Raw genomic sequence first — 72,089 nt, 5'->3', positions numbered from 1 at the left:
ATGAATATTTTTCTTGTATCAATAATGAAATTTAATTAAAATCCCAACTTACTAAAATTTATACTTTAATGCACTATATGATATATCTTATTAAAGCATTATGAAATTCTATAGTAGGTTAATATTAAGATTTTAATGAGGATGATTAGTATTGATTAATTTGTTAGTTCGGTTAATAATCAAACCGATTGGCAGATTAACTAATCTAGGAATAAGTTCAAACCTATAATCGAATCGATTAGTAAGTTAACTGAAAAGAATTTCAATAAAAATTTTAAACTAATTTTATTTTTGTTATAAGCCATTTGAAGGGGAGCATTAAGCTCATATTGCCCCCTTAGTGTTTAGTTTCAATCAAAAATTAGTCATTAGATTACTGGGATGAACAGACTAGATTATGAGGAGATATCTAATCTCGTGTTACATTATTAGTTCAAATCGGTACATTATAAGGGTATAACTGTAAAAAAACAAAGGATTTCACACGTTTCAAAACGGAAGGCGCAATAATTAAGCAGGATATTCATTGAAACCGAATGACCTTCCATCTACTCACTCTGTCTCTCTCACAATACCTTTCACATCCCTCAACCCACGATCAAAACCCTTTCTCTCCCATTTCCATCTATTTCTGAACCGTATCCGCTTCAAAAATCGAAGAAACTCCACTGGAAGAGTCGATTTCTGCCGGCTTAACACCCTTAGGTCGACGCAACAACGTTTTAATCGGTGGAAGATTTGCAATCGACAACAAGGTAGGGTTCCAAAGTTTCGATTTTTGGTAAGAGACCAGTCTGAGAGTTGATTTTAGCCGGAAAAACACCACAAAGTCGTCGATTCAGATATTTCTACTAAAAAAAGTGACGATTTTGGCAAACATTTGGTCGATCTTGTTGAAAATCATAACAGTTTGTTCATTTAGTTTAGGCTTTTGTTCATTATTCACCCTTTTAGTTAATTCGTGTTTTAGATGTGTGTATTGGTCGATTTTAGTTGTCCGAAACACTCTTACCATTCTCTAAAACATGTTGTCGTTTTTTCTATAAATCGTGTTCATTTTTGTTAGGGTTCTATCCATTATTGAAGTTTATAGTTAATTACTGCTTTTAATTGTGTATTGCTCGATTTTGTAGAGGAAATCTTATTGCTTTGTGATTTCTGATCTGTATCACAGAACAACAATGTCGAAGAGAGGGAGACCGTTCAAAATCCAACCAACTGAGAATGCAGGTGAGCAATCTAATGGAGTAGGTGTACATTCTGATAGGTGGTGGTGTACATTATGTTGTTTTTTTAAGCTAAAGCTATCGGTTTCATAGTATACTATTAACTCTGTTGAATTTTATGTGCCCCCGAGTTGTGTTGCTGTGAATGAGTTGATGTTTTAGTACGTTTGTGCATTTTTTGCTTGCTTTTGTACATTATAATTCTAAAAAAATGTTTACATTAATTTAAATAACTGTAATACATTATTTATCCAGTTGTATGCATTACATTAGCTTCATGTGATACATTATTGACAATGTCGCGGATAATAATCATGTTCTGATGTCTTACTCTCGACAACAGCGAAGCAACCAAGGTTGGATTTTGATGAAGCAGTCGATGATGTCATTTCTCTTGCCATTTCACAGACGTTTCGCCAGCGATTGGCCGAGGCAGAGTCTAGTAGAGCCCAGGAGGAGAAAAAGTAGGGAGAAGAAAGAGAACCACCTTTATTGCAAACGGTCCTCGATAGAGTTTCTGAACTGTTTGAAAAGGCTAACTCCATGGCAAATTGAAACAGTAAATGAATTGAGTTTCGGAGCCATACTCAACTTCGATATTAAAGAAATTCCTGGTTACCTAGCTCATTGGGTTCTATCTAGATTTAATGTAGCTCGTTGTGAGATTCCACTGTCTCGAGGTGAGAGCCTGACCCTGTATGAGGAGGATGTGCATCTTACATTAGGCTTCCCCAAAGGTGAGATACCCATTCAACGCCCAACAGATAGACAAACCAATTTTCAGTTCAACGACTATGCTGCAATGCGATGTAATAAGGGGTGGTTTAAAATTACCCCTATAGACGTTGCGGAATTGATGATGCAAGACGTTGACGGCGGTACAGATTTCAAGAAACTGTTCATGTTTATGCTCGAGAATGTTGTTATAGAGACACCGTCCGACGGCAATTGCAAGCCAAAGATTCTACATTTCATTGACGATGTGGATGAGATTAGAAACATGAACTGGTGTGGGTATCCGTTATCGGTTCTAGAGGCCACATATCCCAATTGGACAGATGGTCAAAGTGCGTCGTTCACTGGTCCTATCCAGTTCTTAGTGGTGAGTGGAATAATATCTGCAGTATAAGCCATTTTTCATACATTACTAACAAATTACAGTATGCAATAATCTGTTAGGTGTAATACAAGCATTATATATGCAGTTTGTTACATTATTTATCTGTTATTATGCATTATCTATATCTGACAATCTTGTTGTAGTTATGAACTATGCATTATATGAACTTCTTGATACATTACTGATTTGCATGAGAAAATTTTAATATGTGTTTATACATTAGTGATATGTTATCTTGCATTATGTGTTATTGTTCATACATTACTGACATGTTACAGTAATCTTGAATGTTGTAGCTATTACAAATGCATTATACATTTATTTTTGTTCATTTTTGGTTAGTTATCTGGTTTGGGGTTAGTTATCTGGTTTGGTACAATTGATCATGACACAGTTATGTGGTATTGTCAATGCGCATATGTAGACCGTGTTGTTCACTGCCGGAGGAGAGTGAACCGTGCCTGGCCCACAGTAAAAGGTTGGACGACTGAGGCACTCAAGCAAAGGGAGGAGGCAGAGCGAAACTAGTTCGGATCAGGGAGATTGGAGGATAAGATAGACAAGGAAAAGTATCTTCAAGAGGAGGAACTGAGGAGGTTGGAAGGGTTGAACCGGGCTAAAGGAGGAGCGCCGAGCAGGTATAGAGCTAAGCGAATAAGAGATAAGTTTATCACTTCAAGCTCGCACATGGCCAAGGCAATTTCAGAGTGGGTTGACGATTTTAAAAGAATACCTCTTGAGTTGCTTGACGATGAGTGCATGAGAGTTGGCAGTCAGATTGGTAAGAAATTATTAGGAGTGGTGGACGATGATGCGATTGTTACAACACTGACTTAGGCTAGGGAGGATGAAGAAGAGTACAATGCTCAGTGGATTGCAGAAATGGAGAAAATGATGGAGGCGTATGACAAAAAGACGACGATAAATAGACACTTCGATAGGCCGTCGTTCGTTTTGGATGGCTTTGAATGTCCTGACCCATTTGCTACACAAGAAACCAATGGGGCAGAAGGTAGCGGTCGTGGAGAGGCAAACAATAATGCTGAGTAAGTGTATGATACGCCATTAGGTGATGAGCCTGAAGGTAATGTGGAGGAAACCGGTCCAACGAACGATTCGAGAGAAGGTGATGTCTTCAAAGGCATAACGAACGATGCTCGTGAAGCCGAATCTGAGGGAAAGTCAAAGAAGCAAATGTTAGAAGGTACAAATGGGAAATCAATAGATTTTTGAGGCTGGTGATGAACAAGACTGGGGTATGTTATTGCACAAATTTTGATTTTGTGTTCTGTCACTTGTACATTATTAATTTTTTTGCAAACATTACCAATCGGATGATGCTTTTGTATTTAGGGGTCTGAAAGAGAAACTGATAAATCAAATGATACAAATGTGGTGACGAAGGATGGAGATAGAGATGCCCAAGGCTTTCGGTTCCGGCGGTTAACCGCGGAACCGTAACCGCCGGTTCCGGTTCCGAACCGGAACCGTGATTTTTTTTGAACTGGAACCACCATATTTTGAACCGCGGGCCGGTTCCGGTTCCAAATTTTATGAACCAAAACCGTGCCGGAACCACCGGTTCTGGACGGTTCCAAACCGGAACCGTGAAAAACTGTCGGAAAACCGTGAAATCTAACCGGCGGTTCAGAACCGTGAAAAACCGTAAAAACCGCCGGTTTTCGAACCAAAACCAGAACCGTGAAATAGCCTCACGGTTCGGTTCTGATTCCACATTTCTCGAAACCGGAACCGCCGGTTTACGAACCGTGGGCATGTCTAGATAGAGCTGCTGCAGGAACTAATACTACAGCACCAAAACAAAAAACCAAGGCTTGTCATTTGTATTACAGGTGAATGAAAAGAGAAAGGCCAAGGCAGTTGACAGTGGGCATGAAAAGATTACGACCACCAAAAAGATTGGGACCGCAGCGACTGTCAAGGTATTTTCATCGAAACGGGGATTCCTACAAACTGTTGTTAGCATAGGGATGAGATTTCATAATACAATCAAGGTTTCACATGTATTATATGCATGTATTGGTACATTATATGCATGAAGTGGTACATTATATCAGCAGTGTTCTACCTGCATTATATACACGTATTGGTAGATTATTTGCACTACAGTTGCCTATATTATTGTACGTGAATCATCTGCATGTTTGGCTACATTATATGCTTACTTGGTACATTATATGCATGATTTTGTTCATTATATGAATGTATTGCTACATTACATAGTTGGTTCCCTGCATTAATTTGTTTTGTATTTTTCAATAAGGAACCTGCTGCTCGAAAGGGGAAAGGTGTTGAGATTGCTGCTGAAAAAACTACAAAACCAACAAAGGATGGAGCTGCAGAGGGTGGGAAGGGAAAAGAGTTGGTCATGGAAGAGGGGGTGCTGCAGGAAAGGGGAAAGGCAAGCAGATCCAAATAGATGAGGCCGGAGATGTGGTATAACCAACCTGCACATAAGGGAAACACATGCAGGACTGAGTACTATAATAATACTCAGTGGACTTAACGCCGAAAACAGTTCATCAAAAGAATATTTACTTATCATGCCTTTTTCAAGTATCCATCGGGGTTTTATTTTTTTAGAAAGGCCTGAGGTACCAAAATCATTTTTCATTGTAAAAGTCGACTGATCAGTCATTTTCCCATAGACGTTAACCATATCTGCCAATACATGGCATGGAATGTGGCCACAAACCAAGTCACTAGACCGGCCAGCCCGTACGCTAGCACACGGTCTACCATAGGTGTACACTAGTCCAAGTAGGGTTTGCGGCCCTACGAGGACCAAAATTCGATTTAGATAATAATGACATAAAGCCATATCAGATAGGCACGTTAAAAAAACAAATAAGGCGTGATAAACACAATTTCATTCTCATCAATAAAAATATTTAGGACCTCGTCCTTATTTAAAAGAAAGCTCACCTCGTCTGCTTAACTCTCAAGTACTTCCTTCCCTTTGCTATCACGCTGAGAGCGTGAGTTATCACCTTTAAATTATGTGTAACACAATTCAGTCTCAATCATTGACTCAAAAACATGCATGTCATATCGTTCCTCTCATCGTTTTCTTAAATCACCCATCCCAAACATTTACCAACGTAAGGAAACACACCATAGTATACCTCCACGTATAACACATAACCTCGCCATAAGATACGTTCCTTAGACACACATGCATCAAGTATTTCATTCAAACTTGACAACAAGTATTATTTAAAAGTAACAGAAATCTGGCAGAACTGCGCAGTTGTTTTGTAAAAATCATTAAATATCCATCTGACCTCCGTTGGGGCTGAAATTTTACCACAACCCAGTATACACATCAAAGGTCATCCAGTTAAATTTTCACATCAAAATCATATGTTTAGGTCGGTCAAATAAAAAATGAAACTCACTGGTCGAGAATACAAATTCTGACAGAACTGCGCAGTTGACTTCAAAATTTCATTAAATATTCATCTTTCGTCAAAAGAGGCTGAAATTTATACACGACATAGAGGACATCTCAAATTTTACTCAGTTAAAAATTCGTGTCAAAATAAGATTGTGTGGTCGGTCAAACACACATCGGAATCTACTGTCCAAACGCCACAGTTTTCATGCTTCACAATTTCGAATTAGGGTTTATCTATCATTCACCCAAACACATATATTTATGCTTCAAAAGGATCTCACAACCATGTTCTCATACATTCACATATCATTCACCAACAAGTCATCCACCATCTTACACATACACATACCTAAACGCATATCCACACTTTTCTCATGAAATCATTCTTCCCACCAGATTAAATTCTTAGATCTACGATTCCTACACTCATTATATGCATGAGGGAATCAAGAAACATGGATTCAAAGGTAAGGGTGAAAAAGATGATTCAAGTATACCTTTCTCTTGCGAAAACAATCGGTAGAAGCGAAAAGTGGCTCGATTCTTCAATAAATCTGGAATCTCCAACTCCAAAATGATGCAAGAACAAGGGATTGGTGAAGAATTGGTGGAGAAGGAGAGAGGGAGGAGAATAATCGTGTGGGAGAGAGAGGGAAGGGAGGGAGGCGTTTTTTTTAATTCCTAGGTTTAGGGTTTCTCATGTATTTGTAGAGTGCAGAACATAATATCTTTAATTAAATAAATTAAAGATTTGAAAGATATGGTAGAGTGTAGTTGGCGTGATTTTTTTGGAGAGGAATAAGGAGGAATTCGAAATCTATACTATTTAATTAGCCTATGATTTAATTTGGTATTTCACGGAGTAGAATAAAATAATACGAAGCAGAATAAAAATAATAATCCTCCCAACAATATATGGAGTAGGCAATTTTTTTATTCCTTCTCCCACAAGGAATTAAATTTAAATCCTAATAAAAATAGGATATGGCAAGATCTCCTTAGGTATAGTAAGATTTGCTAGAATTTTTATATTTATTCATGGAAGGGAATAAATAAGGGATCAAAATATATAATAAACAATTCCTTCTTCCCTTAAATAAGGGAATATTCGAAATCTCCCTAGGAATAAGGTATGGGTCGAAAGTTTCAAATAAAAAGGGCAAGGTAATTATTGATGATCCTATTTAATCTCATTCACCCTTAGAAAAATAATTCACCACAATATATCTCACCCTGCATCAAATATTCAAACAGTCACGTCATAATTCAACAAGATTGACTATTGCACATTCTCGTCACGTCTTCAACGATATTGACCATTCAACAGCCACATCATTTCTCCAACAATGTTGACTATTCAAACCAAAACTCAACTCCAAAGCACAATTAGGTCACATAAAAATCAAGCAATTAATTCACTCGTCAATTAATCCACATACTTCACGACATTAAAACATTTAATGCAAAAATTTTAGGGTTCGAAAATTAGGGTTCAAAAAGTGGGGCGTTACAGTTACGCTGAAATTCCAGAGCATTGTTGAAATTCAAGTAGAATTCAGCAATGTTGGCGCGTGGCTTCAAAAAGTTTTTATAGAAGCTGTTCTCAGATCCAGATATGGAGGTAGTCCTAATCATCAACCCAAGTGGAAAATCTCTGAAGTACGCAGGTATCCAGACATGCCTATAGTCGTACAAGGTGTTGAACCAGTTAATGTCTTCCAGGCCATGACGTTCAACTACTCCATTCCACTCTTCTTCAAATTCGTGGGGTTCAAGCAGGACCGACCAGACCCAGACATTAAATTCTTTCTTGAAATCTTCGTCCCTCAGTAACCTGTTCGGAACTTTGGTGGCTAACTTATGCATAATATGCCACATACACCATCTGTGGTGAGTCCCGACAAGAACCTCTTCAATAGCTGATCTCATCCCCAAATCTTGATCTGTTACAATCATCTATGGAGCAACACCCATGCATTGAACGAAATGTTTGAATAACCAAGCCCCTGTTTTCTCGTTGCAAACCAAACCAACGACGAAAGTTACAGGTCTTCCATGATTGTCCTTTCCCGGGAATGGCGTGAAGATTATACAATACCTACGTATCACAAGCACAGAAAAATGCATCATTAGCTACGAATAATGTATAAGAGACGAGTAGTAATGCAGAGAGTAATGCACATATCCCAGTGTTGTAATGTACCTGTAAGTAATGCAGTTTATTAAGTAAATAATGTATACCTGTTTGTGTTGTAGGTAGAGTCAAACGCCACAATATCACCAAACATATGGTAATTTCTTGTAGCACCCCGAAATTTTGTGACTTCTTTTGTTTTATTAATGTGGATGTTGATTGGGAAATTCATTTTTGGAATTTGATTTTCTATGTGATCAAGTAATCATGTGATTTTGGTTGTTGCGAGTTATGGAAGATAATGTGATTTATTTTCCAATGTGTGAATTTAATTAAATGGGATCATGCATTTTTTTTTGTTCTAGCCATTTTATTGGAATTTTCGGCCCTCTTATTTATTGAAAATAGTATTTTCTCTCTTGGATTTAATTAATTGTCTTGGGATATTTATCCAAATTAAATCCAAACCAAATTGTCCCAATATTATTCTACATAATTTTTGACCCCTTGCCCATTTCTTGGTCTTTCGAAATCTCCTATTAATTAGGAGAATAAATTATGTTGTAGATTTAATTGTACCTTACTTATTTCCTTCCTTGAATTAAAAATCCAATTAAATCTCTCCATATCCTATTTTAATTAGGATTAGACTCTTTCCTTCTTTAAGACCTCATAAATTTTCACCCCTTATGCCTTTCAATTACGTTGTGAGATTAATTTAATTGTTACCTATTTTATGGGAGTCTTTTCCACAAGAAATTACCAAATTTAAATCATATTCCTATTTAATTTGGGGATTTAAATATTTCCTTTGACTACTCCCTATTTTACACCCCCTCCCCCTTTCCTACTTGGAGAATTCTTAAATTATTTTGTTACCTTATTTATGGGATGCTCAATATCTTTTTACCCATTTTGTGAGTATATTTCTCTCCAAGTAATACCATAATTTTCAAAAAATTCCCCCCACACTACACGCCTATTTCTTTTAATTGTGGAGCTTATTCATTGACCTCTATTTTATTCTTCAATAATTTTAATTGTTCAATTAAGTGTGGGAATAATTATTGAATATAAATTAAGAAAACCCTAACCCTAATCTTCACTCCACACACCTCCCTCTCTTCCTCTCCTCTCCCACACGTTTTTCTCCTCCCCTCCCCTCTCTCTCAAGTGCTCCAACTCAATCCTTCATTGTTGCTTCGATTTGGAGTTGGAAACTCAAGATCCGTTGAGGAATCGCACCAATTGTCTTTTCTACCGATTGTCTTCAAGAGAAAGGTATAATTTTTTATCCACATTTCCCCTTCTTATCATTGAATCCATGATTCTTGAACCCCTCGTGCATATAGTGAGTGGAGAATCGTAAATCTATGAATTTATTGGTTGGGAAGGATGGTTGCACATGAATGGTTGTGTGTGTGCGTGTATGTACGTGTGTGTGAGTGTGTGGATGAATCGTTGTGAATGTTATGTGCGAATAGGAAAGCATGGTTGTAATCTCGTTTTTGAAGCATGACTATGTGTTGGAAGCATGAATATGTATGTGTGAATGCATGATAGACAAACTAGGGTTTGTGAATATTGAGCATGAAAACTGTTGTGTTCGGACAGTAGGTTCCGACGGGTTTTTGACCAATCAAACGATCTTATTTCGACATGAATTTTTAACTAGATGAAGTTTCAGATGTCTTCTGTGTTGTGTCAAAATTTTAGCTTCAATTGATGACGAACAAATTTATAACAAATTTTTCAATTTAACTGCGCAGTCCTGCCAGAAATTGTGTTTCGTCCAGTGAGTTTCGTTTTTGTTTTGACTGATCAAAAGATATGATTTTGGTGTGAAATTTTAACTGGACAAACCTTTATGTGTCTACTGTGTGGTGACCAAATTTTAGCTTCATATGAGATCGGATGGAATTTTAATGATGTTTACAAAAATACTGTGTTGTTCTGCCAAATTCTGATTTTGTTGAAATAAGCTTTGTTGACAAGCTTTGAATGCATTACATGATACATGTGTGAATAAGGAATGTATCCTATGATGTGGTTATGTGTTGCACGTTGATGTATGCTAGAGTGTTCGTTTCGTTTATGTTGGTGAATGTTTGGGATGGGCAATATAAGAAAACGATGAAAGGAACGATAGAGCATGCATGATAAATGTGTTGATGGAAAAACTAATTGTGTTATGGTGTTGACAAGGGTTGTTGTGCGTACGTGGGTACAAAGAGCAAGGGTTGCATTAAAGTTGTGAATTGTGTTGTATAAGCAAGCGAGGTGGGCTTTCTTTTACTAAACTCTTTTACGCTTTCAAAAGTATGATACGGTGTTATAAGGGTGGTTTAAAGTGTTATGTCATGCCATGATTATTTTGATGTTGAGATTGTTGCCTGATGCCTAGTTCGTTTGAGCTTGCTCCGTTAGGCTATAGGGCTGTGTTAAACGAATTCAGGTCTGAGTAGGGCCGCAAACCCTATTAGGCTGTGTACACTGGTGGGATAGTGAGCCGTCCTTGCTAGTTGGCCGGTCTCGTGGGCGAATAGTGTGGCCACACTTTCGTCGCACTATGGTATGAGGATGTGAATGATTGATTGTTGAGAAAGTGGGGAGATTTTTTATCTGGCCAGACTATGAAACTGTTTTTGTGATACTCGATGATATTTCTCTTCGAAATGTAAAACTCGAGTTCACTATGGTATGGATGACATAACTTTTATCAAATATTTTCGGCATGAGCCCATTGAGTATATTAAGTACTCAACCCTGCATATGTTTTCCCTATGTGTGGGTTGAGCGATGATGTTGCGGCGAATGTTGAGTCGAGCCTTAGGATTTCCTGGATGCGTCGTGTCTTCATACATGGGCGTCATCCTATGACTCTCTCTAGATACTTGATTTCCACTGCCTTGTTTGAAATTGCTTTCTTTCTAAAAGTCTTCCGTTTTTTCCCCATACTATGTTATGACATTAATTACCTTGAGACATTAATCCACTGCTTACTATTCGATAGACTAAAATATTTCTTTTGGAAGTTAATTGAATTTTCATATTAAATGTTGTCCTTTATTGCTTCCCCTATTTCATCCCCGCTTCTTAGTTCCTCCCCTAGTCGCGAGTTCCCCGTCTTTACTATCCTTAGTAAGGGCGGTCGTGACAGAGTGTGTATGCTTTGATATCTCAAGAAGCGTTCCTGATATCCCCGACATTGCAACCAACAAGATCAAATCCATCGAAAATTTCCTTCAACACCTTGAGCGTAAATGTGAGGCCTATATTAGCCTTCGAACAATCAAGAATGAATTTGTGATGTACATCATCCAACTTTCGATTAAGTGTCATAAACTGCTGATGCTGAACCTCAACCATATAATGGTTATGAACCTCGTTGAACTCCTGGATAATATAACCCGGAAGTCCTCCTTCGGAGAAGAACCTGAACGATATGCTCGCTTTACAACCACAACGCTTGGATAACCTTCTATGTTTCATAGAAAAACCAGAACGTGCATTCAATTGGTCATCGTCGTTTGTCTTCTTATTGCCTTCCCTATTGCATACAACATAATACCAAGTAGTAACACCGTCGGTCTTCCTTATTCCTTGTTTGTGCGTATCAAATCCAACAGCGCGAGCATACACATCGTAAAACGCAAAAAGTGAAATCTAGTGATTGGAACTTTTGACCGACGACAGGTTTCAATTCTGGAGAACACTCGGGTACAACCAACACTGTAAAAAATCACAACAACAACGGCTCAGAAAAATATACAGTACATAACACATATCGTACATTACTGAGTCAATAAAATGCATTACACTGAAATATTTGTACATTATATTTAACAGTTAAAACTACTCCATTGCCTAACTGCCTAACTGATATCTAAACCCTACAGGAATAACACAAACTCGTGAACTTTGGCGATGTTGTGTTACTTTCTCCATACTACACCCTAGCCCCAAGGATTTCTAAACCCTAGGGAATAAATTAAAAGTTGCGCCTTTCATGTCAAACTCCGCCAATGTTAAACACGGCTAAGAAAAATATACATTACAATTCACACATCGTCCATTATTGAGAAAATAAAATACATTACACTGCAATATTGGTACATTATATTAATCAGTTAAAACTACTACCTATCCGAGATGGTATCTAAACCCTAAAGGAATGACTGAAACTCGTGGACTTTGCCGACGTTGTGTTACTTACTGCATTCTACACCCTAGCCCCAATGATGATGAACCCTAGGTGAAAAAATTAAAACTTGCGACACACAATCAAGCACTGCAACTCTTAAACTACTCATGAACTTGAATAACACAACCAAACAAAAAGATACACTAGTTGTATAACGGTTAGTAAAACAAATCGGTTTTTAAGTGAACAAATCAGTTTAATAATCAATAAAGGAACAAATTAATTTACCTTTTTCCATTGTTGAAGAAAACGAAAATAATGCATGACTGCTCCAACAAAAATGATTTTTAACGAGGAAAAATATCGACTAAATTTTAGAGAGAAAGTCTTCAACGACGTTGGTCTTCAAGAGAGAATGTCTTCAACGGAGAAGAAACGATGGAAGTTTGGAGAGAGAATAAAGATTCGTGTAATTCAAGAACAAAAACCGCTGAGATCTTTTGATGGAGAAAATCAAGCAACTTACCATAACCAACTCAATTGTGTATACCAAGAATGACCTTTTCGATTTATTTAAACATTTTAATTAAATACTTGAGGCATTATTTTCGACCATCAGATCTAGAAATTGAAGGGTCAAAATTTAATTGAAAAATTAAACACAAATTAGAAAAAAGATATGAATACATCCCGCCATTTGAATCCCCCAAGTATTTTAGATCCATAACAAGTTGTGTCTCTTACTAGAATTGCCCTCTTTTTATAACATCATTCTCTTTCTCCCATTTGTACATCCAACCAATTTGAGATGTGTCAGCAAAAAAGAACAAAGAAGAGGAGAAAAAAAAACCAAAAAATCCAAATGTCATAACCAAACTAGCAACATTGTCCCATTTGTACATCCAACCAATTTGAGATGTGTCAGCGAAAAAGAACAAAGAAGAGGAGAAAAAAAAACCAAAAAATCCAAATGTCATAACCAAACTAGCAACATTGTCCCATTTGGTACATCCAACCAATTTGAGATGTGTCAGCGAAAAAGAACAAAGAAGAGGAGAAAAAAAAACCAAAAAATCCAAATGTCATAACCAAACTAGCAACATTGTCCCATTTGGTACATCCAACCAATTTGAGATGGGTCAGCGAAAAAGAACAAAGAAGAGGAGAAAAAAAAAACCAAAAAATCCAAATGTCATAACCAAACTTGCAACATTGTGATTAAAAACAAACACATATCACTAGATTACCAGTATCTTCTATATATAACTAACAGTCTAACACTACTATATTCATGTGGATATGCTTTAACTTAATGTTAGAGTTTATCCCCACAGCCTATAATCTCAGACCGAGTCCATTTTGATACCGTAAATGATGAGTAAATGAGTGTTCGGTTGAAAGAGGATTAACTGCGAAGGCACACATGAGAGAATATAAAAATCTAATTCTCTAAACCCTTAGAATTTTTTTTTAGATTTACCTTGCACACCCAATTGGCCGACCCGTAACTCGACCGGGCGAATAGCCCGATTTTACATTTGAGTTGTGATTTTACAGTCCTAATCCACTAATTTTAACTGATTATTCGGCAAGCTTCGAATTGGATTGACATCTCTAGTTGAAACAAACCAAAAAAGAGAGTATATCATCTTCACTGGGACGAAGAAAATACTCCGTACTCCCTCCATCCCCTATTTTTAGTCTATTTTTGTATTTGACACGAGTTTTTAAGAAATGTAAAGAAAAATGAATTAAAAAATTAGCTAAATACTTTTATATATTAGTTGTATAATAAAATATAGATGAAATGAGTTGGTGAATGTAATCCATACTTATCATTTATGGTCAAATGTGGAAATAAACAATAAATGAGAGATGGATGAAAATGACAAAAAATAGACAAAAAGTAGAGGATAATGGGAGTATACTCCCTCCGTCCCACTCAAGATGTTCACATTCTTGAGTGACACGAGATTTTAGGAGGAGTTGTTAGATAGAGTGCGTAGAGAAAAAAAGTAGTTGAATATATTAATGAGGAGAGATGAAAGGTGTATTTGTTTTCAGATATAAAAAGTAGACATCTTAAATGAGACAAACTAAAAAAGAAATGTGGATATCTTGAGTGGAACGAAGGAATTATTAATCGATATATAAAATATTTTCTTATATTTTTAGTTATAACTGACCGGAGGTGTATTATATTGTTGACTCCCTCTTAAATTGCTAACAACAACTAAATGATAGGCATTAAATCACTAAATCAAGGTACAAGATCATTCATGTACGAATATCAATATGATGCAAAAAAATGTCAATTAGGGGTATTAATGTTAATTGACCAAAAGTTAGTTATAACTAACTTTAAAAAAAATCTAAAAACTTTAAATGATTATAAATATCCCAATTTAAATTACTTTTTTACACAACTTATATCAAATTAAAGATAATTTTATAGAGATTCTAACGAGATCTCACTTGCATATGTTCTGATCTCAAAATTTAAAAAAAATCTCTAATTCGTATTTTTCGAAAATAGCTTAATGTCAATATAGCTATCATAATATATCAATATAATACATATACAATGTCAATGCTAAATTGTGTTGACATATTCAACGAACAGTATTGATATGTTTAATACACTATATTGACATTTTAATACAAAACTCTAATTTTAATAGTTTTCTTATCTTTTTAAATTTAAATAATAATAAAACGAATTTACACCTGACGATTTATAGAGCACTAGATCTCTACAAATCTTATGATTCTAAATTAATTATAATTAGCAATTAAAAATTAAATTAGCAATTGATCCCTCCCCTAACAGTTTATCAATTCCGATTATAACCGTGAATAACTGAAAAATATAGCTATCTAGACACTTGTGCAGCTTGGTAAAAAATCACATGGGAATAGTTTGTCAAATAATTTAGTGAAGTTAGTGCCTTGTAATAATGAATATGTGGATTACTTTTTAGGGAAAAAACCAAAAATGTCATTTAAGTGCTGCACAGCAATTCACATGGGAACCAAAAACCGTACGTACATCGTCGACAGAAACAAAATTTTGAGCGATTCCATAAAATAAAACAGAGTCCAATAATTGCTGCTTCACGTAAACTCATATTTGCTCACCAGAGCCTGAAGCCCACAATGAAATTTTTCACAATTCAAACACCAATTCTCTACTGAATTCATCTGTGCTTCAGTTAAACACAGCAATTTAAAGAAATGATCTATGCCCTCAAGTTTGTGGCTCAAATGCATTTAAATGCCCTGATATCTGATAAAAAGGCAGAGGTGTATATTCGACGTTTATGTCCCGGCCGACTGGTTGGTTATCACCAAGACAATGAACAGTTAGTTCCTAACTAACTAACTTCGAGTTGAATGGAACTTTATCAGAGCCTAATGTTACATTCTGTGCTGATTCTAATACTATTGCAGGAGTGAGTGGCTAATACCATATTTTACCCCTTCTTTCTTAAGATCATAAGATACAACCAACACTGCCCATGCCATCACTCTTTATCCACTCATAACGCCCGGGGAGGGGCAAATCGTTAACAATGTCAAAATTATACCTGCACCGTTAGAAACAAGGATGATATCACAAATACTTTATGCTCAAGAAACAACTTCAGCTCAAACAAGCACATACTTTTCGATGAAAAGGCGATCGTGGGGCTGCTCTGCATGGGAAAAAAATTCATCCATCTCGCGAGGTGTGGGGATATTTCTTGGGGCCCTTTGATTGGAGATATTGGGACTTAGCTGCTTTGTTGAAGACCCGTGTGCCGTGATACTGCCAGCACCTCCAATCATACTACAAGGGGTGCTTTCTCTGGTGCACCTGCACAACAACACATTTAATTAAAATGTTGTCTTCACATACAAAAGACTCAACATTAGAAATAGTCTAATACAAAGTGAAGCCGAACCCGAATTACCCTACAACATACTCCTTCCGTTCTACATTAATTGAGTTATTTTTCTATTTTTGAGAAATTCCAATCTAATTGAATCATTTCTATTTTTGGCAAAAAAGTAACTATTTCACTTACTTTATTCACTATTGCTTAACACACATAATCTTCATAGTTCCTCAATTAACAAGGAACAGAGGGAGTATATGAAAAGCCCTTGAAGCACTGGATCAAATATACAAACAGTTGTGTAATGCTAGAGTGAGAAGTAAATTTCATCAAAATCAGATCCATTAATATAGTTTCAGAAGCCAAATGAATAAATTACTCTATATTTAAGCGGAGCAGCATCAGAAACCATCACCTTCTAAATCGATTGTTACACTTTTCAGTTAACCGAAAGAGGGCAAACAAAAAAACATATACCTCCATTTAATCAGAAATACAGCCGCCGTTGAAATGGAGGCGATAAAATAGAATTTTTTTGACTTGTAGATGAGGATTAAATTTATAACAATTCTCGGAAACAAAACAAAAAAAAGTTGGAAATTAAATCAGGAAATATACTTCAAAGGTTAATAATACCTTTGTCTAGGTTCCGTATCCAAATCGTTTTCGCCAAAAGATGCCTCAATTTCCAAAGCCGCCATTTGAGATGCTTCATTCCCAACTTCGTTGGCGGGCTCAATTTGGGGGTTTTGATTATGTGTAGAAACGAGGCACTGTTTAGGAGGAGGCGGTATTTTGGGGGAATTGTGGAGGTATTGCTGGAGGAGCGGCGGCTTCTGGAGGCGGCGGGAGCGGAGCTGGAGAAAATCGGAGGCGGAGGATTTGAGGGCTAAGGTTCTGGCGCGGGTACGGACGCCAAGGGGTGAGTGAGAGACGTCTATGTTTTTGGTTCTGGCACGGGTACGCATGTATTTCCCCATAATCACTTACTACAATGGTACGAAGCTACGGGTGATTTCACATGTGTGTGTGACACAGTTATGGAAAGAGGAGAAGAAAGAAGATTTTGAGCGGGGTATTGATAAAGGAAGGGTGGGGTCTATAATCCACTTTTATATATTCCACATTTCTCATCATTTTCATCTATTTCACTTTTCCACTTTTTCTTTTACTCCCTCCGTCCATTAAAATAGTCTCAATGGCCAGTTTTAATGAGAAATGGTAAAAATTAGAGGAAATTAAATAAGTAGATAAAGTAAAAAATATTTAAAAAAAGATAGGTAAGGTATGGGAGAGATGAGAATAAATGTGTAAAGTATGAAAGATAAACTTTCCATTTCTAGAAATTGGACTATATTTTGTGGATATCCCAAACTGACAAAATGAGATTTTTTCATGGACGGAGGGAGTATTAGGATATTTAGTGTATTCATAATCCACGCCTCGGTCGTAACTCTCCGCCACATCATCATTTCTCTTATTTTTCTGGGTTAGAGCCATTCACTATGGAAGAGTCAATTTTTTTATTTCCACGACAACATTTTATCTTACTTATTCTTAAGGGTCTATCACCCTGCAATGGAAGGGCCTATCAAGAGTCTATCCTATCCCACTTTTCATTTCATTTCCACCTCATCAATCTTTGTATATTTCAATTTTAATTGTTTCACTCAAATAAAATGCGATAAAATGGTAAATAAGAATAAACTCAAGACAAATAAATTATAGAAAATATACTTAAAATAAAATCGATGATTGGCCTTATCACCACAATAGATAGCCGATCAAAGGCCCTATGGGATCGGCCAAAGCCGATACAACGGCTAATTGGGGTGATGGTGGGAAGGCGGATGATCGGCCCCTCTTCCACAATGAGGGGCCGATAATAGGCTCAATTGATCGCCCCCCATTGCGAATGGCCTTAGGCCATAACTTTTAGAGCATCCACAATGGTCGGACTAGTGGTCACCACATCAACATTTCTTAGTCCGACCATTCCTTCTGCAGTGGATCGGACTAGTGTTCGTCCTATCAATTAAAACTCATTTTTCATTTACTTTTTAATGTTATAGTTTTTATTTTTATTTTCAATTACTAAAATATCAAAATATATTATATTAAACATAACAAATTTAAACAAACACCTACCTTAATTAATTTAAAAAAACCACATTACTTAACCACAACAATATGTTGAATTGGGGTGCAAAGGTATTTGTACTATAAAAGAAGAAGATAATACTTCTAGAACTTAACCAGTATAATAAATGAACTAGATTAATTATTATCTACAATCAAAAGTAGATTAACTGTTCTGAACAATCAAAACTAGGTACATGTACAACATAAAGCATCCTCATAACCTTGTCAAATTCTTGAGAATAAAGTATCCTCATTGCTTTGTCAAATTATTGATTCTCAAGAATTTGATAGTACAACTATAATTCCTATTGCGGTCAACTGTTTCACTAAATACACTATCCTAGGTTTAGAACATAATCATACATAGTTTGAGTTTCTAAGACCGAGGAGCACTACTGAAGTTGCTGAGTTCTCTGCCTCTCTCAGTCTTGGCTTCTCTTTCCCCTCCATGAGAAGTATACCTTCTGATTTTTCAATTTCAACCGAGCAACAAAAACTCTTAGAGTAAAATTAATTGTCCCATATCGAAATCACAAAGAAACTTGGAGTTGAAAATCTATTTATAAAACTTCTTCCTAAAATCTATTTATAAAACTTCTTCCTCGGTCCTATTGAAGATGACCCACTTTTATTTTTGGTTTATCCCAACCAAGATGACTCATTATAAAAAATGGAAACACATTTATCTCTATTTTATTCCCTCTTCTTACTTTATTTTCTCCACTTAACACACAAAATAAAGTTGCATAATATCTCATGCCGCCCTGAAAGGGGTCATCTTCCTTGGGACGGAAGGAGTACCATTTATCCCACATCGAAGTCACAATGAAAGTTGGAGTTAAAAACCCATCTATATATGGTTTACTCAAACAATGCAAAACTTGTTCAGAATAATTATATTCTACAAAATATAATCTTTCACTAATTCACGGATTGTCTTTTAGTATGGATCATCGTGATATTATAGTTTTTTATTTTAATTTAAAAATTGATTTTTTAATTAAAAATTGATTTTTTATAATTAAAAATTGATTTTTTTTAATATATTACTCCCTCCGTCCTCAAAGAGTATGAACTATTTCCTTTTTCGACCGTCCCTAAAAATTATTAACTTTCTAATTTTGAAAAATTCAAACAACACATTGCCCCTACACATCATTTTATGTACTACTTATACCATTACCATTAACAACTTATACCATTATAATAATGTGGACCCCCACTCTCCACTAACATTATTTCCACTACTCTTTCTCTCTCTCTTACTTTCCCTTTATCTATTAAAACTCGTGTCGAACTATTGTTCATACTCTTTGGGGACGGAGGGAACAGTATTTTTTTTATCGTTAGTCGTCCGTCGTTCGTGCTCCTGCAGTGGGAAAACAAGGAGACAGACGACGGTCGGGCACCCCTTCGTCCGTGACCGCACTTTCGGTCGTGCCGCTCGTCCGCTGACCTGCAATTGTCAGATGACCCATTGACGATGGCGCGGACGAGGTATCGTCCAAACGAAAAAAAGAACCATTGTGGATGCTCTTAAAACCTTGCTCCCCATACCATGCCCCTCCCCAGACCACAAATATTAAATGGCAATATACTATTAAAATTACAAAGAGGAAAACATTAAAATTAAAAATTTTAAAAAACAATACACTAAACATAATAAATAATGCCTGAGAAACGCTGGTGCATGTCCAAATTTCTTCGATTAGATCAAATTGGAGGCGACCGAGAACATATTTTTTTTTGGTGTAGTGTGAGATTTTGGAGGAATACAAAAGAAATGTGAGATTGTGGTTGAAATGAATTAGATTTGGAGTATTAATATAAATTACTCCTTTCGTCCCATAAGAATATGCACTTTTGATTGGGTCCAAGTTTTAATGAACAATTGGTAAAGTACGACATATGTATAAAGAAAAAGTAATCAAGGTATTGTTAGTGAAGAGTGAGTCTCACATCATTAGAGAGAAAAAAGTGTCCAAATTTAGAAAGTGTATATTATTGTGGGACTTGCTAAAAAAGAAAGAGTACATATTCTTATGGAACGGAGGGAGTAAGAAATAAAAAAATTGGGTTGTGGCGCGACCTCGGGCCGGGCGTCACCCCAACCACGCCACCACACCCGTCCCTCCGGCGCCGCTCACCTCCAACCATGGCCTCCCATTTTCCACCGCGAATGGGGCGCGACATCCACAAATCCTTTTGGGTTGTGGATGCTCTTATAACCCAGGCCTCTCTTTAAACTAGGACTCTCGCCACATCATCATTCTCCTATATTTCTATCCCAATTCATAATTCACCCAAGCATCTCCTTAAACTAGGACACTCACCACATCATCATTCTCCTCAGTTTCTCTCTTCATGTCCTCTTTCATTGTTTTTTGTACTTTTAAATTACTATTTTCGAAGTTAGTGACAATCAAAGTTGTTTAACCTTCTGCTTCATAGGTTATTTCTTTTAACTCTTGGGAAGATTGAGGTCATTAACTTTTATTGTATTCTGCTCGTATCATTAGAAATGTAACATTTTCCTTTTTGGGTTATCCAATTAAAATGACACGTTTCCTAAAATAGAAACAACACTATCAATACTTTTTCTTCTCTCTTACTTTACTCTCTCATCATTAACTTACAAAACAACACTGCATAAAATCTCGTGCCGAAAAATATTTCATATTTATTAGGACAGATGGAGTATATAATAGAATTACATTATCTGCTTCTTTCATCATATTATAACCTTCAATTTTAATATCTAGACATAGAGCATGCGTCAGAGTTTTGTCATTTAAATACAAAACAAAATCATGGAAGCAACTAAAATAAATTAGTCTTTCACAAAGACTAGATTCAACAATTCCTAATAAAGAATCATGAAATCGTACGTGCCTTTTATCTCGAACACAAATAATAGCAGAGGTATTCAAACCTTTTTTCGTTGTTGGTTTTAATTCAATTTGGACTAATCCTAAATGAAGGAATTTGAAATGCTTTTCTTTGTTCTTCAATTAAGGACTTAGAACGAAGTTTGAATGAACTAAATCCCATTTGTAGAGGAATCAAACACAACTCTTCGTTTAGAAACATATTTATGTTCTGAGACTTTTCAATTTGGAATAATTTTTTCATAATTTTTTGAAATAATAATTTCTTTGTTTTTGTTGCTTACATTATTGCTATTACTACTATAGGGTCTATTAGATAGCAATCTGCTCCAATAGTTCATTTTTTCTGATAAACTGTTAACGATTTATGTCAACATCAACAAATGCCCTCCGGCTAACAGGATGTTATAAAGACTACGTGACAAATGACCAAACCCGTTTTCGCAGAAAATAAAATCCTAAACAGAAAACTAAAATAGACAGATAGCTTAAAGAGAAACTAAATAGCACATTAATTAAAGTACTAAAACAATATTCATAAACATATACGAATACAAAATACATAGCATTACGTTATAAACTACGTACCTTTGCCAAAAATGGCTTTGATACCACAATACTTGTACCGGATCATAAAATATGAGGTACAAACAGGAAGTAGGAGAAAATTGATAAAATACTAATGATTTATTACAATTGGAGGAGTGTCTCAACGCATGAAAGTAGTAGTGTGCTCAAGTCTGTCCTCCACTGCAAGGGATATGTGCCTTAAATAAGGGCCGAAGGCGGACTCCAAACGACTATTCAAATCAATTTAGCCACATTCCAAACCATTCTTCAATTTAGTTGACAAGGGAATCAGATGAGTCTCCACTTTACCTGTAAGAGCATTAGCAATGGGGCGTCCTAAGGGACGCCCTAAAGCCCGCCCTATGCACCGCCACATCAGCATTTTATCCTCCTACCCTTCCACCTTCAGTGTAGCGCCCTATAAGCCGTCCTAAAGGCCGCCCTATAGGTTTCACTAGTTGTCCCGCAATAATTCTCACGAGATGAATAAGATTTTATTTTTCAATGATTCCTTACAAAAATAATTCATGCAACCATAATAAATATGAGGACATGTTTTCTTCTTTTTATGTTTTTAATTAAATGTAAATAAAAGTAAATATGATCATTTTTTAGTGTTACATATAAAACCTTCTTATTTCAAGTTGAGCCCCCTCTCTGAAAATAAGCTCTTCTTCTATATAGTTAGTAATAACATCATTAAGGGCACAAATATTATTTTCCCAATTATTTCCTTTATTTAAAGGATTAGGAAATACAAAATTTTACAGGAAAAATGTGATAGAATAATCGGGGGTGATTAAACATCTTGCATAATATCATCAGAATGATGACTTTTACCAATATCCTTTTCAGAATTTTTTTATGTTTCATCATCATCTTCATCATCCGAGAAAAGTTTAGCTCTAAGGTACTCCCTCTGTCCAATAATAGATGACACACTTGGATAATGACATGAAATTTTAGGAGATGTTGTTTTGTGCGTTGAGTAAAAAGAGAAAATAGTATATTTATATTGATGTAAGAGATAATTTTTTCCATAAAAGGAAATTTGATATGGATAAATAACAAAGAAAGTGTAATCTATTACAAGACGAATGCGTTTTTAAGGTTTTAGATGATTTATTCCATCAAAAACGCTTCCAGGAAATTTCTACATATCTTTTTTTACAACAAGATTTCACGCGTTAACAAAAAGACGGTGCATGAAATGAGCTAAGCAAATAAACGTTGAGGTGGTCTTACACGTAATAAGAGTGTGCATGGATGCATGCACACGAGAGTTGTATGATATAAGCTCCAAATCAACACATAACGTGAGTTAGTTAGTTAAGTGAAGTTTGTTAGATTGTTTGTTTGTTGCAATGCAGCTATATAAGTTATTTTCACTGCATTTGTAACACACGTTTTATGAATCAATGCAAAACTCCTCTTCCTCTACTCTATCTTCTTCCTCGCGTAACTCCATCTGTGTAGGTGCGATTCCGGTGACCGTTCATAGCCCCGGTGACCCCAATTCTGCACCAAATGGTATCAGCTTTCCCGATCCCGTTCCTGTGATGGTTGAGACTCGTTCCGGCGACATGCGTCGTTTGGAGGAGATGCTCGCGGCCGCCATGGCTGATCTCTCTACTCGCGTTGCCGAATCTGATCGGAAACGTGAAGAGCTTGACAAGCTCCAAGACACCTCCGATGGATCTCGTGATCTGGCTCTGCAACTTCAACAGAACGTGTAACACCCCAAAATTTTTTGCGACTTTTATTTTAATATGGATGTCGAATAAAAATTTCTTTTATGAAATGTATTTGTTTCTATGTGATCGAGTTGGTTATGTGAAATAAATTGGCACGAGTGATGTGGAACGCAATGTTATATACATTTTCCAATGTGGGGAATTAAATAAATGATATCATGCATTTTTGCTCTAGCCAAATTATTGAAAATTGTCGATCCCTTCAATTATTGGAAATTATATTCTCTTTCTTGGATTTAATTAATTGCTTTGGGATATTTATCCAAATTAAATTCAAACCAAATTGTCCCTATGTTATTCTACATGATTTTCGACCACTTGTCCATCCCTTGAAATTTTCGACATTCTCCTATTAATTAGGAGAAGGAATTGTTTTGTAGATTTAATTGGTACTTTATTTATTTCCTTGAATTAAAATCCAATTAAATCTTACCATATCTTGTCAAATCTTTCCTTAGCCTATTTAAATTAGGATTTAAATTATTTCCTTGTGGAAATAATCATAATTTTTGACCCCCCCTATATTTTAAAGGGATTAATATTTTGTTCCTATTTTGTGGGATTCTTTTTCTCCAAATAAATTTGATTTGAACCATATCTCTAATTAATTAGTAAAAATAAATCCCACAACCCCTTTCCTCTCAAAAGTACACGCCTACTTCTTAATTCTTATTCTCCTTCAATAATTTTTAATTGTTTTTTTTTGTGGAGGAATAAATCCTTGATTATAAATTAAAAAAACTAACCCTAATCTCTCCCGCAATTCACACGCCTCCTCCATCCTCCCCCACACATTTTTCCTCCCTCTCTTCACCCTCTCCAAAATTCCTTGCAATCCTTGTTCTTGCATCCATTGGAGTTTGATTGTCAAGAGTTCCCGACGAATCGCATCAATCCTTGCTTCTACCGTTTGGTTTTCGATTCAAGAAGGTATAATTGAATCTTTTCCTCATCTTTTCCATTGAAACATTGTTCTTGATTCCTTCATGCATATAGTGAGTGTAAGAATCTTAGATCACATAATTAATCGGTGGGAATTTGTGTTTGTATGAGAACATTGGTGAATATGCGATTTTGAATGAATCTGTGTGAAGTTTGATTGAATCATTGGTGAATGATGTGAGATTATATGTGAACATGATTGTGAGAGCCTTTTAAGCATGATTGTGCGTTGTAAGCATGAAAAATTGTATTTGGATGAATGAGGAAGAAACCCTAATTTTTAAATTGTGAAGCCTGAAAACTGTGGTGTTCGGATAGTGGGTTCCGACGTGTTTTTGACCCATCAAACGACCGACTTTTAGCATGAAATTTTTACTGAGTAAACTTCAAGGTGTTTTCTGTGATCCATGTGAATTTCAGCCCTTTTTGTCAAAAAGTGAATTTTTAATAAATGTTTGAAGTTGACTGCGCAATTCTACCAGAAACTTGTGTTCTCGCCCAGAAAGACCAAAGTTTAGCTTCATATGAGGTCGGTTGGATTTTTAGTGATTTCTACAAACCAACCGCGCAATTCTGCCAGATTTGTTGTTATGTGGAAATATCACTTGTTGCCAAGTTTTAATGAATTATATTATGTATGTATGATTTGAGAAGGTATCCTATGACGTGATTATGTGTGACACGTTGAGAAATATTATGACATGTTTTTCTTTATGTTGATGAATGTTGGGACGAGTAATTTAAGGGATTGAAAAAAAAGAACGATAGGACATGCATGATAATATAAATTGATGGAAGGCTGATTGTGTTGTCGTTGGCAAGGGTGATTGTGTATACGTGAGCTCGAGGAACGAGAGTTGCCATAAGTTGGATTTTGTGTTGTTAAGCAATCGAGGTGGGCTTTCTTTTTCAAATCTCTTTATTTTTCCGAAAATACGAGGTGGTGTTATAAGGGTGGTTTAACTTGTTATGTCATGCCATGTTGTTTTTGTTTGTGAGATTGTTGCCTGATACCTAGTTCGTCTGAGCTTGATCAGTTAGGCTACATGGTTGTGTTGTGAAAACGAATTCGGGTCTGAGTAGGGCCGCAAACCCTATCAGGCTGTGTACACTGGTGGGATCGTGAGCCATCCTTGCTAGTCGGCCGGTCTCGTGGGCGAATAGTGTGGCCACACTATTATCACACTGTGATATGATGATTGTGATTGATGGATTGATGTGAAGTGGGGAGATAAATTGTCTGGCCAGACTTTGAAATATTTTTGTGTTCTCGTGATATCTTCTTAACTACACATAAAAACTCGAGATCACTGGTATTGATGACATAACCATTATAAAATATTTTCGGCATGAGCCCATTGAGTACAACATGTACTCAGCCCTGCATATGTTTTCTTTATGTGCAGGTTGAGCGGGATGTTGCAGAGGATGTTGAGTTGGCCTAAGAACTTAGGATGCGTTGTGTCTTCATACATAGGCGTCATCCTTGACTCTCTTTGAACCTTATTTCCGCTGCTATATTTTTGAACTATGCCTCAAGACTTTATTCTTTTTCGTACTGTGTTTGAGCATGTTTAGTTGTGTTAGACTTTAACCTTGTGTTTACCTTGTTACTCTAAAATGGTTTTTCCGTGGATTAAACCAAATGTTTTCTTTTAGAAGTTAATTGAATTTTAATATTTATTTTCTCTGCTTCTTCTTTTAAAAATAGCTGTCATAAGTCGTTTCTAATTAATAGTAAACTTATAACATTAAACTTCTTTAAACTAAAATATTTTCTTCCTTTAAGCTAATTGAGTTTTCATAAACTGTCATCCTTGTATGTTGTCGTTATTGTTGGTCACGATCGCCACGTTTGTAGTACCCCTAGTATGGCGGTCGTGACAGAACGAGATCCTAACTCGTTTTACTCCGCCTACTAACAGCATTCCCGCTGGGCAATTTGCCGGTGGTTCTCAGATTGGCCAATTCGGCGAAGGTCCTCAGCAACGTCAACAATACTTCGCTACGCATCAATTGAAAGTAGGCTTCCCTATCTTCTCCGGTGAGAACTTAGCCGGATGGATCATACGTTGCGATCATTTCTTCACGGTTGATCTGACCCAGAGGACTCTAAGGTGCGTCTGGCTGTAATCAATTTTGAAGGCCGAGCTATCCAATGGTTTCAAAATTGGTCCAAATATCAGGATCGTGCTATGTCTACTCCATGGTCGTTGTTTTTCCAAGCACTTGAAGCTCGATTTGGAGATCAATTACTGGGGGGATCCGATGACTGAACTCCTTGCTCTCAAACAAACAGGTTCATTTGTTGAATATCATGATCACTTTGAATTGTTGTTAGGCCGTGTATCTCTCTCTGAATCGTATGTGATTAGCCACTTCATTAATGGCTTGAAACCGTTTGTTCAAAAGGCTGTGAGAATGTTTATGCCTCAGACCTTGGTTCATGCTTATGCTTTAGCTAGATTGCAGGATATGTCTGCTCCAGTGAAGGATAGTTTTCCTCCTAATAACCGTCGCTTTAACACTACGGATGTTAGACCTTCACACTCCTCTACACCACTGCTTCCTACACCTATAACCCCTGCTTTTAAGTCTAAATGTTTACTGACGGAGGAAGAGATGGCTAATAAACGAGCCAGGGGTGTTTGTTATGGTTGTGATGAAAAATTTGAGAGGGGTCATCGTTGTCCTAGGAAGCAACTCTACTTACTGGAAATTGATGATGGATTATACCCTGTGGAACTAGCCTCTGATCAGCTAAGTGATGATGGTGGTGAGGATGAGAAACCTCTGATATCCATTCATGCCATTAATGGCTCTTCTTCAAGGAACTTTAGGACTATGAGAGTCACTGGCCGAATGGGGAATAAAGCTCTTCATATCCTCATTAGATTCTGGTAGCACTCACAATTTCCTTTACCTGCACTTGACCATGAAATTGGGTCTCTCACTCACTGCTGTGACTCCAGTCTATGTAGATGTGGCGGATGGGAATAGGCTGGAGTGTAATTCTATGTGTAAAGGGCTGAGATGGTCCTTAAGAGGTACTGCCTTCTTGACTGATGTGCTTCTTCTACCCCTAGGCAGTTGTGATATGGTGCTTGGAATCCAATGGTTGGAAACACTAGGTGACATCCAATGGAATTTTAAGAACTTAACCATAGATTTCACCTTGAATGGGAAGCGGCACTTACTGAGAGGAGGCTATAATGAACAAATGGTTCATGATGTATCCGAGAGAGAGATGAATAAGCTTCTTGCTCATAATAAGGGTATTCAGCTATGTTGTATCCAAATGAATGTAGAGGGCCATTCTGAACTCTTTTTCTGTCCAGGGACACTCTGAGAAGGAGCAACCTATCCCTCACCAGGTCCAATTATTACTGGAAGAGCAGAGTTCTGTTTTTGCTGAACCAACCACACTACCTCCAATGCACTCTCATAACCATAAAATCATTCTTGCCCCTGATGCTACCCCTGTTAATTCAAGACCTTATAGGCGTTCTGCTTTGCAGAAAAATATAATTGAGAAGCAAGTCTCTGAACTCTTGCAACGAGGCTTTATCCAGCCAAGCTCTAGTCCTTTTTCTTTTCCAGTGGTGTTAGTCAAGAAGAAAGATGGTACATGGAGAATGTGTGTTGATTACAGGAGATTGAATAAGCTCACTATTAAAGATAAATACCCCATCCCTCTCATTGATGAACTACTGGAAGAACTCAGAGGGGCTTTTGTTTTCTCAAAGATTGATTTGAGGAGTTGCTATCATCAAATCAGAATGGAGGTGCAAGATATTCCTAAAACAGCTTTTAGAACTCATGATGGCTATTGTGAGTTTGCTGTGACGCCCTTTGGCCTCACCAATTCCCCTGCTACATTCCAGAGCTTGATGAATGATGTGTTTGGGCCCTTTTTGAGGAAGTTTGTGTTGATTTTTTTTATGACATCTTAGTTTACAGCAGGGATATGGATGCTTACCTTGGCCATCTCAGGCTGGTTTTCCAGAAATTACAGGAACACTCGTTATATGCTAACGCTAGCAAGTGTGCATTTGCTAGGAGTCAGATTGAATACCTTGGCCATATTATTTCTGAGAAAGGGGTTTCTACTGATCCTAAAAAGGTACATGAAATGCAGGACTGGCCTACTCCATTGGATGTCTCCAAGTTGAGAGGTTTCCTTGGCCTCACTGGTTACTATAGGAAATTCATTAGAAGTTATGGCATTATTTGCAAGCCACTCACTGATCTCCTTCGAAAGGATGCCTTCCATTGGGATGCAGAAGCTGATAGGGCATTTGTGGAGCGAAAAAAGGCTATGGTTTCTCCTCCAGTGCTAGCCTTACCAGACTTCTCTTTACCCTTTGTTGTTGAAACTGATGCTTCAAGCTATGGGATTGGTGATGTGTTGTTGCAAGCTGGTCATCCTATTGCTTTTATTAGCAAAGCTCTATCTCCTAAAAATAAAGGATTTTCTGTGTATGATAAGGAGCTTCTTGCTATTGTGTTTGTTGTCACATACTGGAGTCACTACCTGAGCTCCAAGCCTTTTGAGGTCAGAACTGACCATAAGACCTTGAGCCACCTGATGAAACAAAAACTCACCACCCCGGGTCAACTTAATTGGTTATCCAAACTTATGGCTTTTGATTTTGAGATCACATATAAGAAGCGGGTGGAGAACATTGTTGCTGATGCACTTTCTAGAGTGCATTCTTCAGAGGTGTTTTGTATGGCTATTACTACGATTTCTAATGATCTATATCCATTAATTCAAACTACATGGGAATCTGATCCCTCTTTGAAGCTAGTGATCAATGAACTACAACAGAATCCTGCCTCAGCTTCCAAATATTCTTGGCTAGGGGGCCAACTGAGGAGAAATGGTAGATTGGTAGTTGGAGATGATCCTGTCTTGCGTTTGAAAATCATCCACTTGTTCCATAACTCTAGTTCTGGAGGTCATTCTGGTGTGCTTGCAATTACAAGAGACTTTCTTCTCTCTTCTACTGGCCAAATATGGAAAAATAAATCAGAAATTTCATTCGAGAGTGTGATACTTGTCAGCGTTTTAAATATGACAATAGTGCTTCTCCTGGCTTACTCCAACCATTGCCTATCCCTAAAGCTGCTTGGTCACAGGTCAACCTAGATTTTATAGAAGGGCTTCTTCTGTCTCACGGGAAATCAACCATTCTAGTTGTGGTGGACAGATTGACCAAATATGCTCACTTCATGAGCCTCACTCATCCTTATTCGGCTCTATCTGTTGCTCAATCATTCTTTGATCATGTTTTTAAGCTTCATGGCCTCCCTACTATCCTTATCAGTGAGAGGGACAAAGTGTTTCTCAGCTAATTCTGGTCTGACTTTTTAAAACTCCATGGGGTTGAGCTACACTTATCCACTGCCTACCATCCTCAATCTGATGGCCAAACCGAGGTGGTAAATCGATGCTTGGAGACTTATCTTCGATGTATGTGCGGGGATCAGCCTGCCAATTGGTGCAAATGGCTCAGTCTCACTGAATTTTGGTATAATACTTCTTTTCACTCGGCCATTGGAACCACTCCTTTCGAGGCTTTGTATGGATATCCTCCCCCACTTCACATTCCCTATTTTCGTGGGGACTCCGCTGTCCATGATGTTAATGAGAGCCTTTTAGCTCGGGAGGCTATGATGGATGTACTTAAGTTTATTTGAGCCGCGCTCAACGCCGCATGAAACAACAACATGATAAGCATCGCTCGGACCGCCGCTTTGCTATTGGAGATTGGGTCTATTTGAAGTTACAGCCTTATCACCAAAACACTCTCCGTGATAGACAGTTCCACAAGCTTAGTCCTCGCTTCTTTGGGCCCTTCAAGGTCATGGATAAATTCGGCGAAGTTGCTTACAAACTTGCTCTGCCGACAGATGCAAAAAGTCATCCAGTTTTCCATGTTTCTCAATTAAAGAAGAAAGTTGGCCCGCTATCTCAACTTCACGGCTCCCTTCCCGTTGATGGTAACTCCACGTTTATGGAGCCTGTGCAAATCTTGGATCGCCGCTTAGTCAAGAGGGGTAACCAGCCTTCTACGAAGGTGTTGATTCATTGGTCTAATTCCTTCCCCGAAGACGCTACATGGGAGTTTCTTCACGACATCCAGGGGAGATTCCCTCATTTTCAACCTTGAGGGCAAGGTTACTTGAGCGGGAGACGTTTGGTGCATGAAATGAGCTAAGCAAATAAACGCTGAGGTGGTTTTACACGTAATAAGAGTGTGCATGGATGCATGCACACGAGAGTTGTATGATATAAGCTCCAAATCAACACATAGCGTGAGTTGGTTAGTTAAGTGAAGTTTGTTAGATTGTTTGTTGTTGCAATGCACTTATATAAGCTATTTTCACTTCATTTGTAACACACGTTTTATGAATTAATGCAAAACTCTTCCTCTACTCTATCTTCTCCCTCGCGTAACTCTATCTGTGTAGGTGCGATTCCGGTGACCGTTCATAGCCCCGGTGACCCCAATTCGGCACCAAAGATCTCCTCTTTACTTCCAACTGGTTTGTTGCTTTGCATACACTTAATTCAAATTCATCAATTTGTTTTTATCTCGATCAAATATTTATCTTCACGATTTTTCTACAAATGTCGTATTTGCTCGTAATTTTGTGACTTCAATCTTGATAGCCCTCGCCTAAATTTGTAGATATTTTCTAGGTTTATTCTGTTGTTCCATAATCATTTACTTTTGATTGTTCTCAAGCTTATCCCTATCCCCTGTCTCAAATTGCCTTGACTGAAAGTATTGTTCATTGATTAGATATAGATATCCGAATCAAGACAATATTGGAACATAAAAAGATGCTCAGATATTTTGTGGAGACATTAGGGTGATGAGAGATCAAGGGTGGAGATGGGTTTTAAGGTTGGTTTACATATTTGCAGTTGCAACAATATGGACCGCAGCTAGTTTCGTTGTCCAATCGGTTGTAGACGAGGGCGTTTCACCGTTTCTGGTCACCTACATTTGCAATTCATTGTTTGTTGTGTACATACCATTAGTAGAAATTGGGAGGTATTTGGAGTGTAGGAATGGGAGCATTTTCTCTTGGTTAATTAGGAGAAATGATGTTGCATTGCAAGACTCTAAGGTTTCCGAAGAGGCTATTCTTCTTCCCAATAACGAGATATCGAATGATGGTGAAGTTGAAGCTGAAGCAGTCGGGTTGGAGTTGGATGTGGAAAGGCGTTGGACGCATTGGAGAGTTTCCAAAGTCAGCATCTTGATCAGCCCCATTTGGTTTATGGCACAACTCACTTTTAACCTTTCCCTCAAATACACTACAGTTACTGTAAGGAATTTGATGTATTCTTGTTTTGTGTATGTATATCTCATGGCTTTGTTTATGATTAATGTGATTCCTCTTTTGGTGTATAGTCCAATACCATCCTGAGCAGTGCATCCAGTCTGTTCACATTTCTAGTTGCGCTCGTGCTTTTGGGCGAGAAGTTCGCTTGGCTGAAGCTCATCAGTGTTCTGCTTTGTATGGGAGGAGTCATCATTGTCAGCCTCGGAGACTCGGGTGCAGGAGCCAATGAGGTTGCCTCACATCCTGTGCTCGGAGATTTTTATCTCTCTTTTATCTGTACCATTTTATGCTGCTTATATAACTCTCATTCGCCAAAAATTGCCCGATGAAGACGATAAAGCTCAACTTCATCATATTCTTTCATGTGGCTCTCATTCTTGCATTTTCCAAGCTTGGGCTTTTCAACACTCTCACTGGAAAGCAATTTGGTTTAATCGTTGGCAAAGGTATAATAATTTCGATGCTCCTCCCACCTCCATTACTCATGCTTTTTTCTTGGATATGTTAATGCTGTTTTTGCTCTTGGCAGTGCTGTTTTTTCTCACTACATATATCAATCTCTAAGCATCAACTTCCACATTCAGGTTTACTAAATAATGTGGTGAGCGACTATCTATGGGCCAAGGCTGTGCTCCTTACGACGACCACTGTGGCTTCTGCAGGTCTCTCAATTCAGGTACCGTTGGCGATCATTGTGGATTCATTGAGAGGGATTGCACCTTGAAAACGTTGATGTCGTGTAAGCGTGTGTATGATAAATTCCTAGATCGAGCTGCCAAGTCAACTGAATCCACTGAACACTAGGTCCAGGAACTCAAGGCGAAACGGAAGACTCTAGCTATGGACACACAAACTCTTGCGTTTCAAAGATCCCTCAACCCGTTATACAATAGACTAGTATAGGGAAGCAAGGGGTCGATCCCACGAAGATGGACGCGCAAGAAAATATCTAGAGATTTTTTGGTTAGAAAACGACTGCTGCCACGCAAACTTTGGTTGAGGTATTCTACTTCTAGACCTATGCGCAAAATTAGACACTAGACCTAGTAAACTGTAAACAACAGGCAGTGCTTCGACATCCTTAGAACTACGGAATTTTAAACCTACTTCCTAGATAGAGCAAACGATTACCAACTATAGCTAAACAGACACAACTAAAGGTTGGGAACCAACTTCCAGAAATATCAAGTACGGAATTAAAGCTGCAACTAACTAACAAAGCATCTAACTGACAACGACATGCATCACATCAACTAAATCAAATACGAAGATGGAAGAAATAGAGCATATACCGAGATTTAAACAAAATGTAAAAATTCGGACGCCGGAAACTTGCAGACAACCGGAAATAGAACAGATCTACGTATAATAGGCGGAATGAAATGAAAACATGAAAGTTAGGCATAAGTCTCAATCACTCTTCAGATCCAACGTCGGAAACTTAATCCACTCCGGATCCAAGTCATCCGAACCAAAGCAGCAAGCGATATCAACTCCCTGGTTCCCGATTCACCCAGATTTACTTCGATCAACCCCCAGATTCCAGCAATTTCACCAAACTCGTCAACCAACACAAAACTCAAACACCCAACTCAGCAACTACAACAAACGCAAAATAATGAACACCTTTAATCGAAATCAATCGAACTCGGTAATGGCGGAAAACAGAAATTTCATAAACTAAAGCAATTCGACAGTAAACAAAGTCGAGCTCCGAACGGCGAAGCTCGGTGAAATTCACGACAGAAAACTAAAATGAAAGCGATTTAAATTGTTTCTTTGCCCTCCACGAGGACGGTGTTACTCCGACGACTAACTCGCAACCAGTGACCCAGAACTGCCCTACAATTTCCCCATCAAAACCCAAAAGTGTGTAGAAGTGGAGTGAGCTGCAAACTAAATCTGTTACTGAGGTCCCCACCGAGAGGATCCCTCCAGATTGCATGCTTCCTTCCTTATATAGGCGCGGTAGGATCTTCTAGAAACCTTCGTAGAAATCTTCATTCTGCCCTTCAGCTTCACGATCCCTCCGTGTAGCTGTTTCCTCCGAATTTGCTCACTTATTCACCATAATTGCATGGTCCTTGGAATCCACCTTCTCTGTTCCTCGACATGGTGAATTCTTCTACACACCTGGCTTAAAACATTTGTTAGACCTTATAATTGTATGAATTTACCCCCTAGACCTATGCACCGTTCCCATGAACGACTCTACAAACAAGACACGAACACTACTCCAATTACTAGACCTAGACATACTACAGATTCAAAACGAAACACTTAAAGAAAAACACATAAGCATTAACTAGCTTCAATTTTTAGGCGATCGTCCCCACAAGCTTAAGTTCTATCTGATTGTCTACAGTCTTCAAATCCTCGTCCTCCCTTCTTTCACTTAAACGGTCTGTCAGTTCGTCAAGATAGCCTATGGACTTCCCAATAATTGGATTCACTCGATCACTCATTCCTCACCAGGGATGTTAGGATCGAATCACTCTTAAGTTAATGTTATACCACTGATGCATCGGGTTATGAGAGTTTCGCTTTCCTACAGTCCTCCTTTTTGCTTCCTGGGTCAAGTTACTACTGTTTCCTGCCCTTAGGAATTTTTTCTTTTGCTACCATTTTTTTTATTTTCCTATGGACTTTGTCCAGCTTATACCTCCGAAATTTTTTATTTTCTTCCTTTCCTGGACTTCGTCCAGCTTATACCTCATTTCCTGGACTTCGTCCAGCTTATACCTCCAGAACCCAATTTTTATTTCTCTCCTTACGACTCTTTTCCCTAAGCATTCAGTGGCGGCCCCTTTTATACAAGTTAGCTCACAATGTATAGGCTTATAACTCACATTTATGGTGGGGCTTCACAACTAGGTCATCTAAGGCATCATCTATCTTCCTTACTTCATTCAAACCGAATTCATCTTACTAAGGAAAAAAGCCTCAAAGTTGACATGCATCCTATCTTCAATTGCTCTCACTAAGGGAATCTTGCCTTATTATATTCACCAGCTCATGCGAACACAAACACAGAACCTAAAAAAAAAAAACTACAGACTCTTAGACCTAACAGATTATTTACATGCTTGACACTAACTGCACTAACTGCTCTCCCCCTCCCACTTCATTCATGCTTGTCCCAAGCAATCCCAATGAGGTGGAAAACACGGCAGTTAGTGGTGACAACAAAACAGAGATCTCAGACATAAATAAAACACAAACTTCTTACACTTAGACTAAGAATTGGGCTAAGTGGAGAAGACCCAAACATCAACTAACAGAACGTATATACACAACAATCTTCTCACACTTAGGCCAAGCAATGGGCTAAGTGGGAGAAGATATACACAGAAAACACAAATAACAAACACATGCTATATTAACAAAAACTTCTCACACTTAGCCCGAACATCGGGCTAAGTGGGAGAAGTGTAACAGACAAAAGCTAAAACATGCGAACAAAAACAACATCTTCGCACACTTATATCAAACATTGGGCTAAGCGTGGGAAGGCACAACATATATATGCAGAATAAAGCATGCTGGGCAAAGAACATAGATAAAATGAAAAGAAAGAAGAAAAGAAAAACAGAAAAGTAAAAGTTACATGTTCATGGGGGATTTAATTCTCGGACTGGCCCCCGCGGGAGCCAGACAGGGACGGTACGTAAGGTCGGGTCACTTTTGCTTTCTTTCTTGCTGGCGAATCCGGCTTCTCATGCTTTGTCTCACTCGGTTGCCTGGTCAATGTCTTCTTCACAGTCAGGGACTTTGATGCCGACGAGGCTAGCAAGGGTTTAGACGCGGGTGGAGGACGCTGTAGAGATGAACTTCCTGGCCCAGGGTGGGTGGACACCGTGCTGGGTCCAGTAGTCAATATCGCCTGGGGCGCGGAGCAATTCTCCTTCAACCATTTGGTCATCATCATCATCAATTGGACAGCCTCCTTCATCTGACCACTGTTGGTCGACTACATCCCCACCAACTCCTTCATACTACCCCGTAGGGCCACCATCTCCTCTCTGACCATCCTAATTTCTGATCTCATCCATCCTATCTCCTTTCTCATCTCCTCAACTTCAATCTTAGCTGTAGATTCGACAACTTCTGGTTCTCGCTTTACCGGTCGACTTCATAGAAACACACCTCCTTCCCGTGCATGTACAACAGCTCTTTGTTGAAAAAATAGTCGACGTTAAAGGCTTCTGGGGCTCACACCTAACCACTTCAGGGGCTGACTTGGCGATCTTCAGTATTATGTTCCTCTGAAGATAAGCCCATAAAAGGTGACACGTGTACATATGTCGGGAAGGATTGGCAGTCATTTGGTGGCATGCCTGGGCTAACCAGTAGCCTAAATGCACTCTTACTCCCGTGGCCATGCACCAAGTAAAGTATAAATCCGCCGTTGTCAAGGCTGAGTTCACAGTCCCTATGAGATTGTAGCTGATGAAGGTCTGAGCAAATCGGAGTATGCGATTCTCAATATGAAACCCCTTTGAAACACTTGTTTTAAACTGTCCTACCTTTGGGTGGGTGATGGATTCCCAAGCTGGTTGTGGTTTGAAACCGGGTGTAAACTTCGGCGCTCCAACCACCCGATCATTCCATAGCCCTTCATCGTCCTTCGTACGCATAAACAGTCCCATTCGGAGGGACCATTCTCGTATACTCATTTCATACTCCACGGTGAATAGGCGGAAAGTGATAGAATCGGCATGCAAGTCAGTGGTTGGTTTCAAACGGAAAGTAGAAAAGAATTCTCATGCCAAAGCTGTCGGCACCTCTGTTTCTCTGTGTTTCAGGAGCCAATCGAACCCGATCGCATCTATATACTGCCGGAACTCGTCGTCAGAAGCTATTTCTTTCAACTCCTCCCGCACATACCTCTTTCCCGATTTTGCCAACTTACCAGAACTACATCTCTCCTTGTACGTAGCAGTTCTCTTGGGGTCCTCAAACTTCTTCATTGCTTCCAGTAGCTGTTTGGTTAGCCAGACCTCTTCTGGCTCAAAGTTCAATATCTCCTTAGGCACTTCGTCCTCATCAGACTCGCTAGACGAAGGAGGGTCGGCAGGTTCCTTGGCGAAAGGAACCTTAGTTGGGGTCGGGAGCGAAGCTTCCTCAGATTTGCTTCCTGCGGGGTTTGTCTCCTCATTCGTCCTTATCTCTGAACCTTCATACCCTTTTCCGGATCTTAAAGTGATCAGACTGATGTTAGCTCTATCAGGCATCCTTACTGAGGCAGGAATCTTGCCTTCATTCCCTCGCATCTCGCTCAAGGAAGTAGCTATCTGCGACATTTGTTTTGCCAGCATATCCGATGTTGTCTTTTGCTCTTGCTGAGCGTCCTGAAGTTTGTGGACTACGTCATTGTTCGACTGCAAGTTGTTCTGCATATGCTGCTGAGAACTTACGAGGTCATGCACCATCTCATCCAGATTCCTCGGTGTTTTAGAATTGGACTGACTAGACCCTGGACCTGCATTCGAACCACTTGCTTTATTCTGGCGAATGTTCCCTTGACTTCCCGAACTATTGTTGAACTGGTTTCCTGGCCCTTGATAGGTGGTTTGGAAGTTTCTCTGGTGTGGTGGTACATAAGAATTCCCTTGAGGGTTTTGGTTCTTGTTCCCCCAATTCGGATGATCTCTCTGGTTCCGACTATTCCAGTTGCTCTGCCCCTCTTGATTTCTCCCAGACCAGTTACTCTGCCTCTTCGGTTGAGGTACAAAGTGAATGTTCTGTTGTGGTGCTGGCTGGCTCTGGTCGTTGTCCGACCATCTGAAATTGGGATGATTCCTCCAGGGTGCATCTCGCTGTCTCCCTGGATTCCAACTTCCATCGGGATTCCAACTCCCCATTGCATTAACTTGAGCCGGGTACTCTCCTTCCTGGGGTCCATAATATCGCTGAAACTGACTATCTCCTAGACCCGGAGGTTTCTCCTTCTCTTGTGAGGTTGGTGGTGTGGTCTTCTCGATGGCGTTCAACAGTGCCTTCTCAAGCCTATCGATTCTTGCCTCTACCCTCTCTTCATCCTGCTCCCTCAGCGCATACGCTGAGCCTTTCTTCACAAAATTCCTTGGGCTATCGTATGCCTTTTTCGCCTCAATCAGCTTTCCCAGAATTTCTCTTGCTTCACTTCCTCTCTTCTTTGTAAAATTTCCTCCACTCGAGGAGTTCAACAAATCCTTTGACTCAGGGTTTGCGCCTTCATAAAACAGATAGTAAATCTCTGCCTCAATCATCCTATGGTTCGGGCAGGCATCTAGCAACCCCTTAAATCGTGACCAATATTGACTCAGAGACTCATCATACTCCTGCTTGCACTCTATGATCTCCTTCTTGAGAGCGTTCGTCTTGTTCGACGGAAAGAAGTAATCTAGGAATTCCAATTTAAAGTCCCTCCATGTACTGATAGAATCCGGGGGTAACCTTAATAACCAAGTGTTGGCTTCCCCCTTCAAGGCAAAAGGAACTGCGCGCAAGCAATAGTTTTCCTCTGTTGCGTCATTCGGCCACTTCTAAATGCTACACAATTTGCTGAATTCATTTAGGAACTCGTACGGACACTCATTCCTACGCCCAGAGAACGTTGGTAGGATGCCGAGCACGTTCGTCTTGATCTCAATGGACCTCTGTCACGGATTCATAACTATAGCTTGAGCCGGCTCTCCGTCTAGATGAGCAGTGAGCGAGCCGATTTCCGGATCTAGATCGATTATGTTCGCCATGACCCCTGTTTCTTCCTCCTCTGTACTTGTTTCCGAAGACGATTTAGGATCCTCCCCTCCTGACGAGTTCCAATCCTCTTCACTTTTTGAACCAAACGGAAATGGATTTCCCGTAGATAATCCCGATCTGGTGGTGACTGTAGATGCTGAGTCCTTGACTTGCCTAGTAAACTGATCGTTCCTCCACTCAGATGAGCCTCCACAGTATCCAAACCGCGAGCCTCTGCTCATACACTGAAAATAAAGAAAGAAAGAAAATTAAGAATTATGTACGCCAAAATTCTCTAGACACAATCACAAGTTATGCCTTCCATCCCTGACAACGGCGCCATATGAAAACGTTGCTGTCGTGTGAGCGTGTGTATGATAAATTCCTAGATCGAGCTGCCAAGTCAACTGAATCCACTGAACACTAGGTCTAGGAACTCAAGGCAACACGGAAGACTCTAGCTATGGACACACAAACTCTTGCGTTTCAAAGATCCCTCAACCCGTTATACAATAGACTAGTATAGGGAAGCAAGGGGTCGATCCCACGAAGATGGACGTGCAAGAAAACATCTAGAGATTTTTTGGTTAGAAAACGACTGCTGCCACGCAAACTTTGGTTGATGTATTCTACTTCTAGACCTAGGCGCAAAATTAGACACTAGACCTAGTAAACTGTAAACAACAGGCATGCTTCGACATCCTTAGAACTACAGAATTTTAAACCTACTTCCTAGATAGAGCAAACGATTACCAACTATAGCTAAACAGACACAACTAAAGGTTGGGAACCAACTTCCAGAAATATCAAGTACGGAACTAACAAAGCATCTAACTGACAACGACATGCATCACATCAACTAAATCAAACACGAAGATGGAAGAAACAGAGCATATACCGAGATTCAAACAAAATGTAAAAATTCAGACGCCGGAAACTTGCAAACAACCGGAAATAGAACAGATCTACGTATACTAGGCGGAATGAAATGAAAACATGAAAGTTAGGCATAAGTCTCAATCACTCTTCAGATCCAACGTCGGAAACTCAATCCACTCCGGATCCAAGTCATCCGAACCCAAGCAGCCAGCGACATCAACTCCCTGGTTCCCGATTCACCCAGATCTACTTCGATCAACCCCCAGATTCCAGCAATTTCACCAAACTCGTCAACCAACACAAAACTCAAACACCCAACTCAGCAACTACAACAAACGCAAAATAATGAACACCCATAATCGAAATCAACAGAACTCGGTAATGGCGGAAAACAGAAATTTCATAAACTAAAGCAATTCGACAGTAAAAAAGCCGAGCTCCGAACGACGAAGCTCGGTGAAATTCACGACAGAAAACTAAAATGAAAGCGATTTAAATTGTTTCTTCGCCCTCCACGGGGACGGTGTTACTCCGACGACTAACTCGCAACCAGTGACCCAGAACTGCCCTACAATTTCCCCATCAAAACCCAAAAGTGTGTAGAAGTGGAGTGAGCTGCAAACTAAATATGTTACTGAGGTCCCCACCGAGAGGATCCCTCCAGATTGCATGCTTCCTTCCTTATATAGCCGCGGTAGGATCTTCTAGAAACCTTCGCAGAAATCTTCATTCTGCCCTTCAGCTTCACGATCCCTCCGTCTAGCTGTTTCCTCCGAATTTGTTCACTCATTCACCATAATTGCATGGTCCTTGGAATCCACGTTCTCTGTTCCTCGACCTGGTGAATTCTTCTACACATCTGGCTTAAAACATGTGTTAGACCTTATAATTGTATGAATTTACCCCCTAGACCTATGCATGAAATTAGCCTTATCACACCTCATCCGTTGGATTACGTTGGAGCTGTTGCTGTGTTGATTGGTTTCACTGGCCTTAATTTCCCTTCAGATACTCTTTCAACAACTAGAGAAGCCCATCTTGAATTGCAGACTAGAAATACAACAAATGCTCACAATCACCTTTCAGATGCTGCTAAATAGATTTTTGCTATGGAAAGTATAATACATGTAATATAAACAGTTATTTCGTTTCAAGAGAAAAAAAAAGTAGCTGTTTGGTGTTATCTGTTGGGCATAGTAAAATGTTAAAATAGTGAAGATTCCATACAACAATATGTCAACCAAGTAAAACTAAGAAATTATAGTATTATGTAATAATCGCAATAAGGTCCAAATATCAATTCCCAGGACGAATGGCTTTCCTAAATCTTATGGGAAAATAATAGTCTTCTCAATCTTCAACTCTGTGCTGTGGTCATATGGCCGTATCTCTGCATCACTCTCCTAGTTGCTAGAGCTGCCGCCTCACTTGCACGCAAATCCCCAGTGGCCATAATTGCAGCAAACTCATTGCTGATCTCCTCTTGGACTTTGCTCCGAGCATCTCCGAGTGGATCTCTACCAACAGCACCTCCTGCTCCGTTAGGAGAGGACACCTTTTTGGTCTGCGTCTGTTCATCTACACCTTTTGTTAATTCTGCTTCAGATTTCCTGGCATCATCCTCAACTTTCGCCTTAGTCAATTGGATGGTACTACCATTAGCTGGCTTTGAAGAAACTGCCGCCTGCTTTGAACCAGCAACCGCGGAATGCCTGAACTGAGGAGCTTGGGGAACTGCACCGGCCCTCAAAGTGCCCTCGAGATTCTGTATCATTGGCACTGCACATCAAAAAAAATATAGAACGTTACGCGGTAGTTATTTTCTTTAGGCCTTTTTCTTCCTTCAATTTTAGTTGTGTTAAAACTTTTGGTTCCTACCATGAAACAGAGCACATGTTTTGCTAGCATGTAAGCTTTCAAAGTTAGTACTTTCCTAGCACCAAATCTTATGCAAACAGCATCTTCAAAACTTTTATTAGTAAGAATCAACTGACTACCACGATGCATTTATGATAGTTATACTTAAGAAAGTAATTTCAAATTCCTTAGCTTTGTAGCTCATAAGCCTTATATTAACCCATTTCATCAGGGAAACATTCTGTCACTACTTAAGTATTCAAATAAGTAGGGAGAGAATGGGAAGCAAATTTCAAAGAAGGGAACAAAAAGGAGAGACTAAATCATATATATCATCATAGGGGAGTGACTTACATATGACAGCACCCATCGGACTACTCAAAACTTCATTTGGGAGATTCAAGATGTAATCTGGTATCGAAGCATCAACCAGGAACTGGGCAACCTCATTACTGAAGTTGTTGCAATTATGAGTCAGCAAACTGTAAGTTTCAGCTGTGTATCGTGGACCAATATCGTCCAAGTACACCTCAAATACGTCTTGAGGCACATGCGTCGTGCCAAGATCTATCACACGAATCGGTGTCCCATATGGAGTTGAACCAGCTGGAGCACTTTGTATGCCACCTCCGAAATAGTATTCATTACCATACACAACAACTCCGGTATGCCTGAAAAATCACAATAACAATTTTAGCGATAAGAAACATCAAGGCATCCACATTCAACAGCCAATTCAACATTTTGAGACTGTAACCTTCTTACCATATGCCTTCAATAGGCTTCCCCAAAAATGTTGTAGACAGTTGTCTGGCCAAGCCCTGGCTTAAGTCATAAACATTCAAAGAGACCTTGTAACCATCCTGCATGTTTACAAAAGTTGTAAGCTTATAAACCATTTCACAGCTGCCCATTTTAGTCGATCATGATTACGAATTCACTAATAGATCACATGCAGTCTAACAAGACATACCTCAGCCATTTTCACCAGTCCAATTGAAAAATACTTGAGATAGGATGAAAGGCTGACCTACAAAAATATAGACACTGAGATCAAGCTAGGTTCAGGGGAATGTAAAGGGAACAAATCAGTAATGCTGAATATTAGTAACAAACAACACCAATGCACCATAAAGCTTATTGGAACTATCAATCAAATTGTATAAACTTTAAAGGAAAAACAACTTTCAAACTAAAGATTAATGCAAGTTCATAAAGAGATTACAAGCAAAAACTGTACAAAAAGCTTCAAAGTAGATCCATAATATGCAAGCATACAAAAACACTGATGTCTATCTGTTTGATGTCCAATTTCTATATTTCATAAAGATGCACCAAATTGGGGATAAACCAAATAATAGCAGCTTAATGAACAAGAAATCAAACATCATCTAGGCAGAAACAGAATGTGAATCAATCAAAATGATAAAGATATTGAAACAAATAAAATAACTAATCTAGGCAATCTATTATAGCATCATCAATAGGAACACAAGAAAATGTCAACCAGCAAATCGCAACTTGCAATTTTAGCCCAATTCTAAGACTATATTCGATAAAAATACTAACACTGAGAAGATTATTACCCCTAACTTCTCCAAAACGCAAAATTTATATCACATTAAATATCTCTATTCAAAAATCCACATTAATACGCAATTCCCCACAGTAATTCCGAGACAAACGCCCAGGCTTCTATTTGATCTGATCTATAATCACATTGAATATCTTTATTCAAAAGTACATCAATTACAAATTAAATCTCGGATAAACCATACAAAAATGAAGAGAAGAAGGTGCGAGTGCTTCAATTTTCAGAGAGGAAATCCAGTCAATCGAACAAAGTTATAAATTAAAGAAACCAAACATAAGAAAAAAGAAGCACAATGTAGCATACCTGAAGAAAGAGGAAAGAATGTCCACAAAACCGACAGAAAATAATATTCGCAGCGAAATTTCGAAGGTCTGGAAAACTAAGGCTTATATAGTGTGAACGGAAGAGAATACACCAGACTTCTAGAATTTTCTTGCCAATTATGTTACGACACGTAAGCGTTCCGTTTGCTGACCAATATTTTGTTTATTACGTATTCAATGAGCCAAACCCAACCATGTTTCAGCATTGGAGGGATCTATCTTCTATACTTCCGTCAATACAAAAATTTAATACAGATACCCAGAATATTAATGGTTTCAATTAAATTTTATTGGATTTGTATTCTTCTCCATTAATCCATTAATAGCATTTCCAAACATTTACATTAAACTCAAACTCATTTTAGTGAAATGTGATGTTATTTTACTCAAATTATATAAACTAAATTCAAAATTAAAAAAAATATTCTTTATATTATTGTTGGGTTAGACTCCCAACTTGTAGAAAAAAAGACCCATATGGCATTGGCCCATTTATTTACTTAAATAGGTTAACGGAGAACTTATTAATACCTACCAAAAGTATAGGAGCTGCCATTATTAAGAGAAGAGAGAGAAAAACATGTAGAAGGAGAAAAGAGTTCTCCAAGTTTCTGCACTGCGCAGTCTCGGGTTGTCTTGATTGGAGGTCCGAACGTTGTCCGATCGACTTAAAATTTTAACTGGAGGTAGAAGACTCGTGGGGCTTCATTTGAATTTGAACGGTTAGATCTTCAGTTACGAATTTCTGAACGTGACTACAGTTTTGAGATGTTTATTAACTCTATTTTGAAGTTGTGTCTAGTGCCTTCGTTGTGTTGTTAAGGATTATATATCATTGTAAACTTGTTGGTTATATTCTCTCCTTGGTGCTAGTGGATTTGGTAGAGCGGTGGGTCTCGTGGTTTTTATCTCTTCATATTGAAGAGTGTTTTCCATGTAAAATCTTGGTGTGATATTTTCTATTATCGCTTCTCTTTATCATATTATTGATTCGTCCACATTAGATGCTATTCCCTTCGTCCCATAAAAATATGTGCACTTTCTATTTTCATTCGTCCAATAAAAATATGTGCATTCCATTTTTGAAAATTTATATCAATTTAATAATGTAGGCCTCACTATCCACTAACACGACTTTAACTATCATTCTTCTCTCTCTTACTTTACCAATTTGTCTTAATTCTCGTGTCATATCCATTGCACCTATTTTTATGGGACGGAGGGAGTATTATATTGTGCTCCTATCATATTCTTGCAATTGGGGAGGTTTGTTTATCCGTTGTGCCTCTGAATTAGGCCATTCCTCCCAACAATAATGTCTTTTTTACTCACAAAATTTGAAAAAAAAATTGGTTTTGGTTTAGTATAAACCCAAAGATAGATATTTTTATACAAAAACCAAAAATGATATTGGTTTTGGAGTACTATTAGAGCTAATTACCTATCTCATTTAGGTTTTAATATACTCTTGGAGATGGTCTAAGAACCCGATAATTTTAGTTTGAGTTTGAGTTGATTGGATTAGGTTCGAATAACCAGTTAAACTATAATATTATTATTTCTATTGATATTTAGAAAAAAAAATATTATCTTTAGCTTTATTCTTTAGATTCTTGCAAATCAAGTTTAAATAAAAATTTTATTGTGTAAACTAGTTTTAATAGAGTAATATCAGATTCGTGAAAATGAGTGTCGTCATGTGTGGGGCCACAACGCACTTGGTACATGAAACAAACATAAGGCCTCATTGACTTGGTCGAAACACCCACCACGATTTGTCACCGATCAACCTGCAAATTTTAAAATACATGTAGGGCAGAGTATTTGATATACTCCATCCGTCCCATAAAAGATATCTCACTTTCCTTTTTAGTTTGTTCCACTAAAGATGTCACATTTCCATTTATAGAAAAAATTATCTCTCACAATAATATAAATATTATATTTTCTCTTTCCACCTAACACATCAAACAAAACCTCCTAAAATCATGTGTCGTCCCACAAGTTTGACATCTTTTGTAGGACACTCTCTTACTTCGTGAAATTGAATTTATGAAAGCTTAAGATTATTGAATATATACATTATACAATAAGAAAGTGTGGTCCAACTTTTTAGTTGAAATTTGCATCGTTTATTCTTAATTTGGTTTAGGTCGATCTTTCTTTTATATTTTTTTCATTCTAATGCTCTATAAAATGTTTAAATATATGATTTATTTAATTCAACAATAGGCAATTGCCAAATTTTTATTTATATTTTTTGAAATCATTCTACAATTTCAATTATGAAAAATTACTGTTAATCAAGGTTTATAAAGAGAGAAAACGAAACTTTGTTCAATATAATGTTATTGATACATAAAATAAAACTGAACAAAATAAAACAAAAAAAAATCCATAAATTGCAACAATTGAAATATAAATAATCTTGGAAATATTGAAATTTTAGGAATTAGAGAATATGTCACTGGTGAATCAATTCAAAAATTGAGATTTTTTGGATAGAACTATAGCAAATATGAAGGATGAAAATTATGAATTTTGATAATTATGTATATATTTAATTTAATACTATATAAAAGATATTTGAGTGTTAAATAAAAAAATTATTGACCAATGGAATTATTACAAATGACACAATCTCATTTTGGACAATAAAATAAATTGATAGAGAGACCATTTGGATTCAATTTACCCAATGGTTATTGAGACTTAAGAGAGCTTCTTTGGAGGGAAAATGAGAACTTGGCTTTGCTTTTATATATGTGAGAGATAGGTGTGAAGGTTGTTTCCTGCCTTCCAACTTCAAAATGACAATTATAGAAGGCTGCAGCATAAGTGATCAATTATTTGAATTACAATTGATGACGCTCGCAAATTGGCCGAACTGCCAAGTCGGGTACTTTGGGTTTCAAAGACTAACATTCTTCCAACTTGTTCCCCTTTTTGCCTCATTTTCTCTTGTATTTTAGGTTTCATATTACTTCTATGTTTTTCGGACTATTATCCTCCATTTCCTACAATTAAGCTCTTATTAATGCAGAATTTATCAATTGAAGATGTTTTAGATATAGTATAATGAATTGAAGATGTTTTAGATATAGTGCATTTTGAAACTTGTCTTGCATCATCGAGTCATTCCGTAATAATTAACTTGTTTTCTACTCTCTCTCTATCCCAATATTTTTCTATTCCATAAAAATATCTGCACTTTCCATTTCCATCCGTCCCACAAAAATATATGCATTCCATTTGTGGAAAGTTATATCAATTTAATAATGTAGGTCTCATTATCCACTAATTCTACTTTAATTACCATTCTCCTCCCCTCTCTTACTTTACCATACCATTCTTCTCATCTCTCTTACTTTACCAATTTTGTCTTAATTCTCGTGCCATACCCATTGCCCATATTTTTATGGGACGGAGGGGATATTTTTTATTTTATTCATCCTAATTTATTTACTTTCCCACTTTATTATCACTTTTAATTCATTATTTCTCTTACTTAATTCTCTCCATGTAATAGGATAAACATTTTTTTCTTAATCTGCTTGTTGAAATGAAACGTCTCAATTGCAGCGGAATAGAGTAAATACTATGAAAAGAAATTAAGGTCGGTTTGATACGTAGAATTTGAATTGGATTGGAATTAGAATTCTACCAAATTGAATTTGAAAGAATTGAAGTATAATTCTACAGAGGAAATCCTTAGTTTGGTAAAAATGATGTAATTCATATGAAAGTGAATTCACGTGAGTGTGTAGTATATGTAGGGGGGATAAACAGTTCTCGGGTATTCAGTTAACCGAGAACCGAAGCGAAACCGGTCGGTTAACCGATAACCAAAATTCATGGTGTTCGGGTCGGTACCGGTTTGACATTTTTCTCGAAGTCGGTTATTGGTTATAACCGATAACTGAAATTAAATTCAATTTTAATTTCAATTATATATTTAATTAATAAAATTCTTTAATATTTTTATACTCTTAAAATTTTATGTTTATATTATATTGATTCTACACTGCTTTATTTGGTGTCACAATAGAAGGAAATGTAATTTACTACCAAGTTTTTGTCAAACTCTATTTTAATTTGTGTCATTATCATTTATAATATCTCAAAGTCAATAAAGTGCCTAAATATTATTTAAAAAATAGGATATCACTTTACTTAATTATCGTCGACAAGGTTTTAGATCATTTAAAGTTTAAACTTTTGAAGTGCCTAAACAAATTTGTGTACTAGGAAATAGGAATAATAATAATAATAATAATAACAAAAGTTGATGAAAAGTAAAAATTTAAAGTTGAAGTGTGGGACTTTGAATCATTCAGTTATTTCGGTTATAACCAATAACCGATTGGTTGTAACTGAGTTGATTAGTTAAGTAACCGAACTAAAGATCGGGTTGGTTCCGATCAGTTTTTTGACCAATTTTTAGGGTCGGTTAACCGACAAGTCGGTTCAGTTATTAACTGAACCGACCGTTTACCCACCCTAAGTATATGTGTAGTGTGTGTGACTGTGTGTTTGTCTGTGTGTATGATAAATATAATTAAACTTAGTATTATAGAGATGTATTAATATCCCTCTTTATTGTAATACTATACCACCATTTTAGGCCGTTAGATCTGAAGATCGTGAGATTCTCGAGCTGCCATGTGGCATCCTATTTTAATTAAATTGAAACATAAAAAAATGCTGAAGGGCGAAATCGGTATTCTCTATTTTTAGTCTGTTACCAGATTGCAGTCTTACTATATGAATATTGCATTGTTACTCTATGAATATAGTAGTGTTACGTGTCTGCGTCATTTGTAATAGTTTTTTACCTTACCAGATTGCAGTGTTACTCTATGAATATTGCAGTATTACCAAGTAGTATTTGCAGTTTAAAAATTACCAAATCCGTTCTGATTTAAATTTTTGGGAAAATACCCACGTTTGCAATATCCAACACATAAGAAAGACTGCAATTCGAACTCTATTTTATCAATTCAATCCTAGACATTCATCTTATAGATCTAAGGGCTAAGATTAGTGTTATGGTGTCCCTCTAAACATGGTGTCACCCTAACACACCCCCAGTATTGTATAATAATAATAATAAAATCATACGTAATTAAATAAATATTAAATGATAGCAAATTATAAAATGTATGTATAAATTATTTAATAATAATTATTTAGTTTGCAAGAATAAATATTTGAATATATTACTTCCTCCGTTTCAGTTAAAATGGTTCCTTTCTTTTTTGCAACGTGAGAAAAATGATAGTAATAAATAGTTAAAGTAGAGAGAAAGTAAAGTAAAAGAGAGAATAATATAGAGGAGAGTCTCTTCTACTCCCTTCGTTCCACGATATTGGAGACATTTTTTCTCAGCACGCGATTTAAGAAAAAATATGTTAAGTGAGTTAAGTAAATGAAGAATAAAATATGAAATGAAAAGGTAAAGAGATGAATAGAGACTAAAGTAAGAGAGAGTAAAGTAAGTGAGAAGAATTGTGTTGACTTTAAATAAAAAGAAAAATGACTTCACTAGAAAGTACATTATTCTCTCTTACTTTACTTATTTATTGTTATTTTGTCAAAATAAGTGTGAAAAAGAAATGAGTTATGTTAATTGGGAGCAATGAAATTAGTTAGCCTAGATAATAACTTTTGTTGATTAATAGTATTAATTAAAGTCTATCTCCTTTCACAGAATTGGAAGTGGTGTAGTGGTTAAGGTGTTATATGAATCTCCAATAACTCTAGAGTCCGATTTTTAAAACGGCTTCAGATTTGGTAAACCTTGTAGAACATAATATCTTCATCTATAAAAATCACTAAAAAAGGAATGAATTCACAATGGGCTAAAAAGGAATTGAGAAATAGATGAACGACAAGAGTTTTTCTCTAATTCTTTAACTTAATTTTTGATTGATAAAAAAAAGTCGAAGTAAGATCTGTATCAATCAAACTGAGATTTTTAAGGTGAAAGAATCATAACTAACAATTTAATTTTAACTAATCAAAACGAGATTTTAAAGGTGAAGAGCAAGAACCGGAGCTTTATTAGGATCTTTTACATGCTTTAAATAAGCTTAACAACACCTCAACCTTTGCTTCCAAACACTTGTTGTCTCTATTTAAAGCACACTCTCTTCACTTCCAACAATTGCTCTTTGCTCATATTGTTTTTCTTCTCTGAAATTCTGCGAAAAAACAAGAAAACACATCTTATAGAATATATCTTATTTCGATCTTATTTATCGTCTCACCATAAATGACAATAGGTTTCACCGGCACTGAATTCTTCCCTCCAAACTTTCCGGTAGCTGACACACAATCTTCAGGCTCACCGGAGTCTGGCATTCCGGAGCTCCTCGTGTTCTCCCTCGTCAAGTTTAGGAAAAGGTATTTTATTTTCATTTTTAAACATATGAAATATTGTGTGCATAATTTTGACATATGGTTACGATTGTTGTTGATTTACAGACAAAAGGTTTAATTGGCTCGAATAATCTCCCTCGCTACCTAATATTGACTACGATGGAGAATCAACCGCAGGTTAGTACTAATATGTTAACGTTAATGTATATACATGCATGTCCATTTGCTAGGGTATATAACTCCAATATCTGACCTAAAATATATATTGTTATCATGTTTTGTCTTATCTATCGATCGCAGGGCTCTGGGGTGGATAATATTCTAGAAGTAGGAGCTGAAAATAATGAAGACATCATAATAAAAAAGAAGGGTTTGATGGGCAAAAGCTGGACTTCAGCATTTCTGTTATTAGGTACTATTATATCATATCCTATCATCAACCATTCGTATATTCATATTCATATTCTTATTCTTATTCTTATGATTAATTAATTGCATTTGCATGAAGCCAATCAAGCACTCACAACCCTAGCTTTCTTCGGTGTGGGGGTGAACCTAGTTTTGTTCTTGACTCGTGTGATGGAGCAAAGCAACGCGACTGCAGCGAATAACGTGAGCATATGGACCGGAACTGTCTACTTGTGCTCCCTCGTCGGAGCATTCCTCAGCGACTCGTACTGGGGCCGTTATATCACCTGCGCCCTTTTCCAAGCAGTACTTGTTGTGGTATGTATGGTATTAAATTCACAAATAATTGCAATACAATTATTGGTTAAATGATTCATATTCCTTTTTCGAACCTCCTTTTTTGGCATTCTCTCTCCGGTTCATCTATCTTAGTTTATTCTTTCTATTAACTAACAAAACCATATTTTCTTAAATTAAGCTTTATATAATTTGCATTTGCATTGCAGGGTTTGATTCTACTATCCCTCACATCATGGTTTTTCTTGCTGAGCCCAAGAGGTTGTGGAGATGGGAAGCTAGAGTGTGGCTCAAAGGAAACATATGCCATACCCATTTTCTACCTGGCCATCTACTTGGTTGCTTTTGGTTACGGCGGCCACCAACCCACCTTAGCCACCTTCGGCGCGGATCAGTTCATTGGATCCGATGCCAAGACCACCGACGACAAGTCTGCCTTCTTCTGCTACTTCTACTTCGCCCTCAACGTCGGTTCCTTGTTTTCCAACACCATTTTGGTCTACTACGAGGATGCCGGGAAGTGGACTCTCGGCTTCTGGGCAGCCACGGGCTCAGCTGTGGTGGGGCTCATCGTGTTTCTGGCTGGCACCCGCGGTTACGAATACATTAAACCAAGTGGGAATCCTATACCGCGCGTTGCGCAGGTATTCGTCGCTGCCGGCAGGAAATGGAAGGTCTCTCTCACGGAAGGAGATGGGTTGTATGAGGTTGAAGGAACCCAATCCGCCATTAAAGGAAGCCGAAAGATCAGGCATACTGATGAATTTACGTATGTAAAGCGATCGATAAACAAACATTTTCTTTTTCCATATGATCAAACTTGTTACATACAATTTGGCTGTCCTGTCTGACAATATAATACTAATGTGGAGTTTGGATGAACCATCACTTGTTATCATGTGTACTTTTTAGGTGTCTTGACAAGGCTGCAATCATGACGGAGGACGACTGCTGCGGCCCTTTAGATCCATGGCGGGTGTGCTCGGTGACGCAGGTGGAGGAAGCCAAATGCATCATCCGAATGCTGCCGATATGGCTGTGCACGATTGTGTACTCGGTGGTGTTCACCCAAATGGCGTCGCTCTTCGTGGAGCAAGGAGATGTCATGTACTCGCATATCGGGAGTTTCCATCTCCCGGCCGCGAGCATGTCGGTTTTCGACATCTGCAGCGTGCTCTTCTGCACAGGAATATACCGCCAGATCCTGGTCCCGATAGCAGGAAGGCTGAGCGGGAACCCCAAGGGGCTGACGGAGCTCCAACGGATGGGGGTGGGGCTGATCATCGGCATGCTGGCAATGTTCGCGGCAGGGCTGACTGAAATGGAGAGGCTGAAAAGGGTGGTGCCCGGGCAGCCGGTCAGCTCCCTGAGCATATTCTGGCAGATCCCTCAGTATGTGCTGGTGGGGGCGTCGGAGGTGTTCATGTACGTCGGGCAGCTGGAGTTCTTCAACGGGCAGGCTCCCGATGGGATAAAGAGCTTCGGAAGCTCCCTCTGCATGGCCTCCATATCTCTCGGAAACTTTGTCAGCAGCCTGCTCGTGCAAATGGTGATGGGCATCACTGCCCGGAACGACATGCCTGGATGGATCCCTGAGAATCTCAACGAAGGCCACATGGACAGATTCTACTTCCTCATCGGAGTGCTCACCGCCCTCGATTTTGTCATCTACATCTGGTGTGCTAAGTGGTACAAGTGTATTAAGGTCGGAGAGGATGATGAAGCCAAGGCCAATGCCGTAGAGAGAGTTTGAAGATGAAGCAAGACCCTTGAGCCTTCTCAAATGGCGCATGACTGCTTTATGGAGTATTTATTTCTGCATCTTTTATTTTTTCATTTCTGGCTCTGTGGTTCTCCATCATGTTACTGGATTTTTTTAATTTATTTTTTTATTTGTATTTATGAATTCAACAGCATTGCTAGTAAAATTCACATCACAAAATTTAGTTCATGTGATACATTTCAATGATTCAATCACCTAAATTAGGAACAAGTACTTCAAATCCAGGGGGAAAGGGGGCTCGCGGCTATGACCGAAATAATCCTCTACATTCAGCTAACCTAGTCAAGATCTCGATTCGTTAGTTGGCTTTAGGAATGTTGAGGTCCTTGAATAAGGGACTGTCGACTCCCACGCCCATCGCGTTTAAACCATTGTCGACATAGATGACAGCACCAGTGATAGCAGAAGCAAGTGGGGATGCCAGGAAGGCTGCTGTGTTTCCCACCTCATCTGTAAGTATACATACTCTTCAGATCCATCAAGTGACTGATAATTTGAGAGACAAGAACTATGCAACTGCAAATTCAAAATAATTCTAGCCAATGTTAAAGTTTAATGGTGATATGAAGAGTTACCTGCTGATAATTCTTTCTGAAGGGGTGCATTTTCTTGGGAGTAATCGATCATCATATCGATAAATCCAATAGCTTTTGCAGCACGGCTTCTTAATGGACCTGAGTTTTCCGGTAAACCATATTTCGCACAATGATTGATTGAAAGAAAAACAATCACAACACCCGCATATCCAAAATCACATGTTTTTATACCCCTGCATCACTTGTTAGAGAAATTACCTGCGGATATAGTGTTGACCCTAACTTTACGTTTCCTTCCTGCTTCAAATGCAAGCACCTAAATGAACAAAAACTTTAAACCCCAAGAAAGAGGAGAGCAAGAGATTACAAAGAATAAAAAGTTGAAAGAAACTTCAGCATCATTAGTGAGGTTACCCTAGTATCACTCTCTAGTGCAGCTTTTGCTGAGCTCATTCCACCTCCGTAACTGTTTCAGTATTCAATTAAAAATTACCACTGAGTATTAAATGCAAAACATCAAGAAATAAGATACACCTAGAAAATATACCCAGGGATGATCCTCTCAGAAGCAATATATGTAAGTGAGATTGACGAACCACCTGAAGCAATAGCCATCAGTTTGTTACTTTTGAGTAATTGAAGTAGATTGGAAATTGGAAGTTGGGTTTATAATGATGCAAAAAAAAGATTTTGAACAAGATGTACCTGGGTTTATAATTGGAAGGAAATGCTTAAGCAATGACACGTATGAATAACTTGATGCAGATATTGCAGCAAGATATCCATTTCTTGAGGTATCCAACAGAGGTTTGGTTACCTACTTTTAAAAAGTTTTATTAGAATAAGGAGTAGTGAGTAGGTCATACATACTAAAAGTAACATTTTGAAGGAAATATACTTCTGGTCCATTCGCAAGCGAGTGCACGAGGATGTCAATGCTGCCAAAATCTTGTTCTACAGATGCCGCCACTTCCTGCATATACATTTTAAAGCAGAAAGCATCACAGGTCTACATACCGACATCTCAGTAACCACAAAGACAAAGATAGTATACTCTACCTTCAAAGAACCCAAAATAATTGACTATTCATTTTTACTCTTAGGGCATTAGCAATGGGGCGCCCTAAGGCGCGCCCTAAGGCGCGCCCTATGGCGCGCCACGTCAGCAGTTTTATCCTCCTACCTCCCCACCTGCAGTGGGGCGCCCTAAGGCGCGCCCTAAGGCGCGCCCTATGGCGCGCCACATCATCATTTTATTTATTTGTTTAATTGATTTAAATGTTTTCAACTAACAATTAATAACGAGTAAATAAAAAGGTCGAAATAACAAACGGGGACACATTAATAAAAAAAGAAGTTACACCGTTCAACTTACAAAAAAAAAAACTAAGTCGGTGCAATTCCCAACTTCCGACGCAGTTCATCTATCAATGCCCGGAGGTATTCGGCTTCGTCGGGGTCGGTACACTTCTTGAGGGCCTTGTGCGTCTCCAACAACGTCCTCGCCATCGACGCTGTCGCCAACGACGAATACACTTCGGCTGCCTGGGGCGGGAGCATTTCCGGGAGCGGAGGTGGGGTTGCAGCGGTCGAGGATGAGGTCGCGGCCGCCTTCCCTTTGGCCTTCGCAGCCTTGACGCCGGGAGGACGTCGGGAGGACATCGGTGTGCCGGAACCGCTGTCGTCCACGTACAACCGGTTGAGGTCAACCGGTTGATTGCCGCTGCCGCTGCTCGTGTAACCACCAACTTCGGTGGTCTTCATCCTCTTTGGCGCACTAGTGTGCAGAATTCCACCTTGGAATTTCTGCTTGTCCCTCAAAAGCGTCCAGATGGCCTCGTGCTTGAACTCGCCGAACATCGACCGGTACGACAATATCGCTTTAGCACGCACGTCTTCCCAGCTCTCGCCGCTCCCCTGTGCCCGCGCGCACTTCTCGAACTCCGCCGCGTACAAGTTCACTTGCTTCTTCACTTGATCCCAGTGCTTGCGGAGTTGCTCACGCTTGCGCTTGTACGCGTTCGGCGGCTTGGCCGCATTGTAGAGGTCGGCGATGCGCTCCCAGTACGCGAACTGCCTCTGGTTGTTCGCGAATATCGGATCTTCCGATATATCTACCCAACACCGGGCCAAAATGAGAGTTTCCTCGTCGGTGTAGTTTGTACGACCGGGGGCGTACTCATCGCAATCACCGGGAGGCGGCAACTTCTGCGCCCGCTGCCGGTTCCGCTTCTTTTTGGCTGGGGCGGAAGCGGTCGCGGCGGGGTCGGGATCGGCCGCTGCGGCGTCACGTCGGGAGGGGGCGACTGGTCGGGTTGGAGACGGCTCCATGTCCGACAACCCGTACGAGTCCGTACTGAAATCGGGATCGTATTGGGCGTTGGTGTCGAACGAACGATATTGGCCGGGTTCTGTACCCGGCCAACGCGCATCTCCACTAAACATAGGACTATTTGGACTTGAAGCCATTTCGTAGTAATTATGTAAATGTAAGTTTCGAAAGTGAAATTGTGAAATGAAATGTAAAACGAATGAACTCTATTTATAAAACAACCAAACCGCGTGCCATCGTCCGCGACCTATCGTCCGTGTACGCCACAATGGGGAGGACGATGGCGCGCCCTTAGTATCGGCCGCGACGATCGTCCGCGACCTATCGTCCGTATCCGCAATGGGCGCGGACGATCGATGGCGCGGACGATGCGCGCCATCGGGCGTGCCATCGTCCGCCCATTGCGGATGGCCTTATACCCTATGAAGTGAACAAACCGAAGGTGGTAACATGAAATAACAAAATTTGAACACAATTTCTACACATAGGATCATATATAGCTACCTTTTCACGAAAATGATAAACTTTAGGATATCAAACAGTCTCAGAGTATAATGCTCATTCAATAGTTCCTACAGAGAGCCATGAACCTGTTCTTTCAACTATGTGAGAGCAATAATACACTTTTTGTACTAGGCATTGTATGGTAGGACCTCATTCTTAAGTTGAATATCGAGAGTCGCCACATGTGTTATAAAAAAGGTAGAAAACTAGTAGTACCTTAACTGTCCAATTACTGGATCCAGCATAACGTTTGTTTGTTTTTACCTGCATAATATAAAAACAAGATGAGCAGTTTTGTCCAAAAGCACTGATAACGGTGAAATTCTACGTGTCATAATCACATCTTCGGGAACATCTTCTGGATTGTCATAAACTGCATCCAATGGATAAACTTTAGCAATCTCCATCAAGGAGCCATCAGGCAACCTGAATCAAAATCTTCATCAGCTGAGGATACTTGTCAAAGTCAATTTTGTTCATACTTGTCAAAGTCAATGTTGGACTTGGAGTAATAAAAAATTAAGATCATACACGCGTGATTCCTCAAATTTCCCACGCCGTAGACTAGTTTCAAAAATGTTCAATACCTGTATAGTAAACTCTACAGTCAATTCACTCAGCTGTACACGATATCAAAGAGAAATGAGACTGCAATTTCAGATATTCCACTTACAGGTACCCATGTTCCAAGGAGAACTTCAGCTCCTGCAGCAGCTAGAGATTTCGCAATAGCCCAACCATATCCATTATCATCAGCTACACCAGCGATAAATGCTCTTTTACCTAATAGATTTCACACGTAAACTTAATACCATCAACTGTTTTGAGTCACCAAGAAGTAAGAATAAAATGATCTTAACTACACATTTACTTTCTGGTTTCCTCCTTCTCTGCAGTAAAAGGGTCATGATTACTTTAGAAGAATGTAAGGTCAGTGAGACAATTTACTTGTGGTAACATATATCTTCAAACAACAAAGTTCTTGAAAAAGACGTTATTGTGCGTAATTTATATACTGTATTCTGGGAGTTGCTCCACTACCAACCATGGCCACACCTGTATGTGCCTACTGATGTTAAAAGGCAATATCCAGTAATGCAACCTAATTCCATAATCGAATAATCATCGTTGTTTTAAATTGTATTGCCCACTCGCTCTCTGCTATATTCATTTACAACTCTTGTGCATTTAAATGCTACTTCATTAATCTTCTTCCATATTAGTATAAAGGGTTATAGACAACAGCTTCCTAATTTATGATCGGGCCAATAAAAGCTTGAGTCTGAAGGAAATTATAAATCTGTGCGACTTTACCAGTATGCACCTAACTAATTCATAGTTAGGTGATAAAGGATAATAAACCTTTCAGATTGATGGATAGCCCAGATGCAGCCTTGCTTTCACCAGTTTCAGACATTGCTCTAGTCACTGCTTTGTCAAATCTTGCAGGTGAAGATGTTAAGGGACGGTTGAAATGTTGAGCAGATGATACATGGCAGGCGCTGGAGAGTTTGGCCCACGATGCTGTCAATGATTTAATACCAATATCTGCCACTTTTCCTTTTAAAATGTTTTTAGCTGAAAAAATACAGGGTTTTGATCCTGCAATCTGCAAGCTTGAAGCAGCAGCAGCTGCCATCGTCGATTATACAATTATAAAGATTAGAGCTGTGACCTGCATCATATATGAAACATATTGCTTATTAACAAAGGGAAAGCAAAACAATTGTTCACAAAGCACAAAGCAATATTCCCAAACCAAGAAGGCAGGCATCTACACCCAAATCACCACTTGATTACTTACAAACTAAAGGTGCCGGATTGAGCATAATTGGTCAGTATATACTTTCACATTCATCAATTTTACCCAGAAAGAGTTAGATAACATCCCATCAGAATTAAAAGCAGTAAACTATATGGACCACATTACCATTATTACTTGACATGAGCCTTGCAAACTTCTTCAATAGCCAGAAAACTAATACTTTCATTTGGTTTCCAATTTAAGTAGGATATGATCTAGTTTATACCACTCGTTGCACGAATTAAGCTAATCGATGAGCATATAAGGCCAAAAACTATATTCTTCCTACATTTTTCAGCTATTCATTTTACAGTGACTAGATGAAAAGGTAAAACCATAGCCAAATTCAGTAGCCATTTATCTTTCATATATTCATGTTTATACTAGTATGTAAATGGCAAAGAATTTGAACTCAAGAATAACACAGAGGAAAATGAAAACGGCGAAGCTCACTAACAATTGTTTAGTTCAACAATGCACAGATAGAAGATGCCATAAAACTGACAAATGCTAAAGGGCCTACGCTTCTGAAACCCCTTTAAATTCTACTAGTAGGTTGTCACAAATTTACCATTTGTCTCAAATGCTATCTACTCTGTGTGTATGTGGGAAAGAGATAGAGGAGGGAAGAAGATAATGACCTGCACAACGACTGATAAGACCGCCCATATGTGATTGGTGTTTTTTTATTTATAGCATCTTCAATAGAAATAGCCCAGCCATAACACAGTCATAGACTAGCCACAAACTCCTCCTGCCATATCAGCAGCACTAAAAACTCCTCCTCCCATATAATCAAGACAAGCAACTGGACAAGCAATAGCCTAGCCACAGCCTAGTCACAATAAACAAAATTATAAAAACAAATAATTAACAATCACACAAAATACGAAATTAAATTTACGACACAGATACGGGAAAACTCAATAATAATATTGAAATTTAAAAAAGTACATTAATTAAAAAAAGTACATTAATTAAAAAAAATTACATTAATCTAAAAAAAACTCCTCCGCCACACACGAGCCCCCGCCTCCGCCTCACTCCTCGCCGTCGTCGCCGCTATCCGGGACCCCCAAATCTGCGGCATCTGAGCCCGCGTCTGAGCCCCCCACCCATGCCGCGGCGGGATTCAAATCGGCCCGCATACTCACGAGCATTGCGTGAAGACAACTCTTCTCCTCGGGGTCAGTTGCCGCCCTCCATTCAGCTAAGATCTTGTACACATGAGCTCGCGTTTGTTGACGCGCGAAGAAGAGGATCTCGGCTGTCGACCCGCCAATAGGGGAGATGCCGACTGGACCTCCTGGGAGGCCTGGCGATCCCGTTGCGCCTGCCTTTGACCAACCGGGCAAGTGCGGCGAGCAAACGCGGGAGGGGACGGGAACTCCTGTACATCCTCGGGGAGGTCGTGGGAACCGCCGCTGCTGCCGCCATTGTAATCACCGGTATAGTTCAGGCGCTGCTTCTTTGGCCAGCCAACATCGACACCTGCCCGAAACTTCTCAGAGTCCATCAGCACCTCATAGCAGTTCCAGTAGGTGAACTCCTTATAAAGCCCGGGCACGGGGAAGACTTTCTCCGCTATCCTTCTGCAGTCGTCCTCAGTTTGGCCACTGGTCTGCATGCGGAGGGCGTTGGTGTACAAGCCCGAAAATCGGGAGACCCCAGCCCTGATTCGGTCCCACCCCTTCCGGAACTCCTCCCCGCTGCGTGGCCTCCTCTCCGGGCAAAATGCCTTGTAGGCTGCTGCTATTTTAGCCCACAAGTTGACGATCCTCTGATTGTTCGAGGCGAGGGGATCATCGCAAACACTTACCCACGCCTTGGACAGCGCAACGTTCTCCGCGTCCGTCCACTTCCTCCGTGTCGGGCTGTCGTCATCAGCCGGCTGCGACGACTCGCCGACCACCCTCTTTCCCTTCCCCTTCTTCTTCTTTGGCGCGCCCCGACCCCGCCCTACTCCCCCCGTTTGAACGGGGGTGTCCGCATCCCCGAGATCTATCCCCAACTCCTCTAAGGAGAAAGTATCACACCCAGTGAACTGCGTCTCCGATGGGGTCGATGTGTACGAAGAAGCAGTCACAAAATCAAAACTGGGGCGATAGACATTGTCCCCCCCCCCCCCCCCGGCGTCCCCTGCATCCCCGGGTACCCCGGCATCATCTGCATCCCGGGTGCCCACCCCGGCATCATCTGCATCCCGGGTTGCATCGCCGGTACCCCCTGCCACCCCTGCATCGTCGGCCCCTCCATCATCCCCTGCCATCCCGGCATACCACCCCCAGATGCCATCCCGTGCATCATCTGCTGCCAAGGGTACATGTTGTAGTACTCGGCCATCGGACCCCATCCACCTCCCACGGGTACCGTGGGAGTTTGAGACCCGCTCATCCCTGGAGTAGGCTCGTTGTTGTGCTCAATTTCGCGTTGTGCTCTTATACAAAAATTAAGATAGAGAGAATACTCGTTAAAATAAGTGGTGCAAATAAAAATAACGTGCAAATCGCGTATATATAGTGTTTCGAAAAAAAAAATCCGCTGGCCGATCGCTCGCCAATCGGGAGCCTGCAATGGCGGCCAGTCGATCGGCGAGCGCATCGGCCAGCGATCGGGAATCGGCGTGCGCTCGCCGTTTTTCTCGCCGATTTGGCGCACGCCTGCTGCAATGGTTCGGCGAGCGGACCGGCGAGCGCCAAGGATCGGCTAGCCGGTCCGCTCACCGCCATTGTGGATGCTCTCACTCCGTCCCCATTTGTAGTCCACTTTTCAGTGAAATTTATGTGTCACTTTTACAAACTCTATTTTTCTTTTATAATTTGTCACCAATTTAACGTGGTAAGGGTTTTAAGAAATACTGTATAATAGAAAGTGAATTGAAAAAGTTGAGTAGCACGTGAATCCTACTTTTATATATTAATTTTATAATAAAATGTGAGTGAGATTGAGTTAGTGGAATATGTGGTCCATCACAAAAAATATTAAAAATGAAAAGTGACAAATTTTTAAGGTCGGACGAAAATGAAAATAAATGACAAATTTTCAAGGACGGAGGGAGTAACTAGTATTAACACCCGTGGGCATTAAGTTTTTTAAAAACAATGAAAACAAACTGTAAATAATTAAAATAAAATATAAAATAAAATCATTATGCACACATTAAAAAAAATATAGTAGGTAATCTTTCTATTAACTATTAAGCACAAATTTAATAGTAAATTTATTTTAGAAAAGTGGGCGAAGCCAAAAAAATATAAAAAACTAACGAATATAAGAAATACCTAACTTATCATGTAGAAACCAAATATTAAACATCGTGGGTGGATTCTCCAGCATATGAATGTCGTTGTATACCAGATAAACATAATTGTCATGTCGCACCATGACCGAGTTAAAATCTTCTAGAAATTTGCGAATTCTCAACACTATGCTCGACAATTAGTAGAGATTTCGAAGTGTCCCAAAATCTTGGTAACAACTACTCCCTCCGTCCCAAGATAAGCGAGTCGTATTCCTTTTTGGGATGTCTCACTATAAGTGAGTCATTTCCCTTTTTGGCAAAAAATCCTCTCTCTCACGTTATTCTCTACCTACTTTATTCTCTTTGCTTCTCTACCTTTTCTCTCTCTTATACTTTACTCTCTCTACTTTAACTCTTTAAATACCAATTCCTTAAATCCCGTGCCCAAAAGAAATGCTTCGTTTATCTTGGGACGAAGGGAGTTCATAATTATCGCTCTCTACTTTCAAAACTTGCACCCCCAATCTTCTAGAAAAACTCTAATACAGGAAAAATACACCAACTCTCAGCAAGCAAAATAGAACAAACCCCAATATTAGCCACAAATCCATGTCTCTAATTACATACATCATCTGTAATCAATCCTCTGCAGGCACGACCAGATATCCACTCTACGAAAGCATTCGTGTTCAACTTTAGAACCCTTGTGAAGATGGCCTCCAACCAACTAAAAGTTACACTTCGTGTGACCTTTTCACCAATAGAAGCTACAAACCTAACATCATAAATATTCCTAGCGCCATAGTAATGGTATGTGAAATAACAGCCTCTGAACTCATCTGCACTCCATGCATGACAAAACCACATCCTTTTTTTTCCAAATGAGTAAATAGTACATTTTTAATTTGTGGAAAGAATGGAGAATAATATACTACTAGTTGTTATTTAGAATAATATATAGAAATAAATATTTATCAATTAGAATAAGATATATAAAAATTGAGCTATGCAGTGAGTTATGAGGATAAAGTTTATAGTAAAATACAAATAAAATTAAAGTTCGTCAAAACAAAATAAATAGTTCACACGTTTTGATCACCAAACTCATATTTTCGAAATATTATTAGCATGTAGATTACACTAATAGTAGTTGATACAAAGTATATGTCATGATTGAATCGTATTATCAAAGTAATTATATTGACGAAATGTAGTTGATACAAAGTAGATGTCATGATTGAATTGTATTATCAAAGTAATTATATTGACGAAATGCATATAGTAGCGGTTGTTTTATAATTTAGATTGAAAATACTGAATGATTGGGTGATATGAGAGTTGGTAAAATTTTCTTTCAATAAGTTTAAGATAATTTATCAAACTTTTGAAATACCAATATTGCACAATGAGAGTCGTGAGCAACAATTAAAAGTTTAAGATATGTTCTTTATCAAACTTTTTAAATATTTTCTTTTACATATCATTAGTACCATCAAACATCTTTACATACTAAAACTTTTAATCCTTCGTAGACTCGTGACTCTTGAAACTGCAACACAATTGTTCATGACTAAAAAAAGGACCGTTCATGATTTGCAATTTAATGTGGGAGATAAGGTTTTCTTGAAAGTATCGCCCTCAAAAGGGATAACAAGATTTGGAGTCAAGGGAAAACTCCGACCCCGATACATAGGACCGTACGCGATTCTGGAAGCGGTAGGACCAGTAGCTTATCGATTGGCGCTACCGCCAAGCTTTGGAAACGTTCACAATGTATTCCATGTGTCCCAGTTTAGGAAATATGTGTTTGATCCGAGGCACGTGATTCATCAGGAAGAGATGATAATAAACCCAGATATGATCTATGAGGAAAAGCCAAAAGCAATTGTGGACCGGAAGGTGCAGCAGTTAAGGAATAAATCTATCACTTCGGTGAAAGTACTATGGGAACACCACGGGCAGGAAGAGGCCACATGGGAGTTGGAAGATAAGATGAAGGAGCGTTACCCCGAGCTGTTTGAGACTAAGATATAGGTGCTATCCTTTAGGATACATGCATTCTTTTCTCAGGAAAAATAGTTCAAGTACTAATTAGCGTGCTACGCTGTTTATTTTCAAAGGATACATTATTCAATGGCAAGTGAGGCCAGACGAGAGTTTTTATTTGGAGATAAGCGTATCAGGTGGGCTTTCTTTTAATATCCAGCACATTAGCGTGGATATAAATCAAATACTTTGCGAAATTATGAAGTATCATCTTTTTCTCAAAATGAAGCTGTGATTATTTTCAAGTTGTTGTCATGCCATAAAATGTTTGTTTTTGAGGCCTATCTGTCAGGGCTATATGCCGAGGGTTTTGGCGACGCCAAAGCTATGTAACGAATTCGGTTCCCAATAGGACTGTAAATCATATTCGGAATATTGTGCACAAGGGTTGTGAGCCATCTAAGAGGGTTGGCCGACTATGGTGTCCTTGAAGGTGGCCACCTTCTCGGTACACGACTTTTCAGATATGGTATGAGTATTGAAGAACTTAGACTGATCAGTTGGACTTTTAAGATCACCAAAGAATTTAGTAAGCTAGGGCCTTTTCAAGAAAACCCCTGTGTGTTACTGTTGATGGATGACAACTATATAATGTGTACTCAGCCCTGCATGTATTTCTAAATGTGCAGGTTGAACGTCAAGATGAAGGAGTATTGATCGGAGTCGATGTTATTAATTAATCAAGTGGATCTTTCGACGATTCGTGTCTTCATAAACGAAGTCGTTTAGTAAGGACTTATTCCGCTGTACTTTTATTAAGTGAGAATTTCAAAGTCTTACCATCGAAATCGGATTTAGTTGATGAGATGATTATTCTATTTCTGAGACCATCTAACTGAATACTGGGCTTCTATTTTATGGTATCAATCGATTCGGCCTTTTCGGCAAGCTCCTTGAGTTCTACCCCCTTATTTTTCGTTTCTTTAATCACTCTTATTAGTCGCGGATTACCCGCTTTCGCTATCCTTAGAGCATCTACAACCGTGCTATTGCCAGCGGCACGGTTGTGAGCCCGACCCCACTTTTTCTGCCTGCTCTCTGGCAAGAGCACAACACCCACAGCTGTGCTCTTCCGCAAGGACGAGCACACTTCAATTTAAAATTCAATTAAACAAAAACATTTCCATAATATGAAAATTCATTAAAAAACCGAAATAACATTACAAATTACAAATAAATTTAAAAATACGTAATTAAAAGCCTAAAAATTAAAAATTACATAATAAAAATCCTAAAATTTAAAAATTACATAATTAAAATCCTAAGATTAAAAAAACCACTACGCGTTGCCGAATTTCGCCCACATGTGTTTTATTAGGTCTTCTTGTAGCTTAATGTGGGTTCGGGTATCGCGCATTGTGTGCCTTGTCTCGATTCTCTGGCCCACCGTGGTATGCACACCTCGGCGTGGGGGAGACCTCGCGGTTGAGCTTCCGGCTTCATCCTCGTCGTAGAAGCTAGCAGCCCTCGGTCCTTCGTCGGCTATAATCATGTTGTGTAAGATAATACACGTGAACATGATGTCGACGATATTATTGACGTACCACAGCCAAGCCGGGGCCTTCACAATGTTGAATCTGGCTTGAAGGACCCCGAAGGCTCTTTCGACGTCTTTCCGCGCGGACTCTTGACGCTGCGCAAAAAGAACCCGTCTCGGGTCGTGCGGGTTGCTGAGCGTCTTCACGAAAGTCGACCACCTTGGGTAGATACCATTGACGAGATAGTAACCCATGTGGTATGCATTTCCGTTGACGGTGAAGTTGATCGCCAGTGCTATACCATTCATCACATCATTGAAGAGTGGTGAAGAATAGAGCACGTTCAAGTCGTTGTTGGATCCGGCAACGCCAAAATATGCATGCCAAATTCATAGGCGGTAGTTGGCGACCGCCTCAAGGATAAGTGTTGGGCTGCCGCCTTTGTGACCGCTTAAGTGTTACCCCCTCCAAGCAGTCGGGCAATTCTTCCATCTCCAATGCATGCAGTCAATGCTGCCAAGCATGCCGGGAAAGCCATGGACTGATTCGTGAAGATGAAGCACCCTTTGGCAATCATCGGTGGTGGGTACCCGAAGGAATTCATTACCGAAGGCTGAACGAACGCCATCGCAAAAATTTTTTAGACAAAGGATTCCAGTGGACTCACCGATATACAAATACTCGTCGAAGAGGTCGGCCATTTGCCTAGTAGCGAGTTGTCGGATGGCACACGTACACTTCTGCAACGACGTGATACTTTGCCGGCCGGTTGCATCTGGACCTGTTTGGAAGAATTCAACACGTGCGGACAATGTGTTGACAATTCGCATAAACAAGCGCTTTGAAGTAATTTGCCGGAAACCGCGGCTGGTCGGCAAACTAGTCGGCAACGAGCCTTTCGTGGGCTCACTCTCGGTCACGATGGATGTAGCGGCGAATTGATCTAGTTCGTTGAGGAGGAGGAGCGAGGGTATTCGCTGCGACATATGCGTCGTAGTTCGTTTATCATTTTTAAAAATTAAATACCGAATTTTTAATAAAAAAAAATTTCAAAGGCAACGGCTATGCCGTTGCCCAATCGCGTGCTGCCACGTCGCCTGCTCGCTGGCACGGACGTTCTCTTCGCAGCGAGCAGCGCCGTGCCAGCGGTGGAGCTTGTCCGTGCCAGCGGCACGGACGGACGGGCGCCGACCGTCCACCGCTGCGCATGCTCTTAGCAAAATGTGGTTGTGACAGAGTGGTATCAGAGCCTCAGTTTCCTTCCTGCTCTGAGATCCACACATTTCTTTAGTTAAGATCTAGATTTGTTCACTAGATCATTCCAAGTAATCGACTCGATCAATGCTCCAATAAGAGACGTTCAACCAACCAAGAGGAAAGTAAAGAAGTGGAATTTTGAGATAGCTGAAACAAAGTGTGACTAGAATATTTTACCTAGTCAAGAAAATAGAAAGAACAGAGAAGGAATAAGTATTTTTCCTAAAGAATGTAGTTCAAGGTGGGACTACAAAGGATGAACCATAAATCCTATGATTGCTTTCCTTAGCAACTATTTTTGAGATGATGCTAGACAAAGTGTGATCCGTAGTGACGCGACTTTTGCACAAGAAGAGCCGACACCCAGTGCAAAAGAGCACAAAAGGGGCAAGTGTTGAGGAAAAGAAAGACGAGGAACAATGCTATAAGGGAATAGCACAAGATAGATCCTCACTGTGGCCAAGCCACTCGAATAGATCCGAAAGAGATTGTTGATCCAATCACGTTCGGCTTATAGAAATGCTAGATTTGAGATGTGAACTTAGTATGATGACATTAGATCACATAGTGTAGTGGCTCTAGTTGATGATTCCTTAGACTCTCATGCATCGCCTTTACGTTTTACCTTCACGTTACGTTTTCTTATGAGTGCCTTCTTTGACTCGGGACCTGCCCTTGTGTAGATGGACGGACAAGACCCCGCCAGATCCCCACTGAGTTCGTACGAGAGCTTAGCAGAGTATTTGTTCAGCGTGTACCGATCCTATCGACCATACGAGAGAGAGGGCATACTACCGATTTTATACAGATTCTACGACCTGTGGGAGAGGACTCATCAGTACGGTACTTCTGAGCTCGATGGCATCCACCAGATGATCTTCGTACTCCTCGAGAAGTGGGGGGCATGGGCCGCTTGGATGTCGGATAGCTACGTATATAGGAGGATCGACACCCAGGAGATGGTGGGGGATTTCTGTGGCTTCTTATCCTTCATCTTCCTACAGTACGTACATTTTCAGGATGCTCCGCCTATTGCGGAAGGTGACTTGCCGCCACCCCCCTTTCAATGGAGCGTGTCGATCTCTCCCGAGGGCGGCACACGAGGACGATATTACCACGAGGCTGGGTCATCCCGACAGCCATGGATGCATAGGCCAGAGGGCGCGAGGCGTGACCCCGAGGGGCGAGGCAAGGCCCCGATGGTTGTTGCAGACGGGTAGAAGGGCCTAGGGGAGCCCCAGACGGAACACACAGTGGTAGCATGGGAGAGAGCCCCTGAGAGGGAGAGGCAGATGCTAGAGGTACCCAAGCCATCGCAGGCTCACCTCTGGGTAGAGGACTTTCATGCTAGATTACGCCGGTAGTCGGAGGAGAGGGTGGCTTGGCTACATGCCATCCGAGCCGAGATGGAGCTCGAGGAGGCTTTGTTTCCCAGTGCACGAGGATATGCCAGGGGCAGCAGCAGAGGACAATATCCTGGTGGTAGACAGTGATGATGACTTTGAGGGGAGCTCTGGAGTGAGTTCACTAGGATTGGACGAGGAGCAATAGGGATGTTGTACCATCAATAACATCCTAGTATGATGGCGTTCTGATGTAGTTATTTTTTCTTTCTAGGATTTCCAGTAGACCACTTTTTGATTAGCACATAAGACCCGAGCTGTTAGAAGGGCAGTGGCTAAGTACTTTGGTGATGTTCCGCAGTATCAGGACTTCGTGATACGTACTTGGATGTATGTTTTAGGATTCATCTTTTGTAAAAAGACCTTTCGAGGCAGACTCTTATTCCTATGATGATGTACATGAATTGCGATATCTATGAAACCTCCTTACCTTTGAAAAGTTGTGTTCGTTTCTATCTTATGATCCAATTGTCTCTTTAGCTATTGGGTATGCTAAGTGCTTAATGAGAAAATGCATAAACTATCAGGATGCCACCACGAAGAGCTGGCAGGCCGCGAGGCCGAGGATGTGGGAGTGGCCGAGTACAAGCCCGAGATAAGCTCCCAATCTATGAGGGGGAGGTGCAAGAAGATTTGAATGAAGTAACACCACCCCCATCACCAGTTCCACCACCTTCACCACCCCAACCGCAGGACCGTCGGGTCGAAGAGATGTTTCTGAGACAAAACCCACCAATTTATAACGGGTTAGGAGACCCAACTGTGGCTGAGACATAGATTCGCGCACTGGAGCGCATATTTGACTTCTTACACTGCACGGATCGAGAGCGTTTTTCCTGTGTGACGTTCCAACTGACTGGACCCGCAGATTTCTGGTGGAAAGCAAGGAAGAAGACCATGACCCCGGCGTAGCTCAGGGAAATGACTTGGGAAGAATTTAAAGCTGAGATCCATGAGAAGTACATCCCCAAGAGCTACCGGAAGAAAAAGGAGGTAGAATTTTACCACTTGGAATAAGGACGGATATCAGTAACGGACTATGATCGAATGTTCTGTGAGATGGCTCGGTACGCCCCAGACCAAGTGGACACCGACGAAAAGATGTCTGAGAAGTTCTGTACCGGTCTTAGGTACGAGATACGTATGACTCTGGCTAGCCACGGAGGGCTGTCTTACAGTGAAGCTCTGGGACGAGCACTAGACATCGAGGCAGCTATGCTGGGAGAGAAAACCCCCAGCTCAGTCCCAAGCACCTAGGGACAAGAGAAAATGGGAAGGACCACGAACCCAGCCCGGAGCCTAAACGGGGATGGTCAGGACCAAGCAAGCCACAGGGGGGAGGACACCAAGCTACCCCTGGGTCGTTTAGAAGGCACACTCCGAGGCCTAAATGCAACAGACTGCATAGCGGCATCTGCAAGTCAAGGACTGATGCCTGCTTCAACTGCAGGAGGACTGGGCTTTAGCTAAACATTGCCCGAACAAGACTCCAGGGACGGGAGCAAAACCTCACCCGTCAGCTCAGCGCCCACAACTGCGCGCAATGGATGTCCTACCTGGAGCAAATCCACGGCAGCCACCGAGAGATCAGCAGCGGAGGCCAAAACTCCCAACACAGGCTCTGGCTTATGTAATGAGGTAGAAGCAGCCAGAGGTGAACCAGGGAAATTTGGCAGGCATGGGTAAGCTCTTCAACACACCCGTTATGCTTCTGTTTGAGACTGGTGCTTCGCATTCCTTTATTTCTGCTCATTGCGTGACTACTTTAAAACTCGCTACGAAAGAAGCAGAACATAGGATGAAAGTATCTTCCCCGGTAGGAGGACATATAGAGATATCTCGTACTTGCCCAAACTTAGAAATCACTCTGGGCGAACTTAAGATTGTAGCGAACAACTTGAGTGTTATGATCATATGGGATGTGGACATAATATTAGGAATGGACTAGCGGCTAAAAACCATGCCATGATCTTGTGCAAGGAAAGGCAAATTTCTTTTAGAATCCCCAAAGGTGAAGCTACCCGCTTTCACGGAATTTCCATGGGAATGCGAAAATCTGTAATCTCGATGCTGCAAGCCAGTAAGCTGATGAAGAAAGGATGCCCGACATATCTTGTCTATCTGAACAAAGAAGAGAAAGAAGAAGGAAAATTGGAAGAGGTCGCCATCGGTCGTGAATTTCCAGATGTGTTTCCCGACACACTACCTAGTCTCCCGCCAGACAGGCAAGTGGAGTTCACCATAGACCTAGAACCAGGATCTGCCCCGGTATCAAAGGCACCATATCGAATGGCCCCAAAGGAACTAGACGAACTGAAGGTACAGCTGCAAGAACTCTTGGACCTAGGATTAATCAGACCCAGTGTCTCACCGTAGGGAGCACATGTACTGTTCGTCAAGAAGAAAGACGGGACCATGAGAATGTGTGTGGATTACCGAGAGCTTAACAAGCTAACTCGCAAGAACAAATATCCGTTGCCCAGAATCGACGATCTGTTTGACCAGCTCAAAGGAGCCAGTGTATTTTCCAAGGTGGACCTGATGAAATCAGGATATCACCAATTGAAAATTAAACCAGAGGATGTGCCAAAGACGGCCTTCCGAACCAGATATGGTCACTATGAGTTTACAGTGGTGCCGTTTGGACTAACGAATGCACCAACTGTGTTCATGGACCTGATGAACCGCGTTTTTCATCCCTACCTCGACAAGTTAGTCCTAGTCTTTATCGACGATGTGCTGATATACTCCAAGAATAGAAAGGAACACGAGGAGCATTTGAGGATTTCCCTAGAGACGCTACGGGCAGAGAAGCTGTATGCCAAATTCAGCAAGTGCAAATTTTGGCTCAAGGAGGTGAATTTTCTTGGACATATTGTGACAGCAGAAGGAATCTGAGTGGATCCTGCAAAAGTAGAGGTAGTACGAAATTGGAAAGTGCCAACTACGCCCAACGAAATTCAAAGTTTCCTAGAACTAGCTGGCTACTATAGGAGATTCATTGAAGGATTTTCGAAGATTGCAAGGCCAATGACTCAGCAACTCAAGAAGGAACCAATGTCTCATGGTCTCCCGAGTGCGAAGCAAGTTTTCAGTTGTTAAAAGAGCAATTGACCAGCGCACCCGTACTAGCAGTCCCAGAGCCGGGGACGGACTATGTTGTCTATACGGATGCCTCCAAGAGCGGGCTTGGATGTGTGATGATGCAGAATGGGAATGTGATCGCTTATGCGTCATGTCAACTCAGACCACACGAGCTCAACTATCCAACACGCGATCTAGAACTAGCGGCAGTGGTCCACGTGTTGAAAATTTGGAGACACCACCTATATGGAGTTAGGTGTGAAATTTTCACGGACCACAAGAGTACTCCTGTACTCAGCATGTATTTCTAAATGTGCAGGTTGAATGTCAAGAGTAAGAAGTATTGATCGGAGTCGAGGTTATTAATTAATCAAGTGGATCTTTCGACGATTTGTGTCTTCATACACAAAGTCGTTTAGTAAGGACTTATTCCGCTGTACTTTGGTTATGTGAGAATTTCAAAGTCTCACCATCGAACTCTGATTTAGATGATGAGATGATTATTCTATTTCTGAGACCATGTAACTGAATACTTGGCTTCTATTTTATGGTATCAATCGATTTGGCCTTTTTGGAAAGTTCCTCTAGTTCTACCCCCTTTTCTTTCTCCGTTTCTTTAATCCCTCTTATTAGTCGCGGATTACCCACTTTCGCTATCCTTAGCAAAATGCGGTCGTGACATGCCACCATTAAAACACCAATTGTATTGTGGGTTCCACTATCCACTAACACTACTTTAACTACTTTAACTTTTTCTATTATACGGTTCAAATTAGTGGAAGCGAAACAACACCGATAGTAACATTTTTGCAACAGTTGCAATACACATTAAAATTACTCAGTTCGGTAGTATCTCTTAACTTCTTGAAATGATTGACCATGATGTCTGGGGTTAAAGCCCTTTCACTTGATTAAGGAGGTTGTCCACGACCACGACCACGACACGACAAGCCCTTGGTGGTGGAATTTCTTCTTGCTCTTCCTCCTCCTCCTCCTCCTCCTCATCATCATCATCATCATCAAGAAGATTCACTTAAGTTTGGATTGGTCGTTGAAAATGGGGGCCTTGACCGGGAGAGAGCTATAGAATTGGCCATATCTTGCTCTTCTCGGTTCTACAAAACAATATTTGTAGTATAAATATCAAATAAAATATTGAACAATGATGTAATATATTTCATAATTGACAATAATTCCGACTTGGCCTCTTGGACTTTCCTTTCCCCTTATCAACATAGCCTTCACGAGAGGAAGACATCTTGATAGTAATAAATTATATAGTAATGTAGAGTTAATGATTTTTTTAGCAATTGAGAAAGACAACATATAGAAGTATAACAATGCATAAGATAAGAGTAGCACTAGAATAGTAGAATTCTTGAAATGTAAGCACAATTGCACAAATGAAAAATATGATACAAATAGAGAGAATGTTTTGTAAACACAAGAATGAGGTGAGTGTAAGTGAGGATAAAGGGGGGGTATTTATAGATAAAAATACGAAGAAAAAATTTCAAATTTGAATTCAGAATTTATTAAAAGAAAAAATAAAAAAGGCCAAAACCGACAGTTTAAACAACAGGTTTAGCTCCAAAACCACCGGTTTGGTCAACAAAATCGCCTGCACTAACCATCAAATCATGTAGTGCACATTTTGTGGCAAATTGTGACAACCATCGTTTAACTCCGGTTTGGGCGGTTAATCGTTGGTTCTAGTCACAAACCGTCTGCGAAAAGCTGATTTCCTCAAGTGAAAATGTGATGCCTCGATCCCAACACTGGAATCGTGAAACCGCCTGTTAATGAGCAGTTCAGTCATGGTTTTCAAGAATTTTCAAACCTGAACGAACCACGGTTCCAAAGCTCACGGTTTCAATTCGGAACTTTACCGCTGGAACCGTAAACCTTGGACATCTTTAGTGTACGGGAATTGAATTGTGTGAATTTGTTTGAAAAGTATAAACTACCCAATCTAAATACTATGTAATACTCATATAACAATACTCCCCACGTCTTAAAAAAATAGACAAAGTTGTAGATAGTATGTGTTTAAATGTGCAATTGGTAAAAATAAATATGAGATGTGAGAAAGTATGAGAAAGGTGGAAAAATAGTGAAAGTTGTGTTTGCGAATTATAGGATCACATTATTAGTGGTGTGTAATTGGTTAAAAACTTTTTATATTTAGAATAGTCTAATTTTGGAGGACGGCCTTGAAGGGGTTGGCAGCGGAAGCGTGCATAAGAATCGATCACATGAATTTGATCTATTTAGCAGATTATTTAGATAAATTCTATTCGCGTAATTATCACACGTATCATGCTCACAACTTGAATCATAATCATGCTTTAGAACAAACAATCCCTAAAACATGCATACCACGGAGTTAGCCAATTTACCTCATTGATTCACTAAAGAATCGAAGATTGCTTGCGTCTTCTCCACGTGAAGATCTTCAGAACTCGACCAAGGATCTTCTTACTGGTGTCCCGGACTGTAGACTGATATTTGCGTGGGAAAATCTCACCAGAGTACTAGGACTTAAATAACGCACACAGAAACCTAATCACAGACGAAG

The 72,089-nt window shown here is 39.5% G+C and overlaps 4 protein-coding genes and 1 pseudogene across 5 annotated transcripts; 2 read left to right on the top strand and 3 right to left on the bottom strand.

Moving 5' to 3' along the window:
- Positions 1–15,148: 15,148 nt before the first annotated feature.
- On the bottom strand, positions 15,149–17,010 carry LOC121760012 (cyclin-dependent kinase inhibitor 4-like). Its single transcript, XM_042155611.1, has 3 exons — positions 16,557–17,010; positions 15,707–15,898; positions 15,149–15,629 (listed from the first exon to the last, which is right to left on the bottom strand). Exons 1-3 carry the CDS (start codon positions 16,898–16,900, stop codon positions 15,536–15,538), a joined length of 630 nt encoding a protein of 209 aa, XP_042011545.1. The 5' UTR covers positions 16,901–17,010; the 3' UTR covers positions 15,149–15,535.
- Positions 17,011–31,101: 14,091 nt separating this feature from the next.
- Positions 31,102–40,283, top strand: LOC121761115 (annotated as a pseudogene).
- Positions 40,284–40,356: 73 nt separating this feature from the next.
- Positions 40,357–43,094, bottom strand: LOC121761116 (desumoylating isopeptidase 1-like). Its single transcript, XM_042156710.1, has 5 exons — positions 42,938–43,094; positions 42,014–42,070; positions 41,806–41,903; positions 41,395–41,711; positions 40,357–40,962 (listed from the first exon to the last, which is right to left on the bottom strand). Exons 2-5 carry the CDS (start codon positions 42,020–42,022, stop codon positions 40,541–40,543), a joined length of 846 nt encoding a protein of 281 aa, XP_042012644.1. The 5' UTR covers positions 42,023–42,070; positions 42,938–43,094; the 3' UTR covers positions 40,357–40,540.
- A 6,040-nt stretch (positions 43,095–49,134) lies between these two features.
- On the top strand, positions 49,135–51,823 carry LOC121762716 (protein NRT1/ PTR FAMILY 7.1). Its single transcript, XM_042158679.1, has 6 exons — positions 49,135–49,362; positions 49,444–49,515; positions 49,639–49,750; positions 49,847–50,064; positions 50,253–50,812; positions 50,956–51,823. The coding sequence occupies exons 2-6, from the start codon at positions 49,498–49,500 to the stop codon at positions 51,794–51,796; spliced, it is 1,749 nt and encodes a 582-aa protein (XP_042014613.1). The 5' UTR covers positions 49,135–49,362; positions 49,444–49,497; the 3' UTR covers positions 51,797–51,823.
- A 136-nt stretch (positions 51,824–51,959) lies between these two features.
- LOC121762717 (enoyl-[acyl-carrier-protein] reductase [NADH], chloroplastic-like) lies at positions 51,960–57,652 on the bottom strand. Of its 2 annotated transcripts, none has more exons than XM_042158681.1 (13): positions 57,574–57,652; positions 56,561–56,873; positions 55,872–55,981; positions 55,730–55,785; positions 55,540–55,624; positions 55,415–55,462; positions 53,261–53,335; positions 53,068–53,179; positions 52,910–52,961; positions 52,777–52,828; positions 52,621–52,678; positions 52,402–52,500; positions 51,960–52,276 (listed from the first exon to the last, which is right to left on the bottom strand). In XM_042158681.1, exons 2-13 carry the CDS (start codon positions 56,835–56,837, stop codon positions 52,125–52,127), a joined length of 1,176 nt encoding a protein of 391 aa, XP_042014615.1. In that variant the 5' UTR covers positions 56,838–56,873; positions 57,574–57,652; the 3' UTR covers positions 51,960–52,124. The 2 variants fall into 2 exon arrangements, with proteins under 2 accessions (XP_042014615.1, XP_042014614.1); XM_042158680.1 differs by having other exon boundaries at positions 57,460–57,595.
- Between the last annotated feature and the right edge of the window lie 14,437 nt (positions 57,653–72,089).

The sequence above is a fragment of the Salvia splendens genome, chromosome 13 (genome assembly GCF_004379255.2).
Source record: "Salvia splendens isolate huo1 chromosome 13, SspV2, whole genome shotgun sequence".
NCBI classification, from domain to species: domain Eukaryota; kingdom Viridiplantae; phylum Streptophyta; class Magnoliopsida; order Lamiales; family Lamiaceae; genus Salvia; species Salvia splendens.
The sequence above is the reverse complement of the archived record's forward strand: the minus strand, read 5'-3'. Positions and strand labels throughout refer to the sequence as shown.

What these genes read in the sequence shown, in the direction of transcription:
- LOC121760012 (XM_042155611.1), bottom strand. Translation starts at nt 16,900, where the DNA reads ATGGGGAAATACATGCGTACCCGTGCCAGAACCAAAAACATAGACGTC. An exon ending in GATACGGAACCTAGACAAAG is followed by an intron (nt 15,899 to 16,556) that starts GTATTATTAACC and finishes GTTGTTGTGCAG; the next exon opens with GTGCACCAGAGAAAGCACCC. An exon ending in GATCGCCTTTTCATCGAAAA is followed by an intron (nt 15,630 to 15,706) that starts GTATGTGCTTGT and finishes CTAACGGTGCAG; the next exon opens with GTATAATTTTGACATTGTTA.
- LOC121761116 (XM_042156710.1), bottom strand. An exon ending in AAGCCTATTGAAGGCATATG is followed by an intron (nt 41,712 to 41,805) that starts GTAAGAAGGTTA and finishes GTGATTTTTCAG; the next exon opens with GCATACCGGAGTTGTTGTGT. An exon ending in TCCGATGGGTGCTGTCATAT is followed by an intron (nt 40,963 to 41,394) that starts GTAAGTCACTCC and finishes TTTGATGTGCAG; the next exon opens with TGCCAATGATACAGAATCTC.
- LOC121762716 (XM_042158679.1), top strand. An exon ending in TTCAGCATTTCTGTTATTAG is followed by an intron (nt 49,751 to 49,846) that starts GTACTATTATAT and finishes ATTTGCATGAAG; the next exon opens with CCAATCAAGCACTCACAACC. An exon ending in AGGCATACTGATGAATTTAC is followed by an intron (nt 50,813 to 50,955) that starts GTATGTAAAGCG and finishes TGTACTTTTTAG; the next exon opens with GTGTCTTGACAAGGCTGCAA.
- LOC121762717 (XM_042158681.1), bottom strand. Translation starts at nt 56,837, where the DNA reads ATGGCAGCTGCTGCTGCTTCAAGCTTGCAGATTGCAGGATCAAAACCC. An exon ending in CAGAAGATGTTCCCGAAGAT is followed by an intron (nt 55,463 to 55,539) that starts GTGATTATGACA and finishes TATATTATGCAG; the next exon opens with GTAAAAACAAACAAACGTTA. An exon ending in CCAGTAATTGGACAGTTAAG is followed by an intron (nt 53,336 to 55,414) that starts GTACTACTAGTT and finishes ATGTATATGCAG; the next exon opens with GAAGTGGCGGCATCTGTAGA.